The following is a 72,089-nucleotide window of genomic DNA, read 5'->3' as shown; positions in this document are numbered from 1 at the left end:
ATCATGGAAAGGGATTTGAACCAGTTTGCCTATCTCTAGTGAGGAATCACTACTGACCACAATATAAACAGCTCACTACAACTCACTATATAAATATAATTATCCTGAGCTTTTTTCTAGGATAAGGAAAGACCTATAGTACAAGCTTGGATCTCTCACTGTATCTCCTGGATAGGGTGTATAACTGCGATTAAGATGAATATCCTCTGCAGACTTCTGTATTATTTCCAGACATTACCAATATCTGTCCCACATACAAATATAAAAGAAATTCAAAATCTAATTATGCTATTTATTTGGAAACATAAACAACTGAGAATTGCCAGGTCAATTATGTTGGAATCTAAGGAAGGAGGTGGTTTGGCAGTCCCAAATGTTCTAAAATATTATATAGTCTCTCATTTGAAACAAATAATTTACTGGCACTCCCCGAGAGGGTCCTATTCTGGGGTAGACTTGGAGAGATCGCTTAAAAACCCAGTCCACCTGCCTTCTTTCCTATGGTCGAGCTCTGGGGTTGGGCTTGGGAGACAGTCTGATTCGGCGGTAATGGGGTTTACCCTAAAAATGTGGCAGCTGGCAAAAAAGAAATATAAGGTTATGTCAATTCCTTCTAGACTTACGCCCTTTTTAGGTAACCCAGGGTTTCCGACGGGTTTCAAGGGTCAGTGTTTTGAAATCTGGAGGCATAGAAGGATTCTAGAGATGGGAGATTTATTAGAAAAAGACAAGTTGATGTCGTTTGAGGAATTGATGAGGAAATACGGTTTGCCTTCAACTGTGATGTTCAAATATATGCAGGTTCGACATTTTGTGCATCAGCGTTTCTATGAGGAGGAATTCCCTAGGTTCACAAGATTTGAAGATTTATGTAAAACAAAAAAATACCAAAAAGGCCTGATTTCATATCTCTACCAAGTGTTAATCCCGCAAAAGGATACCCCGGCCCATAAATATATGGACCAGTGGGCTCTGGATGTCCAAACTGAAATAACAAGAGAGGACTGGGAAGATATATGGGAGAATGTGGGTAAAATCTTTATATGCACAGTAACAAAAGAGAATATTTATACAATTCTGTTACGCTGGTGTAACGGTGTTTGCCCGGGCTAATCTCATATTGTCCCCCCTAGGTGGACACTGACCGCTGTTACATGAAGTGTAGTGTGGTGCACCTGCTGGCTTACAGAATCCCTGAGTCTCCCGCGGTGGTATGGGGGATAACATCAGGACTGGTTTATGAGGTAATACTCACTCATGGTGCAGCGCCGCCATCTCTTCCAGACCCCCAGCGTAGTATGGAGGAGTCTCTGAAAGAGAACCTCTGTAATGCCTGTATGCCCGCAGACCTGGCCAGTCCCCAGTTCTTAGGTGGGTAAGGGTATAACACGCACCCACAGCAGTGAGGGCGTGCCCGGAGTGTGGTAATTGCGTCGCCAGGCCTGGTGAGAAAGGGTTAACGTTATACTTGCTGAGTCCGGGGCACCATAGGTCGGAAGGTAGTTGTCCAATAGCCAGAGTCCAGGGATAGGAGAGAGCAGCGTAGTGATGTCCGAAAGCCAAGGTTCAAGGGCAGGAGAAGGCAGCGTAGTCAAAGTCCAAAGCAGAGTTCAAGTTCAAACCAAGGGAATCCAAACAAGGGCAGGGACAGGAATCAGAGCTGTAATAGACAAGGGAGCTGGGCATAGACACTGCACACACAGGAGCTACAGGAAAGCTATGCAGAGCGAGGAAGCAGAGGGCAGACTGGGGTTATAAAGGAGGGAGGACAAATAGCAGGAAGGGGAAGAGCAGGGGTTTGTTTGGGAGCTTGCAGGGATAGGTGAGTGAGAGTAGGGGAGGAGACCGGGAGGTAATCTAGGGTAATGGCCTGTAAGCTGTGAGGGGCAGAACCAGTATCAGGGGAGGGTTGGTAAATAGAGCGGGTGCGTGCACCCTCTGTAACGCGGTCACGTGCGCACAACACGCGAGTGCCAGAGCGTGGGGGAAGCATCGCGGAGGAGGTGCTCGGCAGAAGGGCAGGAGAGGGGAAAGGAACGGAGGAAGCAGGTGAGGGAATGGAGGCACGCCGAGGGACGCGAGTCCCCTGACGGGGGACCAGGGAGTAGGAACGCGCGCGCACACTGGAAGAACCACGCGAGTGCGCCGCAACGGAACGCGAATGGGAGCGCGCTGAGCGCGCCGCAAGGGAATGGGGCAGGGAAGGTGAAGGCAGAGGAAGGGAAGGGCTTGCCGGAGGGAGCAAGGTGACGGGGACACGCTGGGAAGATCGAGTCCCCTGATCCGTTACAGTATCCCCCCTTGAGGATCGGACTCCGGACGATCATCCCAAGGTTTATGAGGGAACTTCCAACGGAACTGCCTGAGGAGAGTTGGGGCATGGACGTGGTGAGAAGGCATCAAGGAGTGCTCCTCCGGACCGTATCCTTTCCAGTGTACGAGGAACTGGAGTCTGCCCCGGGACCAACGAGAATCAAGTAAGGATTGAATTTCAAACTCTTGTTGTCCTTGTATAATGACAGGATTAGGCCTCCGAGGACGGTCCGGAAAATGGAGATTCTGGATCACCGGTTTTAGTAAAGATACATGGAACACCGAAGGAATCTTCATTGAAGGAGGAAGTGCAAGTCAGTATGCGACCGGGTTGATCCTTTCGAGAATTTTGAAAGGACCTAGGAATCTTGGGGCCAGTTTCTGGGAACGGGTCTTGAGTTTAATATTTCTGGAAGATAGCCACACACTGTCTCCGGGTTTGAACTCTGGGCCCACACGGCGTCGCCGATCCGCTTGTGTCTTTTATCTTAGAACGAAATTTCGCAAAGTTTATATAATCTTTTTCCAGGAATTCTGAAGATTGGAAATGTGAGAATCTGCTGCGGGAACACCAGAGGGGTGGGAGGAGAGGGGAAGACTGCTGGGGTGGAATCCATAGTTAATGAAAAACAGCGACTCGTGTGGATTCGTTTTTTAATGAGTTAATAGCAAACTCAGCCCAGGGTAACAGGTCCACCCAATTGTCCTGTGATTCAGACACGAAGCATCTAAGGTACTGTTCCAGCGTCTGGTTAATCCTCTCTGTCTGCCCGTTGGTTTGTGGGTGATAACCCAAGGAAAATAGAAGGGAAATGCCAAGTCTTTGATAAAAAGCTCGCCAAAACTTAGAGATGAATTGAGTACCTCTGTCAGAAACAATGGAAATAGGTACACTGTGTAATCTGAAAATTTCCTTGGAAAAAACGTCGGCTAAAGTAGCTGAATTAGGAAGGCCCTTGAGGGGTATAAAGTGGGTATGCTTAGAAAATCTATCAACAACCACAAGGATCGTATTCATCCCTTTAGAATTGGGAAGCTCTACAATGAAGTCCATGGAGATATGTTTCCAAGGTTGTTCTGGAATAGGAAGAGGCATGAGCAGACCAGAAGGTCTCTGATGGGCGGATTTGCTCTGGGCGTAGACAGGACAAGCCCTGGTGAACTCAAAAATGTCCTTATTCATTTTAGGCCACCAAAATGTCCGTTTGATGAGATCTACAGTTCGTTTGTAGCCTGGATGACCAGCAGCTCTAGACGAATGTCCCCATAGAAGAATCTTGTGGCAGAAACGCGGGGTAGCGTATAATCGTCCCTCTGGCACCTTAAATCTCCTAGGAACATGAGCCTGGTCTTTATTGATTTTGTCCAATATATCAAAATTGTTGGCGGCAATAATACACTCAGCCGGAAGAATTGACTCTGAGGATTCATTAGATTCGTTCTCGGTGGAGAACTGATGAGATAGAGCGTCGGCATTGATGTTCTTGGTACCGGGAATGTAAGAAATAGTATAATTGAACCTAGAAAAGAACAAGGCCCAGCGAGCTTGACGGGATCCCAAACGACGTGCCCCCTCGATGTACAATAAGTTTTTGTGATTGGTGAGGATGGCTACTGGCTCTTTAGTACCTTCGAGGATATGTCTCAATTCCTGGAGAGCCAACTTGATGGCCAGCAGCTCGCGGTTCCCGACATCATAATTTCTCTCGGCCGAAGAAAATTTTCTGGAAAAGAATCCACACGGATAGATTTTTTCCTGTGGGGAAGATCTCTGAGAAAGCACTGCGCCAGCTCCCACATCCGAGGCGTCTACTTCGAGATTGAAAGGAAGGGGAGTATCCTGATGCCGAAGGATAGGGGCAGACACAAAGGCTCTTTTGAGAAAGTCAAAGGCTTCGATGGCTTCAGGAGACCAAACAATCGGATCAGCACATTTCTTGGTGAGAGCAGTGATTGGTAGGGCAATAGTAGAGAAGTTACGGATGAATTTCCGATAATAATTGGCAAAGCCAAGGAAGCACTGTACGGCCTTGATCGAGTTCGGTAACGGCCAATCGAGTACAGACTTCAATTTCTCAGGGTCCTTAGTAAAGCCTTTGTCAGAAATTATATAGCCCAAGAAGGCTGTAGAAGATTGATGGAACAAACATTTCTCCATTTTCACGTAGAGGCGATTAGCACGAAGCCGAGAAAGCACCAATTTGGTATGCTGAATGTGCTCCTCCAAGCTTTTGGAGAAAATAAGGATTTCGTCCAAATACACAATGATGAACGTACCCAACACGTCCTGGAAGATATCATTTATGAACTCCTGGAATACAGCAGGGGCATTGCAAAGGCCGAAAGGCATCACTAAGTACTCGTAATGTCCCGAACGTGTGTTAAACGCGGCTTTCCATTCGTCCCCCTCTCTTATACGAATGAGGTTGTAGGCTCCCCTTAAATCGAGTTTGGAGAAGATAGAGGCTCCTTGTAAACGGTCGAAAAGTTCAGAAATCAATGGCAAGGGGTACCGGTTCTTTACGGTGATTTTGTTTAGCCCAAAAGTCGATACAGGGTCTTAGAGAGCCATCCTTCTTCTTCACAAAGAAGAAGTGTGCCCCAGCGGGGGAGGTAGAATTCCGGATGAATCCTTTCTTAAGATTCTCCTGAATGTAGGCTGTCATCGCTTCCGTCTCAGGCACAGACAAGGGATAAGACTTAGACTTGGGGATAATGGTTCCAGGAATCAAATCAATGGGACAGTCGTAAAGGCGGTGAGGAGGTAGTACTTCGGCCTGAGTTTTATTGAACACATCTAAGTATTCATGATATACCTTTGGCAAAGGAGAGTGAGAAGATGAGGTGGTGTCGAGGTCCGCTAGCACGGCAAAAGGAGGAGAAACCAGCTTCTCTGGAGAATCAGCCCATTGGATCAGCAACATACCGGTCCAATCAATATGCGGGTTGTGAAGCTGCAGCCACGGCAATCCCAGTATAACCTGGAGAGTAGGGGAGTGGAAAACATCAAAGGCTATTACCTCGGTATGACCATCCGCGGTGGTCAAGGTAAGTGGTATGGTCTCCCAAATGATGAATGCTGGTTGAAGCGGTCGACCGTCAATGGCCTCGAGGCTGATGGGTGACTTCTTTTTGACTAGTGGAATCTGGTTGCTGCAGGTGAAGGCGTGATCAAGAAAGTTGCCACCAGACTCGGAGTCGATGAAGGCTTTGACTTCTATTTGAAGACCAGGAGCCACCAGGGTTATGGGGAGAAATAACTTCTTCGGAAGCTCCTTAGGTAGAGAGGGGCAAGAAGAGATTGTACCCAGTAGTAGCCCCTCTACCTTTACTGGGCATTGCGTTTCCTGGTTTCAAGCGGCACTGACGAAGTTGATGTTCAGGGGAGTCGCAGTAATAGCAGAGACCCTTCTCCCAACGTCATGCCTTCTCAGCGACCTGAGGTTGTTGGCTACCAATTTGCATCGGTTCGGGAGCATCCAACGTGGGAAAGGGAAGTGGTGGATACCTAAGAGAAACAGGCATGGAAGAGAGAGAACGAGAACGATGACGCTCGTGGCGTCGTTCTTGAGTGTGCTGATCCATCCGGATACTGGGAGCGATGAGTTCCTCGACAGAAGAAGGCCGGGCGTGGACTGCAAGGTCATCCTTGAGAGACTCGGACAATCCATGCCAGTATGCTGCAGCAAGAGCTTCGTCGTTCCACTGTGTCTCTGCAGCGATGGTGCGGAACTCCACCGCGTATCTTGCAGCTGACCTACGAGCCTGGGAAAGGTGAAATAAAGAGAAAGCAGCAGTCTCCCTATGTGCCGGTGTATCAAACACTAGTTGAAACTCATGCCGGAATTTGAGATAATCCTGAGTTAGGTCTGATCTATGTTCCCAGAGGGGAGAGGCCCAAGCGAGGGCGTCACCAGTGAGCAGGGCATATACGTAGGCCACCTTGGAACGACCAGTAGGGAAGTGGGATGGGGGCATTTTGAATTGTACCTCGCACTGGTTCAGGAATCCACGACAGGCGAAGGGGTCCCCGTCATACCGGTTGGGATAAACGTGGTCCCGGATTGTTTAGAGGTAACGGGACCGGGGTAGGTGGTGTCACAGGAGATTCCAGGAGGGATAGGGTAGAAAGTTTCTCAGTGACATCAGTGAGTTGATTGCTCAAGAATTGCCAGTGACCTCAGGGGGGTCTGCATTTGTTGGGCTCTGCATAATGTAACGCCTGTATGCCCGCAGACCTGGCCAGTCCCCAGTACTGAGGTGGGTAAGGGTATAACACGCACCCACAGCAGTAAGGGCATGCCCGGAGTGTGGTAATTGCGTTGCCGGGCCTGGTGAGAAAGGGTTTACGTTATACTTGCTGAGTCCGGGGCGCCAGAGGTCGGAAGGTAGTTGTCCAATAGCCAGAGTCCAGGGATAGGAGAGAGCAGTGTAGTGATGTCCGAAAGCCAAGGTTTCAAGGGCAGGAGAAGGCAGCGTAGTCAAAGTCCAAAGCAGAGTTCAAATTCAAACCAAGAGAATCCAAACAAGGGCAGGGACAGGAATCAGAGCTGTAATAGACAAGGGAGCTGGGCATAGACACTGCACACACATGAGCTACAGGAAAGCTATGCAGAGCGAGGAAGCAGAGGGCAGACTGGGGTTATAAAGGAGGGAGGACAAATAGCAGGAAGGGGAGGAGCAGAGGTTTGTCTGGGAGCTTGCAGGGATAGGTGAGTGAGAGTAGGGGAGGAGACAGGGAGGTAATCTAGGGTAATGGCCTGTAAGCTGTGAGGGGCAGAACCAGTATCACGGGAGGGTTGGTAAATAGAGGGGGTGCGTGCGCCCTCTCTAACACGATCACGTGCACGCAACACGCGAGTGCCAGAGCGTGGGGGAAGCATCGCAGAGGAGGTGCTCGGCAGAAGAACAGGAGAGGGGAAAGGAACGGAGGAAGCAGGTGAGGGAACGGAGGCACGCCGAGGGGCGTGAGTCCCCTGACGGGGGACCAGGTAGCGGGAACGCGCACGCACACTGGAAGAACCACGCGAGTGCGCGGACCGCGAACGGGAGCGCGCTGAGCGCGCCACAAGGGAGTCAGGCAGGGAAGGTGAAGGCAGAGGAAGGGAAGGGCTGGCCGGAGGGAGCAAGGTGATGGGGACACGCTGGGAAGAGCGAGTCCCCCGATACGTTACAACCTCTATGTGCACCCTCTTCCCAAGTGACTCTACAATCAGAACAGAAGCGATCTCTTTCTTTGGCATCCTTTATTGTCACCATACATATACAGCCGCCCATCATAGCAGCCGGTCTTCTAGCCGCTCATCTCAGTTTGCCAACTCAAAGGAAATCCCTGACCGTACACTCCCAGGCAAGGGCCCTGAAAGCAGGTCTAGCTCTTCCCTTACTCCCTGATGGAGTAAGAGGAATAGTCTTCCACACCACTCCCTTAAGGGAGGGCCACAAACACTGCCAGAGCCCTGACAAGTTGCTGGATAGACTCATATCACTCAGGTGGTGTGGCACACACACTAAATAGAGGAAGTGCTGCATATTATATAGATTCAGTAGGCACCACCCCAGTGTCACTGTAAGTGGACACAGAGCCTGATGTCACTTCCTTCACTGAATAATACACAGCACAGGAGGTGAGAGCAAACCCTATAATTACTCCTGGCAAACCTGCCTTTAACAGGGATTTTTGCACATGAGGAGAAAGACATATAACCCCAAAACTACACAGGGCTACACTGGTATTACAGGTTTTTAAAGGTTAAAGCAAATGTTCCCGGAGGCTCCTGAGTAATGTTGGAGGGGATGCGGACAGATAGGGGACCTAGCACATACAGTATCTGGCGGTTTTGTCCAGTAATGCAGACAGGTATAAAGTTAATGGAAAACTGAGGCTCTAAAAAGTAATCCAGCAGAGGAAGGAAAGCCCAACAAAGTCTCCACTCCATATAACTAATTGTACTGTATATGTAAGAAAAAAACTGATTTTGTCCAATAAGGTATGTTATATCACAAATAAAGGAGGTTTATCAGTCTGAGGGGATCCAATAACAATGTCTATGACAAGTTGGCGTCTACCTGTCCTTACTCTGCCTCAGAGCCAGCAACATCCAGGAATATGAAAGGAATGACGCCCAGCATTCTAATTCCAACTTCAAATTCCCCAAAATTTACTGAACCAGGGACTCACGATTGCGATGTAAAGAATGAATCCTTGCCCTCCAAATCAGTCCTGACAGGAACAGGCTCCACTGGTGTGCTGTCTGCGACATTGCTGCTTCAGCACAAAAAGGAAAAAACTGTGATGCACCAGCACAGCAAATAACGAAGAAGAGGGCAACTCCAAAAATAAAAAAGTTTATTTGGCCAATAACAGGAAGACCTATGTTGGATAAGGGGCAATAGGGAAGAGGATCTGGGAGTGATAAGTGTAGGATTTGTCGTTAATAACATGTATGCTATGTAATTTGATTGTTGATAACTGTAAGAATTCTGTTACAAAATGGTTGTTTTCCCCCTACCTTTTTTGCCTTTTGTACCCCTTCCCTTCCCATTTATATTTGAAAATCTTAATCAAAATTATACGTTTTAAAAATAAAAATAAATCTAAAAGTGCCTCACCAGGAACAGTACGAGTATATAGATGTGTATGATTGAATTGTGATTTATCAGTGACAGCTTTAATTGTGTGTGCATTAACTCTTGATGTTATCATTTTATTATTATTATTATTATTATTATTATTATTATTATTATTATTATTATTATTATTATTATTATTAATAATTAATAATAATAATAATAATAATAATAATAATAATAATAATAATAATAATAATAATACTACTACTACTACTAATAATAATAATAATAATAATAATAATAATAATAATAATATCATGTATATAGCCTCTTCTATTCCCCAAGAAAACCAGCAAATGAAAAACACCAGTTACAGTATCTCTACCTTACAAGTCTTTTTGCTAAATAAGATCATTTATAAGCCCAGTATTGTAACACAATGACATGCCCATGAGATGGTGCATGCCGCTTTGTCCAGAGTAATTTACATTTATCGTTGGTCTTTACTTAGTGTTTAATTATCTCACTTTTATTAATGTCATTACATTCTTGGAGAAGGGAAATGTCTAGTTTTTCCATCTGCATGTTTATTGTTTTCTTCATTTTATTTTCTGCCTTTATGTCTTTGAATAAAAAGATTTAAGTGCGGTAATTCCCCAGAGAGATGTTTTAATTTAAACAGCTAATTATATTTAGCTCTATCATCAATCTGAACTCGGGGTCCTTCCCTGGTAAATTACTTCGATGATGACTCCGTGCCTTGTATTTTGTTGCTTATCTAGAATGAAAAGTAGGTTTTAGGTGTCACTAGTAAAATTATAAGAAATAATAAAATGGGCCGGCTGCAGTAGGATTTCCAAGTGGTTCTTATCTGCCTTAAAATTCTATGTTTCTATGTTCCTTTGTTATTAAGCTGGTACAAATTAGTAAATGAAGGGACAAAGGTAAAAATACAAAACTTGTATAGCACTGAACATGGTTATACTCTAAAGTTAGCTCTGGTTAAATATAAATATTATTTATTTTTTTATAAAATGTTTTAACAGGAAGTAATACATTGAGAGTTACCTCTCGTTTTTAATGTATGTCCTAGGCACAGACTTGGAATGACAATAAATACATTGTTACACGTTATATTTACAGACATATCATGGACAGTTGGGGACAATATATGTTATGGACTTATTTAACAGACAATTAACAGTTACATATGATTAAAATGTGAGACAGCTGATGTCAGTTTTGAGAGTCCCTGGTAGGTTGTTCCAGTCATTTGGTGCACGTTAAAGAAGGAGGAGCGACCAGATTCTATGTTGTACCTTAGGACCCTGAACAGTCTTTTGGTGATGAGACAGTATGTGCTGCATGTGACAGGGGCGATGAGCTTGTTCAGATAGCCGGTAGTTTGCCCAGAAAGTATTTGAAGGCAAGACAGAAAAATGTACTTGGTGCCTGGATTCAAGAGATAGCCAATCTAGTTCTTGGAATATTTTGCAGTGATGTGTGTTGTAATTACATTTTACGACAAAAGTGGCAACTAGTTTGCTAAGATGAGCTTGGGGTGCTCTATCATATTCTATGTCCCAATAGTTGATGCACTTTCTGACAAGCATAGATTTTGGATGTCAGGGTATCAATGTGTAACCCAAAAGCTAAATGGGAGTAAAGCCATATACCCAAATATTTAAAACTAGTGACTGGGGCAAGAGTGGTTTTTAAGTTGGTTCTGATCTGAAGATCTGTCATTGGTAGCTTTACAAATTAGGCCTGGTCTCAAATACCATAGTTACAGTCATGTCAATGTTTAAAAAGAGTTTGTGTTGGGAAATCCAGTGTTCAAGTCTTGAAATCAGATTCAAGCACATGTTCAAGGCCAGAGATGCTAGGGCTGTGTGCATATAAGATTGTGTCATCTACATACATGTGCATTGAAGTGGACTTACAAGCTGTAGGCAGATCATTAATGAACAGTGAAAAAAACTCTAACAGCGCTCTAAGGAGGTAATTAAAGTGATAGGTATATTGTGACTTAGGGCCTCATGCAGTAAGCGCCGATAAGCTGTTTATCGCCATTTTTTCGGCAAATTTGCCCTCCCGATTCAGTAAGCGCCGATAAGTGGGAATTATCGGCAATTTTTGTTGCGTATAAAAACTTATCGGCAGCTGGGTGCCAATAAGCCACTTATCGGCACTTTTTGAACTCGGCTGAATTCAAGTAGCCCCGATCAGCTTTTCGCTGCTGATCGGCACTCCAGAATGGAGAGTTTTTCGGCAATCCAGCCCGCCAACTAAAGTTGGCAAGTTGGTGGAGGAGAAGCATCTGCAAGGTCGACACTTAGAAAAAAATCAGGCCTTTTTCCTGCCTGGGATTGATGCCGGGGGTCTCCGGAGCTGATACCCATTAATACCAGCACAGGAGGCCCCCGGCATGCATCCGATGCAGGAAAAATGCATGTACAGCCACTGAGGCAATGAAGGGGTTAATGAAGGGGTTAACCCGTTGTGCCAGGTTTATTGTGGGTAGTGGGGGTGGTTGAAGGGGATAATTGGCCCTTGTTGCTTGTTTAGGGCTTGCAGGGGGGTTGCGGGTGAACTTAACCCCTTCACGACTTTAGCAGTTAATACCGCTATGGTCATGAAGGGGTTAAGGCCTCCCGCTACCCACCCGCAAGCCCTAAACAACCACCGTTGGGGCTAATACCCCCTTCACCCACACCCGCTACCCACAATAAAAAATAATCACACACAGAAGCCTCACACTAAATAAATAAATACATATATCTAAATAAATAAATGAATATAAATAAATATATATATATAACCCAACAATCCCTATAACCCCTAACATACACATATATGCACATCAATGATACTATAGGCCGGCGGCGGCCCTCGGGTGTTACCCGCAGGCCTGCAGTACAAATTATGTGCTCCCCCCCAAATTAATGTCAAAACACATACATACTTCTAAAGAAATACCCCCCCCCACCCTTAATACTCCCCCTTAACACATACAGTATAGTAATGGCCACAATTACTATTATCCACAAATGGATAATAGTGAATGTGCCCATTTTAAATGCATAAACACCAATCAATACATTAAACACATATAGTACTCACCCATGTCCGGCTGCCACGATGAAGGCCATCCTCCTCTTCATCCTGCCCATGCCCCCTCCGCTGCGGCAAAACAGACACAAGAATGAAAACATCCAATGTAATGTCCCCTAACCCCTTAATCACCATAGCGGTTATTAACCGCTACAGTCATTAAGGGGTTATCCCACCCTCACCCACCACTCGGGACGCCTACATACCCTCCCACATTAACCCCCCCACCCCGTGAGGCCTAACCACCCTCACTCACTATCCACAAGGGAGGCCTACCCACATACCGTTGGGGAAAATACCCCCCCCCCACTCCCAGTACCCACAATAAAAACAATACACAGCCCCACAATAAGCATCATTCTATTTATTAAATACATTACCCAGCCCCTGTGTCCCCCCCCCCCATAAATACATGATTTATCCTTTTACAAACAGGGTTCATAACACAGCCATATGCGAGTCCCCGGTGGGCTGGCGGGGCACCTGACAGACCTACAGGGTACCAGCAGCCCTTTTCAAAGAGATTCTGGAGGCCTGCTGGTGGGTTCTGCCAGCACCATGGCCCCCAGGTGGTCTCCTTGGGTCACGTGGGCCACAATTGGGTCCCCACGATAGGCCCGCGGATGTCTGGGAGCCCCGGGTCAGACCCAAAGGTGTCTGCGGGGCCTTGGGTGGTTCCCACGGGGGTCTGGGGAACTCACGAGTGCTCACTATGGGTCCATGGTGCCCCCACGGATGTGGGACCACCGCTTCATCCCTGCACCTATGGGTCCGCGGTGCCCCCACGGATTTTGGACCACCGCTTCATCCCCGCAGGTGTCACCCGTGGAACCACCAGCCTGATACCTGTGAGATACCCGAGGAGACCACAGGTCATCTCCAGAGGTCTCACGCAGAACCACGGAACAAACCCTGAATGTTAAAAAAATAAACCTGGCCTATACATTCAATACATACACCCTTCCCCCCCAACACCTACAGTACAATAATGTGCAAAATAACTATTATCCAGATAGGGATAATAGATTATTTGCCCATTATTAAACACATTAACTAGCATATTCAAATAAATAAAGTACTACTGACCTCATCAATAAGAAGCCCCCGTCGCCAGCAATATCCTGGTCCCACCCTTCACCCAGGGTAAGAAATGATGTTGTTTTAAAAGCTTGCTTTGCTGTGTTTTAAATTAATTTGGCTATGCTGCTATGCTTAAATGTGTGTATAATGTATTTTAAAATTAGATAGATGTAATTGTTGCTATTGTATGGTGTACTTTAGGTCAGGGTCAGGCTTGCTTTTCTATATTGTATTCTTGTTGGTACTTATATTTTTTCACAGGAAAAATTGTTCTGTTCAACGCTTGAATTAGTTAATTGTTTAATTGTTAGGGATGGAATGTAAATTGTTTAGGGATGTCATTAATGAATGCTAATTGATTTATGTTTACTGGATTGGTTTAAATAGTATACTTGTTTGGAGGTATTGGTATTTTGTTTTGAATGTTATTGTTAACATTCATTTGCAGAATGTATATGGTGCATAGATTGTATGCATCATATATACAATGTAAATGCAATGTTTTGATTGTCATTTGAGGTTTTTGATTGGCATTTGAGGATTTTATTGTAAGATCAGATAGGATTATTAAATTAAATTGATTTTATTGTAGATTGTCTGTATGGAGAAGTGTTATTTGTAGTACAGCATGTTTTTGATAACCCTTCTACATTTATTTGTATTTTGGTTCATCATGTGTGTGTATCTCTCTCTCTCTCTCTCTCTCTCTCTTTCTCTCTCTCTCTCTCTCTCTCTCTCTCTCTCTCTCTCTCTCGTTGCATGATGAAGCCACTGTACAAATGAATGGGTGAAGGGTGGGTATCGGGCCAGTGTGGCTTAACCCCTTAATTACCTTTGCGGTTATTATCCGATAAGGTGTTTAAGGGGTTAATTGATATCTGAATCTAATTGCAATTTATTGGCGTTGTATTGGCTATGTATTTTGTGGGCAACGAAAGACCAGGATGTTGCTGGCGACGGGGCTTCTTATTGATGAGGACAGTAGTACTTTATTTAGTTGAATATGCTAGTTAATGTGTTTAATAATGGGCAAATAATCTATTATCCCTATCTGGATAATAGTTATTTTGCACATTATTGTACTGTAGGTGTTGGGGGGGGGGTGTATGTATTGAATGTATAGGTCAGGTTTATTTTTTTAACATTCAGGGTTTGTTCCGTGGTTCTGCGTGAGACCTCTGGAGACCACCTGCGGTCTCCTCGGGTATCTCACGGGTATCAGGCTGGTGGTTCCACAGGTGACACCTGTGGGGATGAAGCGGTGGCCTCACATCTGTGGGGGCACCGCGGACCCGTAGTCTGCGGGGATGAAGCAGTGGTCCCACATCCGTGGGGGCACCATGGACCCATAGGTGCAGGGATGAAGCGGTGGTCCCACATCCGTGGGGGCACTGCAGACCCGTAGTGAGCACTCGTGAGTTCTCCAGACCCCTGTGGGAACCACCCGAGGCCCCGCAGTCACCTGTGGGTCTGACCCGGGGCTCCCAGACATCCGCGGGCCTATCGTGGGGACCCAATTGTGGCCCACGGTGACCCAAGGAGACCACCTGGGGGCCATGGCGCTTTGCGGGACCCACCAACAGGCCTCCAGAACCTGTTTGAAATGAGCTGCTGGTACCCTGTAAATCTGTCAGGTGCCCCGCCAGCCCGCCGGGGACTCACTTGGGGCTGTGTTATGAACCCTATTTGTAAAAGGATAAACCATGTATTTATGGGGGGGCACAGGGTGTGGGTAATGTATTTAATAAATAGAATGATGCTTATTGTGGGGCTGTGTATTGTTTTTATTGTGGGTACTGGGGGTGGGGGGGGGGTATTTTCCCCAACGATATGTGGGTAGGCCTCCCATGTGGGTATGTGGGTGAGGGTGGTTAGGCTTCATGGAGTGGGGGGGTTAGTGTGGGAGGGTATGTAGGCCTCCCGAGTGGTGGGTGAGGGTTAACCCCTTAATGACTGTAGCGGTTAATAACCGCTATGGTGATTAAGGGGTTAGGGGACATTACATTGGATGTTTTCATTCTTGTGTCTGTTTTGCAGCAGCGGAGGGGGCATGGGCAGGATGAAGATGAGGATGGCCTTCATCGTGGCAACCGGAAATGGGTGAGTGCTATATGTATTTAATGTATTTATTGTTGTTTATGTATTTTAAATACACAGGGAGTGTATGTTGTTTATTGCTATGTTAATTGGGGGCAAATGTCCCCAATAAACATGCTATTCTGCCTTAACCCCTTCATTGCCTTAGCGGCTATACGCTATGGTAATGAAGCAGCATTTATGTATTTTAATAATATTGTGCGGAAGCAGGGGGTCCCTGGTCCACAAAGCAACGCGGTGCTGCTCAGGGGACCCCTTGCTCACAGTACACTATTATTAAAAATACATTCATGCTGCTTCGTTACCGTAGCACATAGCCGCAAAGGTAAGGATTGATTGTTTATTTATATATGTGTTTTACTCATAGTGTAGATGTGCAGAAGGTCTCCGGAGCTGAACCGCTTTGGTTTTAGGTCCTGGGACATCCTGCTTACCGAGATACAGGCCCCTTTAGGGGTACCGGTATCCCTCTGCTTTGTTTACATTCCGCGGTCACGTGATCAGGACCTTTAAATGCAGAGGGATACAGGCACCTCATAAAGGGGCCTGTATCTCGGGAAGCAGGGTGTCCCCGGACCTGAAACCAATGCGATTCAGCTCCGGAGACCCCCTGCACATGTACACTATGAATAAAAGTTTTTATAAATACTTTATATTTTGCCGATGTTTGCGCTGAGAGAGCGGCTGGTCACTCTCTGCTGCAAACACCTATCGGCAGAAAAGGCCTATCGGCAGGTTATCGGGAGCCAGCCTGTTTCGGCACATTCTCTACGCCTTTCGCTGTTGTCGCTGTTGAGACTCCTGACGAAGCGACAACAGCGAAACGCGTAGAGTCGGAAGCGCCCTGCTGTCGCCACTCACCTGTACTGATCTGCACCTGAGAATCCCCTTCATTTGGTGAATTCACCCGCGCCGCGATACCGGAAGCAAGACACCGGAAAACCGGAAGTGACGCGACGGGAGAGTCGGGCAGAGGGGGTGAGAATCAAGAGGCAGAGTTCGCTTTTCCTATGTGCCCGGTATAAGTTTTATTGACGTAAGCATACACCTGTATGGTTTTTTAGTGATTAAAAGTTGTTATTTTATACGGTACACACTATGTTTGGCTTTCCGTTTTCCCATATATATTTACGGCTTATATCATGTTATTCTGAGTGAATCCAAGTACCCCCAAGAACCCTAAGAAATATATAGAGAGAGAAGATCTACACGAATATACCACACTATCCATTACCCACCTAAGTTTGGGTTACATGCTTCTTGATTTCATAGAAAATGTGAGCTCTGAATCTATAGAATTCTACTAAATTTGGAGAAACATCTACAAAGATTGTGTTGCACTATTGTATCTATTTTTATTCCACATATTCACCACGGAACGAGTTGCACTCCCTTTCATTTTCCACAAGATCATTAATGAAGACTGAAAAGAGTAGTTGCAACAGATCAGAGTCTTGTGGGACCCCTCAGGTGATATCCAAGACGTTAGAGTTTGAGTCTGAGATAGACATACTGTATGTTGGAAACTACCTGATAGGTAGGCGAAAAAACAGCTTAAAACATGCTTCCCTATTCCAGAGCACTGGAGTTTGTTTTGCAAGATAACATGATCAACAGTATCAAAAGCCTTTGCAAAATCTAGGAATATTGCACCAGTAAGTTGTCCCAGTTCCCTTCCACACTGGATCTCATTGCAAACGTAGGGCAAAGCCAAATTGGAATTGGCTAGGGAAATTTGTCTTGGTATAGTAATCATTTAATTGGGCATGAACACATTTTTCCATGACCTTGGCTAGTATTGGGAGAAGAGAGAATGACCTGTAGTTTGCGACAGTGTTTTTGTCACCACTTTTGAAGATTAGGACAATTCTGACAGTTTTCCAGGTTTTAAGGATATGGCCTGAAGACAAGATACAGTTGATTAGGGAAGTAAGCAGTTTAGCAATGGCTGGGGCACAAAGTCGTAGGAACATAGAATGCTGTAGGTCAGGTCCACATTGGCTGCTTAGGTTTTGTTTTAATTTGAGGAGTGCTTGTGCATTCTCCTCTTCAGATACTGGGACAAATTGAAAACTGTGGTCAGTGTTGGGAGAGGATGGGGCTATAGAGGTACTCCTATAATGAAGTTCATGTCTGTAGTTCGGGTTGTTTTTCGCTAATAAATTAGTAGCACACCACACAAAGTATTCATTGAATGCATTTGCAATGTAAGTGGGATTTGCCAGAGTAATATCCTCATTAATAATATTACATAGCTGTTGATGGCTAGAAGGCTGCAATATTGTATCGCTGTACTGCCCGCAGACCTGACCAGTCCCCAGTACTGAGGTGGGTAAGGGTATAACACGCACCCACAGCAGTGAGGGTGTGCCCAGGGTGTGAAGGGTGCGTTGCCGGGTCTGGTGAGAGAGGGTTAGCCAGATACTTGCCGAGTCCGGGGCACCAGAGGTCCGAGTAGTGAAATCCAGAAGCTGTGGGTCAAGGATAGGAGGGAACAGCGTAGTCGAGTCCAAAGCCGGGTCCGGGGGGTAGAGAGAAGTAGTACTCTCTCTTGGCGACACTTTTTAGTGTTTAAATATTTATTTTTTTAAATTAAAACAGAGTAGTAGTAAAAACAGTAAAAACAGAAGCCGAGATCAAGTCCAAAGGTAGTATACAGGAGGGTTGGTACTGGAGCGAGAGCTGAAACACACAAGAGAGCCAGGCATAGATCTCCGAACAGCATGAGCCACAAGAAACTATGAAGAGCAAGGAAGGAGAGGGCAGACTGGGGTAATATATCTGGGTGGACCAATAGGGGGGAAGAGGTGGAGTAGAGGTGTGCCCAAGCAGGCCCAGAGATAGGCTCAGGTACCTAGAGGGGGGGCTAGCCAGGTGAGTGGAGGATATTGACCTGGTGTCCTGTGGCAGACAGGGGGCGGAGCAAGGCGTGCGGGGGCAGGCAAAGAGGATCGGGTGTGCCCGCGCTCTGTAAGGGTCCCGCGCTCGCGACCCGGCAGCGTGCGGGTGGAGACGGTGTGTGCCGCAGAGGAGTGGAGAGGCACCCGACCGGAGGAGGAAAGGTGCCGGCGGGCAGGGCGCACGGCGCGTGCAGTGGTGCAGGGAGCCGGAGCAAAGGGGACACGTCGTGAGGAACATGTGCCTCGATCCCTTACAAATATATTGTTGATAACTTTCCAGAAGTTAGCTTTGGTTTGATGTATTCTGATTGTCAGAGTAATATTGTGTTTTTGTGTGCCTTGTTTGCCTTGTGCACATATGCCGCAGGCATCTGTAGTTATTCAAATCCTTGGTAGTGCCGGTTACTTTGTAGATTTTCCATAAGGTATCCCTAATATCGTAGAGTGCTATAAGGTCAGGTGTAACCCATGGAAGGTGGGCCCCCTATACTCTTATTTTGCGTAGTTGAGCATGAGTATCACAGAGTTTTAAGAACTCAGATTTTCCTTACACAATACACTATTGCATGGTCACTGAAAATGTCAGGTAGGATGCCAGAGGATTGGATTCTGATGGGACTAGAGGAGAGAATCCAGTCTAGCAAGGAATGGTTGTGAAATTTCAGGTTTGTCCGTGTGGGTTGGGAAATGAGTTGCGATAGGTTAAGTGACTTGAGTTGTATTTGGATTTTGTTGTTTTTAGAGTCGAGCCAATTGTAGTTGAAATCCCCAAGAACTAGCAGCTCACTTTTCTCATTCTGATAGGAAATTGAGCCAAGAAACTGGGTGATATCAGTCAGGGACTGTAAGGGGGCATTTGGGGGGCGGTAGATGCCAGCAATCAGGACGGGCTTAGAAAAGGAGAGACAGATTTTACCAATTAAGGTTTCAAAAGAGGGTAGGCTTGGGGGCAATTTAACAGCGTAAATTGTAAGGTGTCTGCTATATAAAAAAACACCCCTCCTCTCTTTGACCTATATTTCCTAGAAATGGACTATCCCTAAATTGTAGAGTAAATTGAAGTAACAAATTATCAAGGAGATGCCTAATGAAACTTGTTTCTTTTGAGAAAGATTTAAAAGAAAAATTAGATGGATACAAATATCAGATGAATCTCAAAAAGAAAAAATATCTCAGACATAAAATAGACTATGAGGGTAATAAACAATATAACTGGGCAAGACACCATGAAATTGGTGATCGTGCTAATGAAAATTTACATCAGAGCTCAGAAACTCTAATCCATACCCTAGAGCGAAATATTATATACCGAAGGAGAAAAGAACGGCGGAAATGGATTACTCATCCAAATCCAAAGGTAATAGACACACAGAACCATTATAAAAATCAGAAAATGGTCTAAATCCAAAAAGATCATGACAATAAATCTGACAACAAAGACAAAAAATGGGAAAAGGTCCCCTCATGTTACAAGGCGAGAACTAGAGAATATGAAAAAATCTAAAAAAACCTCATGTTAATGAGAGGGATAACAGCACTTTACTTCTGTCTAATTCCTTTCAGGTTCTGGGTGAATATTTGGCTATTTGGGAGAAACAAGGGACCTACAGGGGGATAAGAGGTAAGGGCTCAAAAACCCAACAGTACCCCGAAATTGAATTCTGAGCAGAAACGTTAAGAGAATTTGGAATCTATAATCTGTCCAAATACTGTATAAGTTATCCACGGCACAAGTTATGTTCTTACTAAGGTGGTAGAGTAGAGCAAAAGTGCACTGCAACTGGAGAGAATCTTGAAGAAATAAGTGTCACGGGTAAACTCCAAAAATAAAAATGAGGATGTTTAATATATAAACTCACAAGGAGATGAACATGACAAAAGCACCAACGCTTTTCATCCCGTAGGATTTTATCAATCACCTTGATAAAGTCCTATGGGATGAAACGCGTTGGTGCATTTGTGTCACGGGAGACTCCTGTGGCGGGTAGGATCTCGGTGGCCGGAATAGCAGGAAGCGAAGTAGGGGTCACAAGCAGGGGTCCGAGGCAGGTGACAGGTAGCGAAGACAGGTAACAAGCAGGGGTCTGAGGCAGGCGGCAGGTAGCGTAGTCAGGTAACAAGCAGAGGTCGGCAACGAGGAGACTGGAACAGGACAGGCGGGGCAGGACAGGTCCGGGAGCAGGGACTGAGAACGGGGAGCAGGGACTGAGACCGGGGAGCAGGGACTGAGACCGGGGAGCAAGAAACAAACAGGGACAAGCCAGATTACTAGCAAGGGCCTTTACTGTGAACAGACTACAAATACAGGTACAGGAACAGATCAGGATCAAAGACAGAGGCATGTGATAGGAGTCTGACTTGAAGCAAAGGCAATTGAACAAACCAGGAAGCAGAAGCTATAAAGGGCAGAGACAGGAGCAACAAGAAGACAGAGAGGCAGACAGAGGAACCCAGAGGAAACAGAAGACAGCAGCACACCCAGTGGACAAAGAAGAACTATGGCTAGGCAGGAGGTCTTGGAGACCCTGACATTACTCCCCCCTCTCAAGAGCGTTCTCTGGACGATCCTCCAGGCTCTTCCCGGAGGCGTTGAGGAAAAGTGGACTCAAGGTGACCCACCTCGGGTGGTTTGTCAGCGGGCAGAGAGTACTCCACAGGTACAGACTGAAAAAGTCCATCAGAAAGCCGACAGAGGAATTCAATTCTCTCTCGGAACAGTTGAATGTCAGGATGCATCAACCCAGATGCCAGAGAATCTGTAAGCAGTAAGCTTGACTTTGCAGAGTAGGTCACAGGCTCAGCAGAGGACGCATCAGATATTCGTAGATAAACGGAAGAACGTGCGCTTGTCTTCACAGCAGGAGCAGAGGAGCCAGTAGATCCTCCTGACAACCCTCCAGGTTTAGCAAGGTGTCCCTGATGGAAGGTCGACTCACGATGGCCTTCGGACAACACTCCATGTTTTGCAGGAACATAGGGATCAGCAACAACTCTGGACAACCCTCCAGGCTCTTCAGGGAAATCTTGATGGAAGGCCAACTTAATGTGTACGTCAAGTGCTGATGGGAAATCTGTGAGAGGTGCATTTATCCTCATCACAAGAGCGTTGGCATCAGCATCAAGAATATTAGGCATAGCAAGGAACTTCACCAGGGATCCGTCTAACGTCATAGCAGGGGCATCGGGGACAGATACATCAGGCTCTTCACATGCAGCAGAGGGGACATATTCACTTTCCGTGGTCTCTTTTTGTGACCAATATATCTCTTTTAGTTTTGGAATCTGGAACTTCCCAATGGATACGTTCAACTCCATTGCAGAGGCATGGACATCAGGAATGTGGGCATCAAGGACGGGTGCAGACTTTTCACATGGGTAAGTGGGAACATAGAATTCACGCTCCATGGTCTCCTTTTGTGACTGCCGTTTCGTGGTTTCACCTAAATTCGCATTAAGACCAGCTATTTGAGTTTTCAGCTCTTGAAGCTGTCCTTCTGCACTTCTTTTCCCACTCAATGCAGTTGTCAGTTCGGCTTCTTTGGAGTTGAGTCGCGACTCCATATCTCCCAGCTGACTCAGAGTAAAGCTTAAATATGTTTCATCTTCTTCATTTCTGATCTGCAGCTGCCGGTACTCCTCCCGGGCATTGTGCAGCTCCAGCTGCAGCCGGACCTTATCACGGGCTGTGTGGTTCAATAATTTGCAGGCATCGGCTATTTTGACCTCATAGCGCTGTGTCAGGCCAGCCACTTGACAGACGGACACCTTCTCTCTCTCCTCCTTTTTGGCAAGCTGTGTCTTGAGCTCAGCGATCTGCGCCTGCAGCGCTGTGAGCTGCTGAGATGTGTGTTCAGCTGCTAGCTTTAGCTCTTCCTCCAGCGAGGCTCTGGTTATGCTCAGTGTGGCCTTCAGCTCCTCATGCTGTTCTTTGGGGACACACTGGGTACTCAAATAATCTTGCAGCATCTTTATTTTGTAGGCAGTCTGGAAACTTTCTTCCTGCAGAACTCGCTGCTTTTCTTCAGCATTCACCCATCTCTCCTTGGTGTCCCGCAGATGTGTACGCAGTTCTTGCAGCTGACTCTGCAGCATATTTTCTGCTTGTGTGCGCCGCTCCAGGGAGACACGTTCTTCTTGCAGCACTCTCTCTGCATTCTGCAGTGCTGTCTGCACATCTAACTTTTCCTGGGCCAACTGTTTCTTCTACTCTCCTAATTCATGGAGTTTCTTATCTCCTTCACTGACTTGGACATAGAGATTCTTGAACTCCTGGGTTACCATTTCAAAACTGCTATTTAACCCTTTGAAGATCTCTCTCAAAGAACGTAGTTCTGTGTTGAAGTGGCAATTCTTCTCCTCAGAGGCTTCCAGTTTTGCGCCAACTTGAGCCATGAAACTCTGGTACTGGGTATTATCAGCATAGGCCTTCTCCAGCTTGCTTGACAGGATCACCCTGTCCCTCTCCAACTGCTCTTTTTCTTTCTCCTGGAGAACACACTTAGCAATTGTTGAAGGTAGACAGCTTTGTAGTGCAGCCTTGGCTTCTTGCTCCTTATCTAAACGTCCATAAAGATAATCAATCGCTTTCTGTGCAGCTTGAAGCGTCTGAGTTAGGGCATCTTTCTTTTCTTCCACTATTCTTGGGATACGTCTGTGAGTTGCTTTAAGCTGCAGTATATCTCTTTAATTAAATGCAGACTCTGGGGTTAAATTTTCATTCTTAATTTCTTCTGCAACTTCCACAGTAATGCCTCCCTTCTTTTTCTTCTTCTTCCTTCCATTGAGAAGTTCTGAAGAATCAGTGGTACTGTGTTCACATTTACTGCTCAAGACTGTTTGAGTAGGAGCCATAATTTCAGACATGGGGAAACGACACTTCCCAAGAAACCAGTAAAGAGGAAATGTGTTTTTAAAACAGAAGCATTAGAATGAACAACAGGAATATTAGACACAGAGAGACACAAGATGGGAGAGCTGACCTTTTGAGACTTTAGCATCAGTCACAGAGATTTATAAATGCAAGCAAAAAACATAGACAGAGAAACCCTGCAGTTTAAATCTGAAACTTTAGAAATCAGGCATAGAAATATCATAGACAGCAGGAAACTACTACAGAGAAAACTTGCAGTTAGATCTGAAACTTTTGACATCAGACATAGGAATATCAGACAGAACCTTGCAGTTAAAATCTGAAACTTTTGACATCAGACATAGGAATATCAGACAGAACCTGGCAGTTAAATCTGAAACTTTAGATATCAGGCGTAAGAATATCACACAGAGAAACATGCAGTTAAATCTGAAACTTTAGAAATCAGGCATAGAAATATCATAGACAGCAGGAAACTAATGCAGAGAAAACTTGCAGTTAAATCTGAAACTTTTGACATCGGACATAGGAATATCAGACAGGAAACCCTGCAGTTAAATCTGAAACTTTAGATTTCAGGTGTAGGGATATCAGACAGAGAACCCTGCAGTTAAATCTGAAACCTTTGATATCAGGCGTAGGGATATCATTCTGTATGTTGCAGAGAAACAAACTTTAGGGGAACTTGCAGGTAAACCTGAAACCTTAGAACCAATCATATGAAAAACTACAGATTGCAGGAAAAATCACAGTATGCAGTAACAAAATAATAGAAGCACTCTTGTCTTTTGAAATGGGAACCCTGTGAACAGCAGTGGTCCAACCAGTGATGCAGAGACAAGCCTTGTCCAGGGAATGAAAAGTCAGAGTCTAAAATGTGGCAACAGGTACTGCAAGGGTTAACCCAGGCACTGCACAAAAGAAAAATCTCAAAGAAAGGTGCACTAGTCTCTGCAGCAACAGTTCTAGTCTCAGCAAAAATGTTTTTTCGTTATGAACGCAATAATTCTTGCAGAACACTAAGCAGCAAAAAAAAACCTTCCCAACTGGGATTTCCAAAAAAGAAACAAAAGTACTTATCTTCAACCATGCGGATGTGGTCTGCTGCAGCAGGTAGGAAAGGGTGCAGGCAGAAGAAGAATCTGTTCCAGTGAGATCCAGAAGTGTGCCTTTGCTTTCTGTCACGGGAGACTCCTGTGTCGGGTAGGATCTCGGTGCCCGGAACAGCAGGAACCGAAGTAGGGGTCACAAGCAGGGGTCCGAGGCAGGCGACAGGTAGCGAAGTCAGGTAACAAGCAGGGGTCTGAGGCAGGCGGCAGGTAGCAAAGTCAGGAAACAAGCAGAGGTCCGAGGCAGGCGACAGGTAGCGAAGTCAGGTAACAAGCAGAGGTCGGCAACGAGGAGACTGGAACAGGACAGGCGGGGCAGGACAGGTCCGGGAGCAGGGACTGAGAACAGGGAGCAGGGACTGAGACTGGGGAGCAGGGACTGAGACCGGGGAGCAGGGACTGAGACTGGGGAGCAAGGAACAAACAGGGACAAGCCAGATTACTAGCAATGGCCTTTACTGTGAACAGACTACAAATAGAGGTACAGGAACAGATCAGGATCAAAGACAGAGGCATGTGATAGGAGTCTGACTTGAAGCAAAGGCAATTGAACAAACCAGGAAGCAGAAGCTATAAAGGGCAGAGACAGGAGCAACAAGAAGACAGAGAGGCAGACAGAGGAACCCAGAGGAAACAGAAGACAGCAGCACACCCAGTGGATAAAGAAGAACTATGGCTAGGCAGGAGGTCTAGGAGACCCTGACAGTTTGTCATGTTCATCTCCTTGTGAGTTTATATATTAAACATCCTCATTTTTATTTTTGGAGTTTGCCCGTGACACTTATTTCTTCAAGATTCTCTCCAGTTGCAGTACACCTTTGCTCTACTCTACCACTATTGCTTCTACACTTCAGGATTGCACACAGAGGAACTACTATCCTTTATTGGTGTTCTGGACTTCAGTATACCCCCAGGGCAGGTAATGGGCAATAGCCCTCATTTATTTATCTCTGACCCTAAATGGGGATGTTTATACCTTAAGAGGGGTGTGCATTATTGACCATTTCTGCGGTAGTCGGGCAGACTGACCGCTAGGTCTTTATTTTGCCCCCCCTTAAATGGTTATTACAAATATGAGCCTATGGATATAATATAGTGTTCCTGTTTTTGGACTATTTCTTCAACTATCAAGATGTTTTTGTGTACACACGAATATTGAGCGTCACTCTAAAAACTACTCCTCTTGTCCTTACTAAGGGATTAACTTTTTCCCCTATAAATCAGCCTAACAAATTCAACTTATAAAACTGTTGACTTAAATAAGTTCCTACGTAAGATGACACTTAAAATACATTTTGCAAAAATTCCTAAAAATCTAATCATATCATTTATGGGAGATAAACAACTCAGGCAAAAAGAGGGGGGAAGGGGAACACAAAACGAATGTGTCCCCTAAAGAATTCACTAACTGCACTCCTACATAATATAAAATCTAACTTTTAATGAATTTACTTAAAACATATATTACCAAACGTTGTGTACTATGTATTAAAAGTGAATTAAATGAACAATGTCGTACATCCCTGTCAATAAATGTGTGATTATGCAAACCCAAAATCAATATTCCTGGGGTTGGAAGGACAGAGGATGCTGTAAGTCAGGGTGTTAACCCCTCTGGAGCTAGTATGCAAACTGTAGGTAAACGTATCCTACTCAGTGAGCCTTTGACTGGTCAGAAATCCAGCAATCCTGCTCAGATATATACACCAGCAAGCACCTATAGTTGTATTAAATGCATATGCTTGGAAGGTGACGCTGGCACAGGCACAATCAGTGAAGAGTAACCCTTAACATAGTAACGCTGGGACTCACAGTAACATTAACAGTGAGTTACCCAGCAGAGAGGCTCTAATTGTGCATATATCATATATTGTATGGAGCAGGAAGGCAGACTCACTGCCTGTCGTTATAATTATCCAGCTAATGCCGTCTGCATGAATAGAACCAGGAGACTTAAGAACACTACATTAAAAACAGCTCCAAGTAGGAGACTGACACAACTGCGCGTCCAAAGCGCGTTTCCCTCCAGCAAAGGAGCTTCTTCAGGGACAAATTTTACTGGGGGAGAGGGAACTGAGACCTTTTATACCCCAGCAGTACCTTGATTAAAGATTGATAGTTACCAGCTGTTGCGCATGCGCAATGCGTCAAATCCCTGAGTGCAACTCAAAACCACACAAAGGGCCATAATAAACAATGAAAATGAATAACTACACATTTAGATAGTAGAGTATCATTTTATTGTGTTAATGCAGTTGTTTTTGTGCCTTTTACAACTCACCTGCATGATCGGCGTATAGAGACTGCACTGCGCATGTGCAGGGAGTTGGAAAACAAAGCGAATCCTACCTAATCACAGTGCGCATGTGCCGACACTTAGAAAATAATTACCATGTCGCCACCAATGAAGGGGGCATGCGCTGAGACTCAGATGCTATTGAATGTCAACCTTTCAGCTGCGCATGCTTATGGACATAGAAGTATCCTGCTATACTTATAATAGCTTCTTGCGCATGCGTGGGTACTCTGAAATTCTTCCCCATATTGCGCGAACACTGGGTAATGGTGCTATTCGGCTATGCAAGCTAAGTGAGCATGCGCCAGGACTTTGACACTCTTACTTGTTTTACTGCTGGTCTCTCACCGCACAGCGCATGCGTGCGGACTTGAAGGTAATGACAGATATCCTTCACTCCATGCGCATGTGCGCAGACTTGAATAGCAGTGTCACTGTCTGTATGTTACCCCTGCGCATGCTCGCGGACATAGAGACAGACCACAAATGCACTAGCCACGTCGCGCATGCGTGAAAACATAGAATTCTTTGCGATTATGGTCTATGCATGCTGCGCATATGTTAGAACTCAGAAGATAACACCGGTATTAGCTATCCATATCGCGCATGCGCGAACAGGTAGCGATGGTTGCTTTTGCTTTCCTAATGTTAGTGTAATGCTTATTTAGAGTGACATATATTTGTATAATGCCACCAGACATAGGTACTGTATGTGACAGGGGTAGAGAAGAAACAACAGGACCTTAGGACACTTTATTATAAAGAGTAATTACACATATAAAGTTTTTTCTATGCGGTCCCCCAACGTTATTTACTATACAATGTGTCATGATGTAATGTAGTGATAAAAATAATAAAGCAATTTTTAAGAAACATGTCTGTATATATGCGTGAAGTTATTGTCTATACTAAATTAGTTCTACGCATATACACATTGTACACAATGCCCAAACACCGCTGGTGGGTATTTAGGGCTCTGGTATTATAGTCAATAATATGATAAATAATAATAAACCTAGTTTTTTCTTAGTTTCTATCAATACCAAAAGCTGGGAACCAACACCATAGGCATAGAAAATGGCATGGCTGCTCGTGAGAGTAACGCATAGGTGAATTGTATATACACATCTGTACTACAAAAAATGGAGGATAAATGCAGGGGTCCGACCAGAGAGCACTCTCGGATCAAATAAAGGGTGTAAAAGTAAACCCCTCATTGAGTCCATTAGGGCTCCTAGTTTTAAGTTTGTAGATCCATTCCGCTTCGATACGAAGTAGGGATTGGTCAATATTGCCCCCTCTCATGGGACATTTCAACTGATAGATGCCCATGAACTTAATTACACTGATATCGCCGTTATGATATTGTGTGACGTGTCTGGCAACAGAAGTCTCTGCAGAGTGCTTGATGGAATTAATGTGTTCTAGAACACGTCTGCGTAGTTGTCTTGTCGTTTTTCCAACGTATCTCTTACCACAGTTACATGTGATAAGATAGATAACGTTGGGAGTCCGACAGTTGATAAAGCTGTCCACACAAAATTGAGATGTATTGTCATGATTGGTGAACACTTTGCCAACCTCAATATGTCTGCATGCTTTACACCCTTGACAGCGATACATGCCCTTCACAGGGCTCAGCCAAGTGGTGGTCCTAGGACGCTGAAAATGACTATTTACTAGTGAGTCTCGTAGGTTCTTGGACCGTCTGCTGGTAATAGTGGGTCTGGAGCCTATAACCTTCACCAAGTCATCATCTGCTTGAAGGAGGTGCCAGTGTCTAGCAAAAATCTTTTTAATGGCCCACCATCTTTTGTTGAAGGTGCCAATGACTCTGATAATTTTGTCCTTGGATTTGGCCTTATTATATATATTCAAATTGAATTGTTCTACAATTGAAGAATTCATTATTCAATCTAAAGAACTTCGATCCAGGTTCCTCAATCGTGGCTACAACATCAAGACACTGAACAAGGCTTACCATCGGGCACTACATAGTGATAGGTGTTCTCTTTTGTCCAATAATAAGGCCAAATCCAAGGACAAAATTATCAGAGTCATTGGCACCTTCAACAAAAGATGGTGGGCCATTAAAAAGATTTTTGCTAGACACTGGCACCTCCTTCAAGCAGATGATGACTTGGTGAAGGTTATAGGCTCCAGACCCACTATTACCAGCAGACGGTCCAAGAACCTACGAGACTCACTAGTAAATAGTCATTTTCAGCGTCCTAGGACCACCACTTGGCTGAGCCCTGTGAAGGGCATGTATCGCTGTCAAGGGTGTAAAGCATGCAGACATATTGACGTTGGCAAAGTGTTCACCAATCATGACAATACATCTCAATTTTGTGTGGACAGCTTTATCAACTGTCGGACTCCCAACGTTATCTATCTTATCACATGTAACTGTGGTAAGAGATACGTTGGAAAAACGACAAGACAACTACGCAGACGTGTTCTAGAACACATTAATTCCATCAAGCACTCTGCAGAGACTGCTGTTGCCAGACACGTCACACAATATCATAACGGCGATATCAGTGTAATTAAGTTCATGGGCATCTATCAGTTGAAATGTCCCATGAGAGGGGGCAATATTGACCAATCCCTACTTCGTATCGAAGCGGAATGGATCTACAAACTTAAAACTAGGAGCCCTAATGGACTCAATGAGGGGTTTACTTTTACACCCTTTATTTGATCCGAGAGTGCTCTCTGGTCGGACCCCTGCATTTATCCTCCATCTTTTGTAGTACAGATGTGTATATACAATTCACCTATGCGTTACTCTCACGAGCAGCCATGCCATTTTCTATGCCTATGGTGTTGGTTCCCAGCTTTTGGTATTGATAGAAACTAAGAAAAAACTAGGTTTATTATTATTTATCATATTATTGACTATAATACCAGAGCCCTAAATACCCACCAGCGGTGTTTGGGCGTTGTGTACAATGTGTATATGCGTAGAACTAATTTAATATAGACAATAACTTCACGCATATATACAGACATGTCTTGTCCCATATATACAGACATGTTTCTTAAAAATTGCTTTATTATTTTTATCACTACATTACATCATGACACATTGTATAGTAAATAACGTTGGGGGACCGCATAGAAAACACTTTATATGTGTAATTACTCTTTATAATAAAGTGTCCTAAGGTCCTGTTGTTTCTTCTCTACCCCTGTCACATACAGTACCTATGTCTGGTGGCATTATACAAATATATGTCACTCTAAATAAGCATTACAGTAGGAAAGCAAAAGCAACCATCGCTACCTGTCCGCGCATGCGCGATATGGATAGCTAATACCGGTGTTATCTTCTGAGTTCTAACATATGCGCAGCATGCATAGACCATAATCGTAAAGAATTCTATGTTTTCACGCATGCGCGACGTGGCTAGTGCATTTGTGGTCTGTCTCTATGTCCGCGAGCATGCGCAGGGGTAACATACAGACAGTGACACTGCTATTCAAGTCTGCGCACATGCGCATGGAGTGAAGGATATCTGTCATTACCTTCAAGTCCGCACGCATGCGCTGTGCGGTGAGAGACCAGCAGTAAAACAAGTAAGAGTGTCAAAGTCCTGGCGCATGCTCACTCAGCTTGCATTGCCGAATAGCACCATTACCCAGTGTTCGCGCAATATGAGGAAGAATTTCAGAGTACCCACGCATGCGCAAGAAGGTATTATAAGTATAGCAGGATACTTCTATGTCCATAAGCATGCGCAGCTGAAAGGTTGACATTCAATAGCATCTGAGTCTCAGCGCATGCCCCCTTCATTGGTGGCGACATGGTAATTATTTTCTAAGTGTCGGCACATGCGCACTATGATTAGGTAGGATTCGCTTTGTTTTCCAACTCCCTGCACATGCGCAGTGCAGTCTCTATACGCCGATCATGCAGGTGAGTTGTAAAAGGCACAAAAACAACTGCATTAACACAATAAAATGATACTCTACTATCTAAATGTGTAGTTATTCATTTTCATTGTTTATTATGGCCCTTTGTGTGGTTTTGAGTTGCACTCAGGGATTTGACGCATTGCGCATGCGCAACAGCTGGTAACTATCAATCTTTAATCAAGGTACTGCTGGGGTATAAAAGGTCTCAGTTCCCTCTCCCCCAGTAAAATTTGTCCCTGAAGAAGCTCCTTTGCTGGAGGGAAACGCGCGTTGGACGTGCAGTTGTGTCAGTCTCCTACTTGGAGCTGTTTTTAATGTAGTGTTCTTAAGTCTCCTGGTTCTATTCATGCAGACGGCATTAGCTGGATAATTATAACGACAGGCAGTGAGTCTGCCTTCCTGCTCCATACAATATATGATATATGCACAATTAGAGCCTCTCTGCTGGGTAACTCACTGTTAATGTTACTGTGAGTCCCAGCGTTACTATGTTGAGGGTTACTCTTCACTGATTGAGCCTGTGCCAGCGTCACTTTCCAAGCATATGCATTTAATACAACTATAGGTGCTTGCTGGTGTATATATCTGAGCAGGATTGCTGGATTTCTGACCAGTCAAAGGCTCACTGAGTAGGATACGTTTACCTACAGTTTGCATACTAGCTCCAGAGGGGTTAACACCCTGACTTACAGCATCCTCTGTCCTTCCAACCCCAGGAATATTGATTTTGGGTTTGCATAATCACACATTTATTGACAGGGATGTACGACATTGTTCATTTAATTCACTTTTAATACATAGTACACAACGTTTGGTAATATATGTTTTAAGTAAATTCATTAAAAGTTAGATTTTATATTATGTAGGAGTGCAGTTAGTGAATTCTTTAGGGGACACATTCGTTTTGTGTTCCCCTTCCCCCCTCTTTTTTTCTGATTCACTTGTCAGTTCACAGTTTGCACCCACATTTACAATTACCATTATTATATACTTCATTACTTCACTCAATTAGTGTGGCCCTGTGATCACTCCCGAATCCTCCCCTTGAATTCTAAGATAAACAACTCACCCAAACAATTGGGAGAGTTAATACTCCATCAGATAATGTTGGAGAGTTCCATATACAAGATAGAGATATGGATATAAAAATGCTGGATGTGATCATGTTTCAAAATATGATGGAACGAGCTGATGAGAACATAAGGATAACTAATATACAAAATGATCAATATGAGGAGAATCCTCTACTGTTAGGGATGAAGAAACATTACAAGATCTTCTGAGTTTGTATATAGATAGCGATAACGCTAGAAACATCACACATACCACCCTGAAACCCAAGTCTGTATTTTATCCATACGAATCAAAGGGTCCATATGTCAAACTTTTTGGCAAGTTGGTGGAAAATGAATTTAAAATTATGTGCAAGGAAAAAAAGCTATTATATGGTTCTAGATAACCTCAGTCATCAGGAGAAACGAGCCCTGAAAGAACTGAATCAAAATGGTGACTTAATTATTTGCCAGGCTGACAAAGGTGGGGGCACTGTCCTTCAGGACCGCAATGATTATCTTAAAGAGGCCCAACGTCTCCTGGATGACAGTATCTCATATAGACGTGTTATCCCAGCTTGAAATGTCAGGCAATTCTTAAAGATCATTTGCTACAAGCCCAAACATTTGATATTCTCTCTGGCAAACAATTCAACTATATTTTTGCAGCATTCCCCCCGTGTTCCCATTCTATATCACATCCCCAAAAAACACAACACTTTGCAAGAACCCCCTGGCCGTGACATTGTGTCTGGGATAGAATCTATCACATCCAATTTATCACACTATGTGGACACTTTTCTTGCCACACGCACAGCTTCACTTCCCTCTTTTCAACGTGATATAACTGATGTTCTTAATTCTTTACAAACAATCACTTGGGAGGAACATTTTATTTAGGTCACCTTGGATGTAGCATCACTTTATACTTGTATTCACCACACACTGGGTGTTCAAGCTGTTACACATTTTTTGCATGAGGACAACACTTTATCTATCATTCAGCAACAAATAATTATTGATAGTATGTTATTCATATTAAATCACAACTATTTTTGAAGGGCAATTCTATCTCCAGACCACTGGGACGGCCATGGGGACATGTTTCGTCCCTAATTATGCGGGACTTTTTATGGGGAAATGGGAGCAAGACTTTATTTGGAACTCAAATGAATTCAGTAGACATCTATAATATTACCAAAGATATATAGATGAATCCTGATTGTCTGGACATGGACTCCTGGAGATTTTAATAGTTTCATTGACTATTTGAACAATAATGATAGAAACCTTTTACAGAGTGGTGAGAATCATAAAAATGATATGCACTTCTTGGATCTCAATTGGAAAATTGTGAATAATAATATCATCAGAAAAACCTTTTTCAAAAAGTTGATGTCAACTCATACCTTGACTATCAGAGCAATCATTCAAGCCAATGGCTCACTAATATTCCATATGGCCAACTGCTATGAATTCATAGAAACTGCTCTCAGGTATCAGATTTTGATGAAAAATCTAGAGTTGTAGCCAAGAGGTTTGTTGTCAAAGGGTATGATCAGCTACTAGTTAATAAATCCATTAAAAAAAGTAGAAATCACCCTAGAGAACAACGTTTAATCCCCAATAAAAAGAAAACATCTGTAATATTGAATGAGGTTGGAGATACAACACTATTCATAACAGGGATTTGCTAACAAGAGCGGAAAATCAGAAAGATCCTGCAGAAACATTGGGGTGTCCTTCAAATGGTCCATTTTTTACAAGATAAGATTACAATGAAACCAAAAATAGCATATAGGAAGGCCAGAAACAGAAAAAATATTCTGGCTCCCAGAGTATTGAAAAAAGATACAGTACATCACATGCATCCTCAAATGGGAATTTTCTATAAAAACCAGATGAAATTATATATGCGGAAAATGTATTAAGTTTCAACACATGACACAGGATAAAAGTATATGTCAGGCCTGCACAACTCCAGTCCTCGAGGGCCACAAACAGGCCAGGTTTTCAGGATATCCCTACTTCAGCACAGCTGACGAAAGTGCCGTAGAGGCAGGAAACGCGTAAGAGGACTTACCTGTATGTTCGTGGTTTGGCATTATTCCTATTAAATAGTTCAATTTTACCCGCCTCCAGCCCAGCTTTTTTTTGCAGTGCTCTAACCCTACCTTGCTTCTATCTATCATCTCTCTCTACCGGGACTGATGCACGCCATCGGAACAGACGGATAAGTTGGTTGTGAGTATACTTCACTTACCTTCTGCTGTTTACTATATCAGTAGCCAGAGTGGTATTGCAGCGGTCGAGTCACGCCAGATGGAGTAGAGGAACGAGATGGAGGGCCGTCGTGGAGGAAAACCGTACATACGGGATGCGGTGAGATGTTGTGTACCAGCTAAACATTTCCTACAAAACCCTCAACCCACCCCCTTTGCATCGGTGAGCTCCATAAGGATATCAGGTGACCAAGTTACTTCACGTACACCAGACAACACTGGGCTATGTTCAGAATGCATACAGCTTGATGATTCTATATGGTCTGTTCGTTTATTAGCCCTTCGACTGGGGATATTTATCTGACATTCACGGATACCCTGCAGGACATTAGAAGCACCCATTAGAAGCAGGATTTATGTCCTACTCTGTATCGATTATTTTAATATTGTACTTTTCTACTTTTTTCATTCTAGCTAACCATTGATTGAAAATGTGTCTATCTAGCCCCTAATGAGAAGGCCTAAGTTGTCACAGTGACAGTCAATGAATTTATGGTTTACATTTATTTTTAATGTTCTGTTTTATTTTATAAAAAAAAATCCTTTGATTTTATGTAGCAGCAGTAGCACTTATTTCTCTCATTTAAAAGAACCACACGTATTTGAATGACGCAGGTCCAGTCACCAGCTCAACATTATACATTATACTACTATTAGGTGACACCACAGTAGAGCCCTGTACTGCTGCGTGTGTGGGTTACAATATGGCTTAGGGTTAACCATACCAGGCTATCCCTTTATCCAGACCCATCCTATAAGGAGCTTTACATTACTTGCGTAGCTGGTTTTGCACTGAGTACCATATTATAGTTCTTGTGGTTCCAATAGGTTGCGGGGTCCAGCGAAATAGGCTACCCCTGTACCCAGACCAGCACAAAAATTACACCACCATAAGTGGCAGAGTATTACTGTGTGCAAAAAGCTCCAAGCAGACAACCTAAATGCAGGCAGTAAGGGTCATACTAGGATTAAGGGTAAACCACATTAGGTTAGTCCCCTACCCATACCCATACTATTAAGAGCACAGTTACACACTGTGCACTGGGTTCACCTGGTATACGATTATAAGGAGCCCCTACAGTTAAGCATAGTATTGTTACCTGTGTGGGTCACACCAGGATGTAGGGTTAACCATATTGGGCTATCCCCTTATCCAGACCCACACCACAAGGAGCCAAATAGTACCTATGCAGGTGTTTTGCACTGAACACTACATTACATCCTATGTGGTCATAATAGGACATAGGGTGAAGCGTTATAGGCTTTCCCTCTATCCATACCAACATATTACCACACCATTAGAAGTGAAAAAGCACCACTGCATTACCATCTAGGTAATGTGTCATTCATCCGTCTGGAGCTCATTGAGTTCTACAAACCGTTGTGTCACAGGTACATCAGGGGTGTGAGTCATACAAGGATGTGGGGCCAGCCATAACAGGCTACCTCATGTATCTAGACTCACTCTCCTTTGACATCAATCGTTGATCTGCACTGATCCTCAGACTCTACACTAGCTATACATAGGGGGGTTGATATGATATTAACTCCACTTTAACTGAGTTTGATGTATCCAGGCCTTAATCTCCTTCACTTTGTTTGTATTACATAATATCCACATCAATTACTCATCATTATGACATTAATTCTACTTAGTTTAGCACAATTAAACTCTCCAACTTTGATAATATGTTTAGAGAATAAGGAAGAGAATTCATTGGAAAAACTACCGTGCTCTCAAGGGTCAAATTCTATTTATAATTGAGACACATTTACTCAAAATCCACACTTTTTTTCCAGAGTAAATTCTTCAAAAAATTGCCTATGCCTAAATGTCAAGCTTCAGTTAACAAACTCGGAAGTAAAACTTCCAGCTGTACTAACCCAGCAGTATGCCAAGATGTTAGCATTCATTTCAGAATTTAGTGTGCTTTCCGATACAATATCTGGTCAGCAGGCACGGTACTGTATAAAGAATTCAAATAAGTAAGAGTAGGTCAGCAATGTAAGAGCATTGTAGATTGACATTGCATTGCCTCGGTTTTCAACAACATTTCCAGCAATACATAATTTACAAAGTTGTGCTCCACTGAGATAACATGTTAATAAGCGATTTATGCATTGGATTTTGGACCTTTGTAATCTCTTCACTGCTGAAGGTTCCTGCATTGCAGTGGGATTAAAGAAAGAAATTGAGAGTTCAGAAGCTGAATAAACTCACAGTGTGTTATTACACCGCATGGGAAAAAGCAAAAAAAAAAACATAGTTCCCTGGAGATATATGGTAACAACATACTTTATTTCAATGTAACTTGAAATAGCAAAATACATGCTTGTTAAAGATCTCCTAAAAAAATTACATTGCGCATGCCTTCCTTAATGTCTTAAATATTCGTAGGTTAGGGCTACTGTATTTTGGATTTTTTTGGTTTACCTTTTAACTCAATATATGTAGCAAAGAGCCCAAGGAATTCTGTTATTTGCAATATTGTAAGAGGGGAGTCTGGTTAATTTCATCAATTCTTCAGAAGGCTATTTGGGGGTTTGCTTAGTAGCTTCAATTAACTAAATACGGTTATGTAGTGGCAAAACAAATACTCTGTTTAATGTTCTTAACTTTATAGAAAAAACTATTTCTTTTTGAGGTGGATAATTCATGCAGATTGTGAGGATGGGTCCATTACCCAGGCTGTGCTCAAAAGCGGTGCAATGCAGCAAGAATTAGCTTATAGGGGACCATGTCATATGGTTTTGAAGCAAAAGGTGTCACATAACAGGATCTTCAAGCGGCGGCTGAGATAACCAGAGGACTGAGTTATACACCACGGATAATGTGGAAAGTAATGGATTACTGCAAATGTCTATAAGGAAGTCATAAGTACATGATAATTGACCAAGACCCATAAGAGTCCTGAATGAGGCACAAAGAGGCACACATTACCTTTTTGTCCATAATAAAACCGGAGAAATTCAGTTCATTTAACCATGTCACGTTACAATATTGAAACTAAGAGATCACTGGAGCCATCCACATATGGCTAAAATGAAAAATTGAGAATATTTTTGCACATGTTGCATACAGTTGGTTGTTGTTATTCGTATTGGTTCCTGTTGTATCCTGAACTGTATCCTGTGAGATGAATTGCCAGTCTGCGGATTGCTTCATCTTGGCCCCTTCCCCATGTAAGTGATTAATATATTTTCTGTTATTTGTATATATTGTGTGTCCATCTGTCTTTAAGGAATAAAATCTCTTTATTATACCGCACGTCTTATTCGATTCAACCCAGAGATAAGAGAGGTTATTATTGTAACATGGTGTGTATATTATAACCCTGTAAGCTACCGTGACAGGCTTGTAATAAACTATGTGCTCATTTGCATGTCATTTCCCAGAATCCCTTGCTGCAGTGGAAGTGCTGTGTGCTGGGTGATAATGGTGAAAGGTGGGGTTGCAGACCTGTCTAAGACATGCAAATGAGTATACAGTAATATTTCCATTTGCTATATGCTTTGCAGTGGAGGGTTTTTGTCACTTTTTTACCCACCATAACTTAACTAAGTATGGTAAACTCCATCCTCATTGCTTCATTTTTGCATAGCCAGTATAACCAACCTCACACTGATGAGACCCGTAAAGGTTGAAACAGCTGTGAGGCCCCGCTGGCTGGGGCTGGGGCTGGGGGTGGGGGTGCAAGCCCTGCAACTTTGATGGAAGAGAAAGTGCTTTTGTGTTGCTGATAACAGAAATATTAAGAAGATGCAGAGGAGGAACGCTGTCCAGTTTGTCCTGCATGATGATATCCGGATAGATCGCCTGAACTTCAGTCGGTTGGTGTTACAGAAATTATTTGGCTTCAGCCCCATGGAATTGGACTATATCTTTGAAGTGACACCAAGTAAGTGTTACCAAGTGATTTTTGTAAACCCAGCTAAACATGAGAAATGTATGAAGCTGTATTCCCTGCTTAAGAGGGAGGGAAAATTGGATAAGATCTTCTTGGAGGACCTGACTAATAGGACCAGAAAAAAATGTTTTTGTGGCGATTTACAATGAAAATGTAAATACTGAGGATGTAGCCTTTTGGCTTAAACAGTTTTGTGCTATGATGTACGAGAAGCCAGAAAGGTGTGTGGATGAGGACCGCATTAAAACCAGTGTAATGAAGTACACTGTGCTCCTGAAAGAGGACAAAGAGACATTAGTGCTGGTACATATACCGAATGCGATACATATTGGGCAATTGCATGGATCAGTATTTTATGCGGGACAGCCAAGAAGGTGCAGGCGATATGGGGCACCTGATCACTTGCAGAAGGATTGTACAGAGGAATTCTGTACAAAATGCAACCAACTGGGACACAGTAAACATAGATATACTGAATAAATGAAGTGCAATTTGTGTGGCAAAAACGGTCACAGTTTCAGACAGTGCCCCCAATCATACGCAAACCGAGCCAGAGGTGGTTGGAGGAGAGAGGAGACTAAAACAGAGGAGGAAAAAAAGATGGATGCTCCAAACGAATGCCATGAGGAGGAAAAGATGGCCGCTACAAACGAAGGCCATGAGGAAGAAAAAATGGCCGCTACAAACGAAGGCCATGAGGAAGAAAAGATGGCCGCTACAAACGAAGGCCATGAGGAAGAAAAAATGGCCGCTACAAACGAAGGCCATGAGGAAGAAAAGATGGCCGCTACAAACGAATGCCATGAGGAAGGAAAGATGGCCGCTACAAACGAAGGCCATGAGGAAGAAAAGATGGCCGCTACAAACGAAGGCCATGCGGCTGAGGAACCACAGAAGTCAGGTGAAAAGAGTGGAGTGGAGCAGTGTGTGGCCATCGATCCAGATACCCCAGGCGAAAGCAACACCTCAGGGCCTGAGGAAGCGGATGCTTTAAAGGAGGATGCTGGGGAGGAGCAGTTTGTATCCAGAGGAAAGAGAAAGTTACAATGCCAAAAAGAAACAGGTAAAAGAACAGTGCAACAAGTGGCAATGGATCTGAGTGGACTGGACTCTGATGAAAGCTCAGTTGAGGAGGACTTTCCAGCAACCCCAGAAATGGGAAGCTGGACAGATGAGGAGGAAACAGGATCAGAGGAGAGTGAATCTGATGGAGAGAATGGTGAGGATTGTAGGGAAGTAAAAAAGAGGAGTGTGAGTGAGGAGAGAAAGAGCATGGAAGTTGCATGGGAAAAATGGACAGAGGATGAGTGGAAGGGAAGGGGAAAGGGTCTGATATATGTGCGCATAAAGGACAAAGAAACAATACAAAAATGGGCTGATTAGGTGGGGAAGGAGGGACATATGGAGCGTTTAAGCTTGAATATGGATGATTGGAAGGGAAGCCCAGAGAAGTAAGAAGGAATACTGAATGATGATTGTTTTGTTTGCTTGGGGAGGAGAGAAGGGGGAAAAAAATGATGCCTATTCAAAGGACATTACAACTTGGTGTGTATGGTTTAGGATTATGAGGATTATTAATCCTGAGGAAGTCGCCAGAGAGAGCGACGAAACGCGTAGAGTGTTCCAGTCCAACAGCCACGAGAAGGGGGATACGAGAACTCCACTGTAACCATCTGATCCGGAAGTCCCCGGCGCACCAGAAGTCTCGGCGTGCCGGAAGTGAAGGGACGAAAGCTCCGTTGTGTATTCAAGTGTTTCCAGAGAGAGCGGAGGTGACCGAGTACCCAGAGGAATCGCGAGCCCCAGGGATATCCGTCAACCGCTACCTATGAGTGCCCACTTCGACCGTATGAAGTGTAAGCCTTGAATCATGTTTTGATAATATAATTGTTTTACCTCTACACTATATGGTCTCTCTTTTTTCTCCTTTGGAGGTTGTGATTGGTGGCTGCTGTTTACACATAGGGCGCCTCCTCCCCTTAAGTTGGATGATTGTCTAATTTGATTACTTAAAATGTGAGTAGTCATTTTGGATGAATTTTCACTTTTTTCACTGTTTAAACATTTTTGCACTATGATATGTTTTTCTATTCTATGACTTCGAGACAAACTCCCCTGACGCTTTAAAGGAACAGATGATTGTTATAATGTCCTGATATGTACAACCATGGCATTCAAAGAGGGTGCACTTTCTTTTTCTCACACCACTGTACTTATGTGGGCCAATATCTTAGTGCTAAACAAAACTGTAGCAATTAATTTCTCTTTGAAAAAGAGGTCAAAATATCCTACAATTATTTTAAAGAGAGACGCTATGCTCATAAAACTCTAGCGAGAGTCTATCAGAGAGCCAAAGGTAAATATAGAAATGATTTATTGTTCAAGAAGATAAAACCAAAGAAACAAATTATTGTGAGACTGGTAGGCACCTTTAAACAGCAGGAGATTAGAATTTTTAAATATCTTCATTAAATATTGACATATTTTGAAAATGGATGTTGATATTAAACCCTTTCTTCAGATATTAAACATGTTCTTCAGATATGCCATTAATAACGTATAGGAGCTAACAATAAATAAAAGACCAATTGGTTAATAGCCATTAATGTGGTAGGCAAACCACATTGGACCCTTGTAAAATCCTGTGTTCTTATTTCTGTATGTGGAGTTGGATTTGTGGGATTTGGTTTATTTTTTCATGAGTTCCTGCACCAATGCTAAGTCCTATTTTATATGGTTTATATAGTAATATATAGAATTATGTATATACAGTATATTCATGCATATATATTTTTTGTATATTTTATGTTTTATGATGTATATATTGTATCTACTACTGTCCTGAGAATACAGATCAATTCAGATTGTCACTATTTGTAGACTTGAAGTATACTGTTTTCTATAGTATCACTAAGGTAATGAACCCCTCAAGAGAGGCCTAAACACCCACCCTGGGGCAAATACCCCCTTCAACCATCCCATCTACCCCCAACAAACCCCCAACAAACCTGGTACTTTGGTTTAGCCTCTTCATTGTCTTAGCTAAGGTAATTAAAATGTTTTATTTAAAATTACATAGGATTGAATCAGGGGTCTCTGGAGATAAATCGCATTCATTTTCGCCCTGTGGACCTCCAGCTTACCGAGATATATGGAGTGCGGCATCTCCTGCACGTTTAATTCTCCTGCATCATGTCACATGGACAGTTAAACTTACGGATATAATGGCACCGAATAGTGGGGCCTTTAACTCGGGAATCAAGGGGTCCCGGGGCTGAAATTAATGATGTTCAGCTCTGGAGACCCCCTGTTATTAAAATAAAAGCAATGCAAGCGCCTTTTAGAGATGCAAAGAGAGAGTGACTGATTCTTTCTACCCTCATTGCGCAGCGCTTACAGACTGATGCAGCCTGGTAGGATCAACATCATGGGAGTCCCATTTAGAAGCAGGGACCCCCACTGTGTTAATATTGATGGTGCACCCACTTTCTGATTTTTCACATACGTATGGCCAATTTTTTCACCAGCAGCATGCTCCCTACACGGAGGAACACAGTGAATATATATATATATATATATATATATATATATATATATATATATATATATATATATATTTGTTTTGCATCAACTGGACCTTGGAAACAAGAATACAAGAACATGTTAGAAATATCAAAAAAGGATTCCTGTTACACATTGTTGCATGACATTTTAATAAATATCATGATCAGGATCCAATGGGATTATATATTAAAGGAATTGAACATATATCCTTGGAACCAAGAAGAGGTGACAGAAATAAAAAAAATCTGGCACAACGTGAAACCTATTGGATATTTTCATTGAACACACTTTCACCCAATGGTCTTAACGAAGACTTCGATATTACTTTTTTATAAGGGGATTAATCATGCCGTAGTATTTGTAGCTTCCAGCTTATATTAAAAAGACATGGGGAGGCGCATATATATTCAATATATATTGTTTTCATATAGACAGAAAAGCAGTTGAAATCATCATGTCATTTTATCCCTTTTCTAACACAGCCTCGCCATCCCTATACGAATATTTGTCCTTTGTAGATAATTGAATTTTGCTCCATAATTATTGCAAATGAGGGTTTTTTATATATGTATATATAGCAAATGGAAAGATTACTGCATGCTCATTTGCATGTCTTAGACAGGTCTGCAACCCTGCATTTCACCATTATCACCCAGCACACTGCAGCAAGGGATTCTGGGAAATGACATGCAAATGAGCACACAGTGCCACCTTTTGCTTCAAAACCATATAACATGGTACCCTATAAGCTCATGCTTGCTGCATTTCACAGCTTTTGAGCACAGCCTGGGTTAAGATGCATAGCCATTAAACCCACCCACAGACAGCCGTTTCGACCTTAATGGGTCTCATCAGTGTGAGATTGGTTATACCGGCTATGCAAAATGAAGCATGGGATAGGTTTCACCACACTTAATTAAGTTATGGATGGTAACAAATGTGACAAAAACCCTCCACTGTAAAGCATATAGCAAATGTAAATATTACTGTATACTCATTTGCATGTCTTAGACAGGTCTGCAAACCTGCCTTTCACCATTATCACCCAGCAAACAGTGCTTACACTGCAGCAAGAGATTCTGGGAAATGACATGCAATTGAGCACAGAGTGCCACCTTTTGCTTCAAAACCATATAACATGGTCCCCTTATGCTTGCTGCTTTTCACAGCTTTTGAGCATATTACTGCACCGACACACTTTATTCGAGCAAATACCCAGTATGTACCTGGCAGATACCTGGAATGCGTCGCTCCTCACCTCTGACAAGCCCCGTTGCGTTTGCCTTCCCAGCCTGGGTTCATGCCTGGCTGACGGGCGGCTGATCTGTTAAATGATAATGATTAGGATTTAATAGGCTGCAATGCTTCGCATGTCTACCAGATGGCATAAATTCATGAATTGTAATGCAGTATATATATATATATATATACTGTGCAGTATTGCAGCCAACGGGAATAAAATGCTTCAATCCCTGCCTGGAAAATACCTCAATGCACTCGGGCAGAAAACAGTCACAAACCTCAATACACCCGGGTATACCCGAATTCGTGGGACTAGCCGAGCTCGAATAAAGTGTGTCGCCAGTGTATATTTTCTTGGTGTCGCCAGTGTATATTTATTTATTTAACAACCTTCCCTCCTCCTAAGTGAGATTTGGCTGATACGGGTGTTATGGTGCTAAGCTTTTGGGCTTACAAGTGGCCTGAGCCTCCACGCTTGGGGAGCCTGGGGAGACTGGTGCAGCGCCTCCACCCGTGAGGGTCCCAGTGTTGGCGGGATAGCCCCTCACGGGACAGGTATACATAGAGGGTATACCTCAAATAATCACAATCCAAACAATGTATATGCAGCACACTTTACTATGGTCCCATAGTACTTCCTGCAATACAACATACACACAATAAACAATCTCTGATAGGTAACAACAACCCAATTGCCGAAAATCTCTCTTATCGCAGAGTTATTGGAGCTTACTGAATAGTAGTAGGCTTTTTTTGGCGATAACGTGGAGATAAGTGGCTTACCTGAGCTTTTTGCATTGACCCCATAGTTAGATACTTCAATGTTTGTGTTCTCATGAGTATGGGTTATTTATTTAAACCATTTGGCCAAATCGTTAAAAGACTGAAGCCTCTTCACGGCATGACCAGTATGAAGGTCGTAATATATACTGTATACTGTAGTGCCGACGGTTATTCTAACACAAAGCAGTGGCAATCGCCAAAAAGACCCAGGTACATGCTGGGTCTTGTTTAAGGCATTTATGCATTGAATAATGACCCATCGGATTAACACAGCAGGGGTCCCTGGCAGTCCCCTTCAGTTTGAATGGGTCTGCCAGGGACCCCCGCTGTAAACTTTTTATATACTGTACAGTATACAGACAAGACAACAAGTATTCTAAAGCTTGCCTTAAACGTGCCTTAAACTAGCCAGGTTACACCCAGCATGTACCCAGCATGTAACCGGGCTAGTTTAAGGCAAGCTTTAGAATACTTGTTGTCTTGTCTGTATACTATATATAAAAAGTTTATATAGAATTTGGGTGGGGGCAGGGGTTTGGGGGACTTTCAAAGTATCCCTCTGATTTACATTTCCTGAGAGGAAGAAAGCGGTGATGCTGAAAACAGTGTTGTTGTCAGTTTTGGTGTGGAATGTATGCCCACTGAGGTTGCCTTCTGAGAACATTCACTGGCCACCTCCTCTTTCTGCCTCTACTCCTTTTCCATTGGACATAACCAATTAGATTTTCGTTGCAATGAGCCACAGTCTCCTCCTAGTGCAAAAGTATGTAATTCTGAATCTAGGGTTTAAAAGTGCGGCCCAGAGGTATTCCGCTCACCCATTCATTCTGACAACACGGGGGTCATTCACCAGGCATTCAAGAAATTTTAGCAATCATTGCAAACATATCATTATTATAATTTTCATCATCATTGTCGCCATTATTATGCTGCATATTAATTAATGTTTTTTTTTTCTCCAGGAGGAACATAAGAGGGATTATCTGACTGATAACTGCTCACTAAAATAAAGGTTTCATCAATGGGCCTCAGTAGCCTGCACAGCTCACCCATCATATGCAACTGTCAAGGATGCAGAAAGGCCTCATCCAGCTGCCGGCTGGCATTCTCCATAACAAAATCATTGACCACTTTCTGCTGCTCATGGAGGCACTAAAATTATATAGGTGGATTTCCAGTATGTAGGCACCTCCATTTTTAGCTGGTGACGGGGCTTAGACAGGGAATTGTGGGCTGTGCAATCGGCTAAAGTGAGCAGATATTTTCCTATCTACAACCAAAATGCACTGCACATTCAACACTGCGTTAGGAAATGAGTGACTTTTCAATTGAGTACGTGGGCAAAACAAGGAATGTATGTCAGATGTGTGTTTAAGTCCTGCAACCAAGATGGAACCACTATCTCCCGCCACAAACCCATCCTCAAGTGCCCTTGCAGTTAGCCATCGCTTTATGACATTCTGTATTTTTGCTAACACATCACAAGCTTTGTGTGCCATTTCTTCAAAAAGCGGCATGTCTGCGGAGCGTTTTACTGTTGCAGAAGTTGTCTTCACTATGATTTGTGGATTAACAATAGTGAAACACACCCAATGTGCAGTGAAAGTCAGCTGGTCCCTGCTTCTATGACCCCATAACCTGTCAGTAATGAGGTGTACCGTACTTCCCTCCAATTGTGTTCAGGAAGCACATTGTTGGAGAAATAAGATCTGCTTGGGATGGTCGAACGTGGCTTGCAACTTTTAAAAGGCTCTCTGAAGCCCTCAGATTCAATAATTTGATTGGCAAGCATTTTAGCTAAATTGCCGTTCACCACCAGAACTCTTTCATGGATGCAGTGGAATTTATTTCCCTTATCAAATGATTCCTGAAATAAAGACTTCTGCTGTTGCATTGGGGTGCTGCATCTCAGGCTGCGTATACTAGTACTGTATAAGGCGCATTAGCGATCATATCAACATGCCTGCTTTGCAAACTGATCATCATCCTCATATCATCATATCATCATCATCCTCATATCATCATATCATCATCATCCTCATATCATCATCATCATCATCATCATCATCATCATCATCATCATCATCATCATCATCATCATCATCATCATCATCATCATTATCATTATCATCATCATCATCATCATCATCATCATCATCATCATCATCATCATCATCATCATCATCATCATCATCATCATCATCATCATCATCATCATCATCATCATCATCATCATCATCATCATCATCATCATCATCATATCATCATCACATTCCTCTTACACCAAAATTATCTACATTGATATGATCAAATGCATTGCCACCACAAGTCAATAGTGATTGTGTTGGGGGTGAGTGTGTTAAGTCTACTGACGCCGGTGACCTACAGTATTGTCTCCATCTCCACCATGTGATATTAAACTGTTTTGTCTGATATCTGCAACCCCTGTTTGTTCTTATGCTGGCTATCTTAAGTTACCTGTTACTTTGTGTAGTGGTAGCGGGTCATGTGAGCCCTTACAGAAGCGGTGCGAAGATGGGTACCCGGCTGACCCCTTTATACAACTGTTCTACATAAGCAACATATAACACAAAAAACAAAACTGTGCGCTACTACCTAACTACCTATAAAGTTTAAATGTATAAATATATACAGTGCAGTGACTATACCATCAATTTAGTGATAATTTTTTTTTTTTAAATTAAACCACAACTCCCACAGTGAGATAATTATACATTAAATAATAAGTGCCACATAACCGTGTTGGGGATAATGGCGTCTGCAGCTGTAAACGCAGGGGTGGCTCAGCACCCCACACACACTAAGAGAATGGAAACAAAAGAAAACAGCGCACAACGCCAAATAGTGAAGCAAATTCAACAATATATTATAGAATTAAAAAGGGGGTAATATATCTGCGTACATGAAAAAAGTTGGTAAAAGGCATGTAGTGTGTATCACACTGTTTACCACTCGGCAGCTGTTAACTGTAGAATCGGGTGCTTGCTTCCCTCTGCTGATGCAGCTCAGTTGATTCTGGGGCAGGACGTCAGTCTTTCACTCCCAAGGGGATTTCCCTTCATGCAGCCAGGTTCAGCAGCTGGTACTGGGGCTCGGTGAAATCGCTCCTGCTTCCTGGCCGATATGAAGCTGCTCCTGTACCTCGGCAGGTGTATCCTCTGCACAGAGGTTAAAACGCAGCTTGCTGGGGTGCCCTCAGCGTGCCACGGTGCAGCAGTGGTGGATTCAATAGGGAAGTTTGAACAGTCTTACAAAGTCTCTCACAAGTGTCCAAAACAGCACACAGGATGAAATAAAAACAGGACAGGCCAATACATAGACAAAGGCCAATGTAAGCAGATATAAGGCAATAGAATGTTACATCCAACTAGTTTCGTAGAATTAACTACTTCTTCACTGAAGAAGTAGTTAATTCTACGAAACTAGTTGGATGTAACATTCTATTGCCTTATATCTGCTTACATTGGCCTTTGTCTATGTATTGGCCTGTCCTGTTTTTATTTCATCCTGTGTGCTGTTTTGGACACTTGTGAGAGACTTTGTAAGACTGTTCAAACTTCCCTATTGAATCCACCACTGCTGCACCGTGGCACGCTGAGGGCACCCCAGCAAGCTGCGTTTTAACCTCTGTGCAGAGGATACACCTGCCGAGGTACAGGAGCAGCTTCATATCGGCCAGGAAGCAGGAGCGATTTCACCGAGCCCCAGTACCAGCTGCTGAACCTGGCTGCATGAAGGGAAATCCCCTTGGGAGTGAAAAGACTGACGCCCTGCCCCAGAATCAACTGAGCTGCAGCAGCAGAGGGAAGCAAGCACCTGAATCTACAGCTAACAGCCACCGAGTGGTAAACAGTGTGATACACACTACATGCCTTTTACCAACTTTTTTCATGTACGCAGATATATTACCCCCTTTTTAATTCTATAATATATTGTTGAATTTGCTTCACTATTTGGCGTTGTGCGCTGTTTTCTTTTGTTTCCATAAGCAACATATACCTGTAACATGATCCTCTAAAATAATGCCACACAGTGGCTCTAGTTGTATTTGCATAAATATGGGCTATTTGAGACGTAACCGGTGTTTGTGGATGTGCTTGTGAATGTAATCATGGTCGTCTATGTTGTGGTGCAGATGGTGTTGGCCCTGGGGGTTGACATCATCATCATCATCATCATCATCATCATCATCATCATCATCATCATCATCATCATCATCATCATCATCATCATCACAACCAGAACCACGATTGGTAATTGTCGTAGTAATGCTGATGACGTCTGTGTAACAGAGCGTGTTGTTGTTGATGCTGATGAGGAGGAAGGATACATCAATGTACGTGATGTTGATGATGATAATGAGGAGGATGATGATGATGAGGATGGTGATGATGGCTTCTGTTTATTAAATAATGAATATAGAGGGCTGTTATTATTATTATTACCTCTTGTGTTGATCGCTTTACTTGTCATTTAAATCTGTATTTTCCCAATCATGAAGATGAGGTATCATTACTTTTATCAGAATCATTATCAAATTCGACATAATTGCCCAAGGCCCAATTTCCCCGATACCGGGAACAGTGCTGTATGTCTTGCTACGTCTGTATCAAAGAAAACTTTATCCCAGCTTTCAGCAAAGTATGTATCAAAGTGTTCAACTCTTTTATATAATTACATTATGACATGTAAGCAGCATGATAATAAAGTTTCTTACATTTAAAGCATATTATTTCCTGAGAAAACCTCTAACTTGGTGGAGTTTTACATACAGTACTGTACAATACAGCATAAAGGAAAATAAATGTCTCCTAATCCTTCCTAACACTACCTATTAAAACTCTATTGTAAAAAAATAAATAAAGGCAATGTACCTTATTATATTGATGACTCGAGATACAAATGCTAACATGCCTTAATACATACGCCCCAATGTTATATGTAGATGCAGAATAAACTGGAACGCCATATTTATTTGCAGAAAGTGTTTATTAATACCAGATCAACACTTTGATTCACTAAGGGACCTTTGTCAAGATGCCACAGGTGAGCACATTGAAACCTTTCTAAACCCTCCGTGAGAGACGCCAGAAGTGAAAACAATTGGCACCAAGAGACCAAACAACTGGTTGCTAGGCAATGCAACAAACATAAACAAAGTGAGGTGCAGAGGTTTGCTAGACCTCAGAGAAAGAACAATGCTGCATGCTGGCAGTCACAAATAAAAGTCATTTTCACACATAATGAGCTATTAGCAGAGTAACTTTGAAACTAGATACAAAATAAATGCAAAAAGAAAGAACCAGGAGCAAACTGAGAAGATACCTACAGATGGACCAAGATTTATGATTTCCTTGGCCGCAAGGAAATTGCTGCTCAATGGAGGCTGACCGAGGGCTGACCACAGTTTCCCTGCACCCAAGAGCCTAGTATACTAATTTTCCATCAGGATTAACACAGTGAGGGTCCCTGCTTCTGAATGGGACTCCCGCTGTGTTAATCCTACCGGGCTGCACCTGTCTGAATGAGCTGTGCAGACAGAATCGGTCCCTCTCCCTTCAAAGCTCTTACAGGTGATTGCGCTATTTTTTAATTGTATTTGTATTACATAGGATTGAAGCCAGGGGGTCTCCGAGCTGAACTGCATTAATTTCAGGTCCGGGGATCTCTTGCTTGACGAGATACGGCACTTCATATCGGGTGCCTGTATATCCTGCAAGTTTAAATCACCTTTATCATGACCCACGTGACCGGGACATTTAAACTTTAAGCTTTATTACCTTAGTGGCTAGCCCCTCACCCCCATCACCACCACACAAGAATGGGCATATCCCTATTAGTCAAATATGCTAATAGGGCTTTGGCCCATTGAAATACACAGAACAGGACTGCACAATACAATAAAAAAACTAATCACTGTACAATACAATCAAAACACACTCTACCCATTTAATCCATTCATTTCCACTGTGGTTATCTATGCCCTCAACAGGGGCACAGATAGCCACATTGGCAATAAATGGGCACATTACAACCAACTCCCTCTTCCCCCAAACCACCACCCCACCACCACACACAGTATTGGCAAAAGCCCTATTAGCCAGATCTGACTAATAACACCTTTGCCCATTCCAAAGCAATCAATAGCCAGCCACCCTATAGTGAATAAAAGATGTACTTATCCCTCCCAGGATGAAGGCCATCCTAGTCCTCCTCTTCAGTGGCACCAACATTTTAAACCCTAGCTGCTTACCAGTAACCCCTTAATTACCCTAATGGCTAATACCGCTAAGGTAATTAAAGGATTAATTATAATTTAATTCACCCCGCGACCCGACAAATCAGGCCTGCTCGCCGGGGAGAATTAAAGGACTACTGGTAACTTTGGCCCCCGAACTCCTGCAGTTAAAGTAATTGTATTTGTACACAAACACCCCACCTAAATCTTACACATAAGAAGTTTCACAGTTCTAGGGCCAAGAGAACATGAAAACAGAAAAAAGCAGGGTTCACTTTATTTTCTAAAGGTATTTTCCTTGGTCTCTGGCTTAAGGTGCTAGGTAGCTGCCAGGGACCCCATGGTTTCAGGGGTAACCGTATTGGCTTAAATCAGGCCTGCACAACTCGTAAAGCGAGAAGGGCCGAACTGCTCCAAGGAAAAAAAAATTGTGCCGCACGGGTAAAATCATCATCATCACCATCACCAACATCATCATCATCATCATCATCATCATCATCATCATCATCATCATCATCATCATCATCATCATCATCATCATCATCATCATCATCATCACCACCACCACCATCATCATCATCATCATCATCATCATCATCATCATCATCATCATCATCTCTATCTCTCCTCCAGCACCTCTCATCATCATCATCATCATCATCATATATCTCCCCCAGCACCCCTCACTATCAACCTTTGCAATACTCCCCATCTATCTCTCATACCCCCATCTCTCCCCTTCACCCACACACATAATTCTCCCCCTCCACATCAAACACACAATACCCCCCTGCACACCACACACATCCCACCCTCCTGCACCTCACATCCTTCTGCCCCCTGCACCTCACATCATTCTCCCCCCGTGCACCTCACATCATCCCACCTGCACCTCACATCACTCTCCCCCCCTGCACCTCACATTCTTCTCCCCCCTTGCACCTCCAATCACACCCCTGCACCTCCAATCAACCCACTGCACCTCCAATCACCCCACCTACACCTCCAATGACCCTCCCCTGCACCTCCAATCACCCCCCTGCACCTACAATCACCCTCACCTGCACCTCCAATGACCCCCCCCTCCACCTCCAATGACCCCCCCTCCACCTCCAATGATGCCCCCCTCCACCTCCAATGACCCCTCCTTCACCTCCAATCACCACCCCTGCACATCCAATGAACCCCCTGCACCTCCAATCACCCCCCTGCTCCTCACCCCCTGCACCTCACATCACCCCCCTGCACCTCACATCACCCCTCATGCACATCACCTGCCCTGCACACCACCCCCCTTCACATCACCTCCCCTGCACATCCCCCCTGCACATCACCCCCCCCTTCACATCACCCCCCCTTCACATCACCCCCCCTTCACATCACCCCCTGCACATCACCCCCCTGCACATCACCCCCCTGAACATCACCCACCCTGCACATCACCCTCCCTGTACATCACCCCCCCTTCACATCACCCCCCTGCACATCACCCCCCCTGCACATCACCCCCCTGCACATCACCCCCTCTGCAAATCACCCCCCTGCACATCACCCCCCCTGCACATATCCTCCTGCACCTCACATCACCCCCTGCACCTCGCATCACCCCCTGCACCTCCTGCACCTCACATCACCCCCTGCACTTCGCATCACCCCCTGCACCTCCTCACCTCACATCACCCCCTGCACCTCCTCACCACACATCACCCCCCCTGCACCTCCCCTCACCCCCCTGCACCTCAGATCATGGCGGCAGAGTAGGCAGGACTGCACGTGATCGCAAGCAGCGGGCACCGGAAGTGCCGCACTGCAAGAGCTTGCAGTCTTGAGAGCGGGGGGAGGAGGGGGAGAGCGGGCTCGGCTCGTGGCCGGTGGCGGAGAGGGAGAGCGGACTCGGGGGAGGGAGGAAGAGAAGAGCGGACTCGGGGGAGGGAGGAGAAGAGCGGACTCGGGGGAGGGAGGAGAAGAGCGGACTCGGGGGAGGGATGAGGAGGAGAGCGGACTCAGGGGAGGGAGGAGGAGGAGAGCCGCCGCCGCGGGCCACACAGTGAGTGCCGGCGGGCCGCGTGTTGTGCAGGCTTGGCTTAAACCTTTATTGTATAGCCTGGTTACACCCTCCCATCACAAGGGGCCTGTACCTCAGGAAGCAGTGGGTCTCTGACCTGAAAATATTGCGCTTCAGCTGCCCATGCCCCCTGCTTATATACTATGTAATAAAAATAATATAAAAACAGTGCAATTGCCTGTAAGAGCTGTGCAGGGAGAGACAGCCTCCTTCTGCTTTATCTGCGCAGCTCTTACAGACTGATGCGACCCAGTAGGATTAATGCTGCAGGAGTCCTATTCAGAATCAGGGACCCCCGCTGTGTTAATCCTGATGGGAAATTCCCCCCCTGCTCTGCACTTGGCTGTGATTAGGCCGCACTTATTCCCTCACCTGCTCTCTCTGTAAATTTCCCCACAAACCTCTTAGATTGTAAGTTCTTCGGGGCAGGGATTTCCTTTCCTATTTTCTGATTTTTGCTGCACTTATTGTATTGTTATAATTCCCTGTACTGTATTCTTTGTGAAGCGCTGAGTACACTTTTGGCGCTATATAAATAAAGACATATAATACAATACTTGGGCCATGGTTCACCAATTCCAAGTGCAGGACAGGATAGAGATAAATCATGATCCATCTGTAAGTACATACACGGAAAGTTACCAGGGAAAATTTCTTACGGGACAAAAAATGTTTTAACTGGACATGCGTTTCAGCCAACGACCAAAATCCAGAGAAGTAAAGATTTAGTGCAGTTAAAGTCCCAAGGTATCCGGTCCCTGTCCATATTTCATATGGTGTCAGGTGGATTCAGTCATGCTTAGAGAGAATACATGTCTCTACAGTATATGTAATCAATGTCAGGAGGGGGAGGCAGTGTGTGCTTGTGGTTAAAAATTACCACGGTCCCAAGCTATGGATATTATAGGAGCCCCACATCAGCCCCTGGTACATAGCATGAACACAGCATCCAAAGAAACAAAGTGTCAATAACCGCCCAACATCCAAAAATGTCCAAATTACTTTCAAATGTTATGGGGAGTCTGGCGTTCACTTCCATTGGTGCCATGTGTAATTAGGTTTTCCATTGTAATCCACATGGAGGGAGGGGTAGGGATGCATTAAGAGCGCGTGTTCTATTAAATATTTTGTTGAATCTGAAGGACATGTTTTGTGCAATATTCCATGCAGCCCTTCAATACATCGTGCTCACTAACATTGCATACAATACTCAAGCATTTCCAATGTATTTTATTTTTCTGCCTAACCAACACAGACATGGAATACAAGGAAATCAACACAAAGAAACACTCAAAGGAACTAAAATGCAAAAACATTTTGGGAGACATGGCATCCATCATAAAATACACTTTTATTGAGTGTGCCTCCTATCAAGCATTCTCGTCTTACGATATTGCAGATGAAAAAAAGAGCTAGGCCCATTATTATGCATCATTTTATGTTGGAAACAATTTGTACAAATTAGCATGAATGCTCCTGGAATGTTGAATAAATGTTCACTGATGCATATTTCCCAAGCATTTAGGGCATTTAAGAATTTTTAACTACCCGAGAAACCAGGACACTCTGTATTGTCATAATGGTATACCATTTTCTATTTGCAGGTTAGATGTAATGAAGGATACATTAGTATGTCATAACAGTGAAGCTGTGTTGCCCTTCTGAAATTGTCCCTCTATAGAAATGTCAGTTTACTCTTTGCAATGAGGTTTTCTGACCTTTTGAAATTGCATTTTCGTCAGTGAAATGTTCTCTGTGAAAAGTGATATAGCCGGCACACATGGTGATAAGATGCAAATCAAATTATTTTTATAGCATGAAGTACCTGAAATAATGTTACTGAAGCCTTGAACTGACTGGAGGTTTAAAAAGAGGGACAAAACAAAAAGAGAAAATGTGAAAGAAAAGACAAAGCCAGCATTTCCGTTACAATAATTAGACATTTTTACTCATGTAATGGAACATACTGTACATTTCTTATAATTGCTTAAAGCAAATAAAAATATAACTTGTGAGCATATTCACATATCTCAGACAGGTCTGCAACACTGATTTCTCACTTCCACTGCAGCTAAGGATTCTGGGAAATGACATGCAAATGAGCACACACTGTCACTTTTTGCTTCAAATCCATTTTGGAATTTTCTGTGTTGTACTCAACTGGAATTCCAATTCTTTACTAATATTCCTTGTACAGTTTGTCTTCAAATCAATCGGTTTGTTAACCACAATTAATTATTTGTTCTATATAATTAATATACTGTAACTTTGTATTGTATTGTATGTCTTTATTTATATAGCGCCATAAATGTACATAGCGCTTCACAGTAGTAATACATATCATATATATAACAAATAATATAAATAACAGATCATGGGAATAAGTGCTTCAGACATAAAAGTAACATTAAGGAAGAGGAGTCCCTGCTCCGAGGAGCTTACAATCTAATTGGTAGGTAGGGAGAATGTACAGAGACAGTAGGAGGGAATCTAGTAAGTGCGTCTGCAGGGGGCCAAGCTTTATGTACAGTATCATGTGTCCATGATTATCCAGTGCTATTCATATGCTTCTTTAAGCAGATGTGTCTTAAGGTGGGTCTTAAAGGTGGATAGAGAGGGTGCTAGTCGGGTATTGAGGGGAAGGGCATTCAAGAGGTGTGGGGCAGAAAGTGAGAAAGGTTTAAGGCGGGAGAGAGCTTTAGATACAAAGGGGGTAGAAAGAAGACATCCTTGAGAAGAACGCAAGAGTCAGGATGGTGCATAGCGAGAAATTAGGGCTGAGATTTAAGGAGGGGCAGAGAATTTAAAGCTTTAATAGTGAGGAGGAGAATTGAATGTGAGATACGGGATTTAATCAGAAGTTAGGAGAGGGATTTCAGGAGGGGAGATGCGGAGACAGATTTAGGAAAGAGTAGAGTGATTCTGGCAGCAGCGTTTAGGATAGATTGTAGGGGAGACAGGTGAGAGGCAGGAAGGCCGGACAGCAGGAGGTTACAGTAATCGAGACGTGAGAGAATAGGGCCTTAGTCAGAGTTTTAGCAGTCGAGTAACAGAGAAAAGGGTGTATCTTTGTGATATTGCGGAGGAAAAAGCGACAAGTTTTAGAAACGTTTTGAATATGAGAGGAGAATGAGAGAGAGGAATCAAGTGTACTGCACCGACACACTTTATTCGAGCAAAAACCCAGTATGTACCTGGCAGATACCTGGAAAGCGCCGCTCCTCACCTCTGACAAGCCCCGTTGCGTTTGCCTTCCCAGCCTGCGTTCATGCCTGGCTGACGGGCGGCTGATCTGTTAAATGATAATGATTAGGATTTAATAGGCTGCAATGCTTCGCGTGTCTACCAGATGGCATAAATTCATGAATTGTAATGCAGTATATATATATATACTATGCAGTATTGCAGCCAGCGGGAATAAAATGCTTCAATCCCTGCCTGGAAAATAACCCAATGCACTCGGGCAGAAAACAGTCACAAACCTCAATACACCCGGGTATACCCGAATTCGTGGGACTAGCCGAGCTCGAATAAAGTGTGTCGCCAGTGTAACCCCTAGGCAGCGTGTTTGGGCTACTGGGTTAATGAGCGTATTTCCAATAGTAATGTGGAAGGAGGTAGTAGGGCCAGGTTTGGGAGGAAGTATAATGAGCTCTGTTTTTGCCATGTTAAGTTTCAGTCGGCGGATGGCCATCCAGGATGATCTTCCAGAGAGGCATTCAGAAACTTTGATCTGTATAGCAGGTGTAAGGTCAGGGGTTGAAAGGTAAATGTGTGTGTCGTCAGCATAGAGGTGATATTTAAACCCCAAAAATGTGATTAGGTCACCTAGAGAGAGTGTGTAAAGAGAAAAGAGAAGGGGTCCCAGGACAGAGCCATGGGGTACCCCCACAGAGAGATCAATAGAGGAGGAGGGGGTGTTGGCAAAAGAAACACTGAAAGTACGATGGGAGAGGTAAGAGGAGATCCAGGATAAAGCTTTATTCCGAATACCAAGAGTATGGAGAATGTGAAGGAGAAGAGGGTGGTCCACAGTGTCGAATGCTGCAGAGAGGTCAAGTAATATGAGCAGAGTGTAATGACCTCTGTCTTTGGCAGCATGGAGGTCGTCAGTTATTTTAGTGAGGGCTGTTTCAGTAGAGTGAGCAGTGCGGAAGCCAGATTGTAGAGGGTCTAGAACAGAATAGGTGTTCAGAAAGTGTAGCAATCGAGAGAATACAAGATGTTCACGGAGTTTGGAGGCAAAAGGCAGGAGGAAGACAGGTCGATAGTTAGAAGGACAGGTAGGGTCAAGCTTGCTGTTTTTGAGTAATGGTATAACGGTTAAATGCTTGAAGGAGGATGGAAAGGTACCAGAGTAGAGGGAAGAGTTAAAGATCTGTGTGAGCATAGGGATTATAGAAGGAGCAATAGGTTTTAGGAGATGGGAGGGAATTGGATCAAGAGGGCAAGTGGTAGAGGGAGAAGAGGAGATCAGCAGTGACACATCCTCCTCCGAGATAGCGGAAAAAGAGTCAAGAAAGGCAGGAGGAGAGTTGGGAAGCAGTGTGGGATGGGAGGAGGCAACAGATGGGATGTTCTGATGTATGGATTCCACCTTTTCCTTAAAAAAGTCAGCAAAGTCCTGAGGTCAGATGGAGGAAGAAGAGGTGGCAGCTGAGGGTGGTCTGAGTAGAGAGTCAAAGACAGAAAAGAGTTGGCGTGGGTTAGACTTGTGTGTGTTGATTAGTGATGAAAAGTAGGGTTGTTTAGCCTGAGAGATGGCAGAGTTGAAACAGGACAGCATATATTTGTAGTGAATAGGGAAAAATATACTGTAACTTAAATTTGTGTAGGTGAGAATTATATTAATGGAGAAATCTAGAATATTACCATTCAGTATGTAACAGTTTTCATGGGACCAAACCAAAATATCTGTATGCTGTTGTTCTTGAGTCATACAAGCTTTTCTTGGAGATATGACTAGACCTTACAGCATTATAGAGCATTAGATTGGTGTTTGTCCAAGCTCGTGAAATACTTTTAAGCATGGTAAAACAAGCAAACGATGAAATTAGCATAAAAATGAGTAAAAATATCGGACACAAAGGCCTCTAAAAATAAAAGTGCCTAGGGCCTACAAAGGTCTTAAAACGACCCTGCTCAAGACAGGTGTAGAGGAGGAGGTGTGGTAATCTGTTGGTTTTTTTAAAAAAAACTTGACATTTAGGGCCCTTTCAGTGGGGCTAACTCAATCATTTGAGCATATTACTGTCCACAGTGCTATGGGTGTGGGGTTTAGAGTCCTTCTCATCTTCTGCTCCCCCCTGGAGATGGGAAAGTATTTCTACAGGAAATACAGGGAGAAGGAGTGGCTCAATGAGTAAAGAAACTGACTGGCACCTAGTTTGAAGCAGGGGACCCTCGTTCAATTCCCGGTGTCAGTTCCTTGTGAACTTGTACCTCCCTGTGCTTCAGGCACCAAAAACATAGATTGTAAGCTCCACGGGGTAGGGACTGTGTCTGCAAAATGTCTCTGTAAAGCGCTACGTAAAACTAGCAGCGCTATTCAAGAACATATTATTATTATTAAATTACAGACTGTAAGGAGCTGTGATTCACGCCCTCCTCGTGCTTGTTTATGGTGAGCATTGCCTTACACAGACCTGATTACTGTCCTACTGCTGGAGCACGGCAGATGGATTATGAGATGGGAGGGGGTAAACAGTCTATACAATAAAGTTTTAAGCCCATCCGGTTACCCCTGAAACCATGGGTAAATTTCCCTGTATGTACATACAGATGGATCATGATTTATCTCTATCCTGTCCTGCACTTGGAACGGGTGAACCATGGCCCAAGTGCGGCCTAATCACAGCCAAGTGCCGAGCAGGGGGGGGGGGGGATTTCCCATCAGGATTAACACAGCCGGGGTCCCTGCTTCTGAATAGGACTCCTGCTGCGTTAATCCTACCGGGTCGCATCAGTCTGGAAGAGCTGCGCAGATAAAGTAGAAGGAGTCTGTCTCTCCCTGCACAGCTCTTACAGGCAATTGCACTGTTTTTAAATTATTTTTTATTACATAGCATAGAAGCAGGGGGTCTCGGCAGCTGAACCGCAATAATTTCAAGTCGGAGACACACTGCGACTGAGGTACAGGCACCTTGTGACGGGAGGGGGTGACCAGGCTATACAATAAAGGTTTAAGCCCATCTGGTTACCCCTGAAACCGTGGGGTCCCTGGCCACTACATAGCACCATAAGCCAGGGACCAGGAATAATACACATGGAAAATAAAGTGACCACTGCTTTTTTCTGTTTTCATGTTCCCTTGGATATAGAGCTGTGAAACTTCTTATGTGTAAGTTTTAGGTGGGATATTTGGTTAGAAATGCAATTATTTTGTTTGCAGGAGTTCGGGCCGAAGATACCAGTAGTCCTTTAATTCTCCTCCCGGCGCGCAGGCATGATTTGCCGGTACGCGGGGGGAAATTACACCGGGGCTACCCAGTGTCAACCAGAATCCTGATTTTCGATCCCAAATATCCCAAACCCATTTCCCTTATGAATATAAGGTTCCCCAAAGTCCATACTTTATTAAAGTATACTTTGTAATGTTTTGTGCATTTACTATACATGTCTATTCAGCCAGCCCGGGCATATACACAGGTGCCAGGATGTCTGGATAAACATTGTAGTTCAAATAGGAGACGGATATTGAGAGGTGTTGGGGTGCTACGTGCCTGGGGCATTGCGGAGTCCTGAATCCGGAGAACAGAGACCCCCTGCAGTTAGGACCCTTGGTCTGCCGGACTCAGTGGAGCCTGCCCAGTAGGTGGCAATGGGTTGACTAGATGAAGCGGCAGAATGTTGGCGCATTTCTCATTGGTCAATCCGTATGTCCCACCCACGGGGCATCCCGAGTCGGCTTGGCAAGCCACCTCCTCTGACGTCAGCCAATGGACGAGCCCCTATTCGATTTGACTAGCGGGTGGAATTCCCATGCTCTGATTGGTCGCTCGTCATACCTCCATGCTGAACATAGAATGGAAGGTATGTAAGGAGAAACCCCAGTCAGAGAAGTGGGGCCACCCAGTAACTTGAGTCGATGAAGTCTGGGGGGGGGCTTTTCAAAGTTGCTCTATTGCAAATAGCAGAGCAACCGGCTTCGTTTTGAAACTATGAAAAGCCTGCCTCATCTTTTGGTACTAAATTCTACTAATCTAACGTAGCGCTCAGGGTCAGGATTCCTTGCAAAAATCAGTTCCAGGATCATCAGGACGAGGTCCTGATGAATTCCATTCCAGGATGTCCGGGACAAGGTCCGGATCAGGGTAAGCCCTTTCAAGTGGGCGCCCCACACGTAGGAAAGGCTAGATTTCAACCCACAGACTGCAGTAAGTGTGTATATTTCTGTCTTTTGTATTTGTGTTATGTTTCCAAGGTTTTCATCCAAATAAACCACATTTTATTTCACTACCTTGTTTTGCCTATTGAATGATCCCGGTATAAACTTGTTAAAAGACCTGGTCTCCCGTTGCAGCTTTTCTTGAGGGAGTTCAATGACTGGGTCAATAATAAACTCTCTGAATTTGGTCAAGATATCCTCCACACAATGAATACTCTGGTCTTCACATAACTTGTTTGCTCTGCTAGCCATAGAAGTGGGGACACACTTCATCTTGTTTTCCGGACTGGTTTAGAAATCTCCCACCTAACAATAGACCCAGTTGTTTGGTCAGACCACCACTCAATTTGTTTCTCAATCACAGCCTCCCCCCACCCCCTAAATAGGTAATCTCCTGTGGAGATGACCATATATTGACCCTTGAAGGCCTGATTGCAGATTTGTATTTCTCTAATATATTAAGTGCCTGCATGGATCCCAGTGCTCTTGTTGATTACTATAATAGAGATTTGGGGGTTGCAATGGATACTATCACTCCTGTTTGCATAAGGCCCCTCACCTCACCTCACTCTGGTAAAGCCCTTTCACATTCCTATTGTGATTATTTTGCTCTCTTCTTCTCTGATCAAGTAACTTCCATCCGGGCTGGGGTCCCTGCTGTGCTATCTAATAAGTGTCAGGGTTCCAGACATGAAAATACTGGTTCTCTGGCTTAATGGACTAGCTTTGACCATCTGGATGTAGAAGATCATGTGCAAACAATCCAAGGGTTGCGTCTCACTACCTGGGATTTGGACTCAGTCCCAATATGCATTCTCTTAGGCTGTGTTGATGTAATCTGCCCAGTGTTTGCCAAAACAGTCCTGTGCTCTTTACAGATGGGTATCTTACCTGAACCTCTGAAGGAAACAGTCATCAGACATCTTAAAAAAAAGTCTTCAGGAGGCGCATGCGCGGCTGATTAGCATATGGCAGCAAAGATCTAAAGCTCCGTCTGACCCAGCGCAATTAAACAGCAAAGCAACCCAATAAACAGAGAAAATGCATAGATCAGGGTAGCGGAACATCCCAGGATGCCAACGAGATCCCTAAGGAAGAAATCGGATATGAATAACTACCTCCATAAAACAGGAATAGCTGGAGCGGGAAGAAAGGCGGCTTCAGCACTACATTATGGCTCTGATTGAAAACATGAATCGGGGAGGGAAGGCAGTGTCGCATCATGTATTGTATCTTTCCTTGTGTTTGGTTTCATTTATAACCTTAAATGTTGTCTTCTTTTACCCTTTTTGTAACTGAGAAGTGCTTTGTGTCCCATTGGGAGAAAAGCGCTATATCAAGTTATTATTATTATTATTAATATTATTATTACAGTACGACTAATTCTCATTGTGCATTACTTGGCACAGAGCACAAGAAAAAAGAGATAAGAAATTTTTTCACCAAAATGGTAATTCGTAGATTTTTTTTTTAAACATTTTTAATAATTGTAAATTCGCCGGAGATCAAAAATAAAATCAAAATTTTTTTTTTTTTTTATAACTTGAATTTTATTGATGAATATATGCTTGTTATACATAAAGAGAGACGTTCAATTAAACATTTTACAACTTAGCATATAATAAACAATAATTTACACATAACTGACCCACACGGTTTTTCGAGCCCTACTTAACCGTGCGGAAGATGATCGCTCTTATTGTGAGGGGTCAGGGGATAATAATAATAGTAAGAAATTATAATTAAAAAAAAAAAAAAAAAAAAAAGGGGGTGAGGAAAGAGGGAAGGGGTGTAGGGTAGGAATGGGAGATCGGGGGGAATGGATGGAGTGGTTTCTGTGAGCTGTTGAGATGTCTTTACTACTGACAAATAGTTACCGTCATTGATGTTGGGTATATATGTGCGTCCTCATGGTGTGTGTGGTATTTGTTGTGGGTGCGGTCTTCACCTCTCTGTAGGAGAACGCATTTATAACTATCATAGCCAGATTGTGTCACGTTCTACCCCAGGAATGTCTGTCTGTGCTAACCAAGGAGTCCAGACTTTTAGGAAATTGTCGCCAGTGTCATTAACTAAACTTGTTAGCTTTTCCATCTGGCAGATAAACCAAATACGATTCCGAATCTTTGGGATAATTGGAATTTCGGGGCGTTTCCATAATGCTGCGATCTCACACCGCGTTGCTATTGCGAAATGTGCAATAAGTTTATTATGCGATTTTGACAGGTCTTTTAAGGGTCTATTTAAGAGAAACAACCATGGGTCTGGGGGAATAGAGAGGTCGAAAATCCTCTGGATCCAATTCCTGATTTGTTCCCAAATTAGGGAGATCCGCGGGCATGACCACAGCATATGTAACAGGTCAGCTGTTCCTCCACATTGTTTGGGGCAAAATGGGGAGGACCCTGGAATGAACTTAGATAATTTGAGTGGGGTGAGGTACCACCTCATAAGGACTTTATATGCTTTCTCCTTCAGTGTTGTGCATATGGAACTTTTAGCAGTAGATAAGAATATGGAATCCCAATCTTCTTCTTCTAGGGTTTCCCCTAGGTCTAACTCTCATTGGTTTTGGAATGAGGGTGCTTGCTGTTTGGAAGTGGCAGACTCTACTACCTCTCCATAGATCGTAGATATAAGTCCCTTCGTGTCGGATTCTACCCGGCAGAGCTTTTCTAAATTTGTCAAGGGGGGGTATGGGGCAGATTTGTTATAGAATGCTCTAATCTGGAGGTATTTATAAAATTCTGTGTGGGGAATATCTTTTTCTAGTCTGATATGGTCGAATGTTTTGATTTTTAGATTGTATCCTTCTATATCTTTGAGTCTACTATATCCTTTTAATCTCCAGATGGAACTACTGTTACCAATTAGGCCAGGTGCAAAACTCGTGTTGTTCCAGATGGGGGACATTAAAGAGTATCTTGATGTGAGAGAGTTTTTGATTCTTCTTGCTTCCCAAACCGATAGAGAGTTGATCATTGAGGTGAGCGGCAGGGTAGCGGGTTTTCTCGCTAATTTAGGTAACCAAATCAGGCTGCTGAGCTCTAATGGTGAGCATGCAGCACTTTCCAATTCCACCCATCTCTTCAATGAAGGGTCTGAGTGCCATTGTATAATATGACATAATTGAGCCGCTTTATAATATGATAACAGGCAGGGTACCGCTAAGCCACCAGCTAAGGTAGGTCTTTTCAAATTTAATTTATTTACTCTCGGTTTCTTCCCGTTCCAGACAAAGTTAGATATTGCAGACTGAAGTGAGAGTATATCTTTCAGTTTGAGTGGCACTGGTAGTGTCTGGAAGAGGTATAGGATACGGGGAAGTAAATTCATTTTAACGCTATGTATCCTACCTATCCAAGAAATCTTCTTGGAGGACCATCTGATTAGGTCTTGTTTTAACGTCCGAATTAGGTTGGGATAATTTGCATTGTAGATGCTTTTTGCATCTTTGGTGATATGAATCCCTAGGTATTTTATAGACTTCTTTTGCCAATTGAATTTGAAATTTAGTTTCAGAAGTTTCTCTGTACGTCTAGGGAGATTGATATTAGATCTTCAGACTTGGATTGGTTTATTTTGAACCCAGAGACTTTGGAGAATTTGTCTAGTAGGTCAAATAGATTTGGTAATGAGGTGAGGGGTTTTGAGATGATTAATAAGATATCGTCTGCATACAGGGCCGCTTTATGGGATTGAGCGTATGCGTTTAACCCTGAGATATCCGGATTGTCTCGAATGCGTGCTGCCAGCGGTTCAATACATAGGGCAAACAGGAGGGGAGATAGCGGGCACCCCTGTCGTGTGCCACTTTGGATTTGAAATGGGAGTGAGGGGAAGCCCTGATGTATAACCCTGGCAGATGGGCCTGAGTATAGTGACATAATCGCTTCACTCACCCGATCCCCGAAGCCAAATGCTGCTAGCGTCTCTTTTAGATATGGCCAGTCAATCCTATCAAAAGCTTTTTCCGCGTCCAGACTTAATAACATGGTTTGAGCATTATTTTTATTTGCCAATTCTAGCAGATCAATAAATCGCCGGGTGTTATCCGCTGCCTGCCTTCATTTGATGAAGCCGACCTGATCTGGATGTATTTGTCTGGGTAGGATTAGACTTAATCTGTTGGCCAACAATTTAGCATATATTTTTATATCGGTATTAATTAAGGAAATTGGCCTATAGCTTTTACAATTCAGCGGATCCTTGCCAGGTTTGTGTATTAAAGATATAGACGCCCGCAGCATATCCCCGGGGATCGGGGCTCCTGCTAATATAGCGTTGAACATGTGGAGCAGCCGTGGGGCAAGTGAATTTGAGAACTTCTTATAGTATAGCCCCGAGAAACCATCTGGACCTGGTGCCTTTGATGGTTTAAGTTTTTGATGGCCTGTGACACTTCTTCTAATGTGAAGTCGGCGCCCAGCACCTCCTTGTCTTGCTCTGTCAATCTCCCTATCTTTGAGCTGGCCAAGAAATCTCTTAGAGCTCTGCTCGTGTTGTTATTATGTGCCACTTTCTTACCGTCATATAGGGAACTATAAAATGAGCCAAATTCTTCTACTATCTTTTTGGGATTGGCTGTTTGTATGCCCGATTTTAAGCGTATAGCTTGGATGTTAAACTTAGATTGCCTATCTTTTAAAGCTCGAGCTAGCATCGTATCCGGCCTGTTAGCTTTTTCGTAGAATTTCCTCTTGGACCAACTCAGGGAGTTATCTGCTCTGGAAGTCAATAGCATTTTCAGTTCAATTTTTGTATCTTTTAAATCATGTGTTGTTTGTGAATGAGGATTAGATTTGTGGTTTAAGATAAGAGAATGTAGTTTGGATTGGAGCAAATTAATTTTGGAATCTCTCTCTCGTTTTCGTTTAGCTGTGATGTTGATCAATATGCCCCTCAGGGTTGCTTTGTGAGCCTCCCAAAGTATCGTATGGGATTTCACAGAGCCTGTGTTTATCTTGAAAAATTGAACTATTTCTTGATCTATTGCATCACATATTTCGGGTATCTTAAGAATAGACTCATTAAGTTTCCAGTTTGCACCTGGCCGATTGGCTCGGATATTATTGCACCTTAGCTCTATTGGTGCGTGGTCAGACCATGAAATATCATGGATCTCTGTTTGCGTGACCATAGGAACCAGGTGGCACGAGACAAAGAGGTAGTCGATTCTACTGTATGAGGTATGTGGGTGGGAATAAAAAGTGTAATCTCTGGTAGATGGATGGAGCTCTCTCCATATATCCACTAACTGGGTGTCCTTCAGACCTCTGTGAAGGGCAGATTGCGCTTTTTTATTGTCAGAGACTCCTCCTTTTGATCTATCTATATCTGAATGCATTGTTATATTGAAATCTCCTGCTACTATGACGCAGCCTTTAGCTACAGAGATTAATATTTTGAAAAACTTATCAAAGAAAGTTGCGTCTTGTATACAGGGTGCGTAGAGGGAGGCGAATGTGATGAGCTGTTCGTGAATCATTCCTACTAAAATTATATAGCGGCCTTCGGTATCTTTTTTAATTGTCTGGGAGACAAATGGGATTTTGTTATTAAACAAAATGGCTACCCCTCTTTTTTTGATTGAGGCTGATGAAGCGAAAAATTGGGAGAAGCCCTTGTCTAGGAATTTGGGTGGGTATTCTTATTGAAGTGTGTCTGCTGTAAGAATAACACGTCCGCCTGTTTTCTCTTATAGCCCGTGAAAGCTAATTTTCTTTTGATTGGACTATTGAAGCCTTTTACATTGTGAGATATTAAGGTTAACGCCATGTGTTATATTGGGAGAAGTAACTAGTGTGAAGACCCATATACTCACCTTTGGCCATCATTCTGGTGAATCTATCCGTTGTTCTTCTCATTAGTCTGTCGGTTAGTCTCATCCATATGGTTCTGCTTGTCCATGGGGAGGTAGGGAAGAGGACAGAGGGAGGATAGGGAGACAAAACAATGGAAGCTACAAGAGGGATATAACGTGGGTTAAAAAGCAACATAAAAAAAAGGGAAAATGTAAAAAGGAGTGAACAAAAGTCAGGAACGTGCCCCGGGAGCCCCCGAGGATTGTTCCTGTGCCCAGTGGGCAGGTCTGCTGGTTCCATCGTATGGATGGATCGGACTCCTGTGATGGAGGCAAACCTGCCTGGGACTTGTGGTCGGTCTCTCCTATTGAGGGACCAAAAAGAGAAACACATGCGCGTCGCCGGGGATAACCCCGCCGACACAGTTTCCATAAATTTATTAACTTATTAACTGCGGCAGCTTAACTTGGATGTCTTGAGTGCCACGTAACATTGGGAACCTTAATATAAACAGGGACAACAATTGTACTCTTCGTGAGAAACCATAAAACCTAATAGCAACATAGTCAAAACTTTGTCTGTACATGACAATTATGGAGCAACTTTTAGTAGACTATCTCATATAATTTCTATGGGTCGTTTGATATATGTAACCGAGAAGACACATATGACATATGACAAGTGAGACATACAAGGTATAAAAGACAGATATATGGACACATGAGGTAAATAGGGCGTTAACATCACCGTAGTATAGATAAACGTTTCTATAACCTAAGCATAAGACAGTGAACAATGGGTTAAGCGTATTAACTGAATTAACTGTAATCCCATTGAGGATAATTAACCCGAGGTTATGTGGGGGATAAACATATATAATCTGCATATCTCTAATATGAAGTGCAGGTCATAACAACTATATATACATTACACTAGAGAACCATATATACTACCTAAGCAACTTATATGTGGATCTTATTTGTGTTCGTCAACTAGTTTGAATTCCCTGTGTTAGTTATAGCGAGTGCTATAATTACATTACATTAGGTAACAATTAGTCAAAAAAGTGATCAACTCCCTAAATATTAAATATATTAATTTGGACTTGATTAAACATCTCTGAGTCTGGGTAAACATTGCCTATATGTAGGGCTCTGAGTACGGGATTATACAGCTAAAGTGACCTAGGTAGATATATACAGTATGCATATCTGCACATCATACATAAGTGAACCTCTGAATGTGGATGACTACGTTATTATAATAATTATAACAATATCTTTGGGTACCCTAAATAAGTCTCTTTTTAATAAAGAGTTCAGTATAATGTTAATGAGTGTTGTGATGAGCTAGACTATCAATAACGGGGGCATATTGATGGTGTTAATAGTACTACTAATAGTGTTGTTAGTGAATATTAAAAGGTAATGGTATATAGTATATACGGTGTCCAGCATAAAGCACCTAGTTATATATGTAGCGAATAACAAAAATAGCGAGTTCTTAGTGTACCTACGCATATACATATATCCATGTATGCACACGTATATAGTGTACCTACATATATATAAACATACCCAAGCATGCACACATGTACATCGCACATGTATATATCACATATATATTCGACCTATAGTACCTATATATATATACATATATCTACTCATAGTATATAACAGTTCGATATAATATAGCATAAAGCAGTACCGTATAGTATAATACATATATTCATACATATATATACATATATAGCTACACCTCGTATCCATACATATATCTACTACATATATATACCGTGCACACAATACAGCAGAATACAAGTGTTCAAAAAGTGTATGCACTACATATATACGCATAAAGCACATATACAGCATATATATATATATATATATATATATATATATATATATATATATAGCCTATATATGGCACAACACATATACCAACCATATCTCACCAAGTTTATAGCACATATATATACGCACTTATAATCTTATTGTTTTTGGTAACATATGTATTTGTGGTATGTTTATTTTTGGGAAGCCCAATGTCACTTAAACTGTAAAAGGGAACAACATTTGTATATACTCATAAGTGGAGAAGGCTATACGTCATATCGCCTCTCCACTTTAAGGATTGTACAGGGGTTGAAGTCTCCAGGGTTTGGGCTCCTGAACGGGGAACGGCCATCTTGGAAATATGAGATCTCCAGGAAGTGTCCGAGATCTCGCGAGAGGGAGGTGCCTGGCAGTGACGTCAGGTCTGTGGCGCGGGAAAGTCATTCTGTCTCCCGCTCACCTCGTGGAAGGACCTGGGGAAGATGGCTGCCACTTCAAAGTTGTGGATGGAGCTGCTCCAGGAACTCATCATTCTCCAACAGCCATGGTAGGTTGTTCTCCTGCCTGATGGTGCATGGGCATTAGGTTTCAGTCACTTTGGGTGTGGGAAGGTTTCTAGAAGGGCACTGCTGCACGGGAAGGACTTATTTGGCGTTTGGGATTTCGGTGGTATCACTGCTTTTTGATCCATTCTTGGGACGGGCTGCTTTGTTCCCGATGGGGGCGGGTGTTTTCAGGTTGGTTGATGGGGGGTGAGAGGGGCTCTGAGGTGAACCAGTGACACCGAGTTTGGCCAGAAAGCTCTCCCCGTCCTCCGGTCTCCGAAGGGTGTGTGCAACCCCGTTTTTAATAGAGAGCAAAGCACAGGGAAACAACCAGCGATATTTAATGTTGTTATCCCTGAGTGTCTTTGTAACATGGGCCAGATCTTTTCTTTTGGAGAGGGTAGCTGGGGCAAGGTCCTGGTAAACCTGAAGTCTGATTCCCTCAAACTCCAGAGACCTTGCTTCCCTTGCAATTCTGCACACCTCTTCCTTAGTGCGGTAGTGATGGAAGCGGGCAACAATATCCCTGGGGGGGTCTCCTGCTTGTGGCTTACCGCGTAAAGCTCTATGGCAGCGGTCTAAACAGATTTCAGACTCCGGTTTATCTGGGAACAAGTGTTCCAGCCAGTTGTTGGTGAAATCTGCCGGGTCTGTTATACTTTCAGGGACTCCTCGCAGACATATATTACACCGTCTGTCACGGTTATCCGCATCCTCCGCATTATCTTCTAAGAATTTAATCTTTTTGTGTAGTGTGCTGACTTGTTCTTGAGTCTGTATCAAGGTAGCAGTTGTTTCGTCTGTTGTTGCCTCTAAGGTTGCCGTCCGCTCTCCTATTGCGTCTACGTCTTGTCTGATGGCCCACAGCTCTTTCTTGAAGAACGTCTGCATTTTAGCACAGAATTCTTTCATATCCTTTCGCCGGACTGTCTCTTCATCTCTATCTTCTTCTGTAGAAGGGTCATAATCGGGATCCATGTTCTTGATTGCGCGGGAGTCCCCGGCTTATCAGATGATGTGGCCCCCTTCTTTCTGAGATATGTGGATATCTGCTGATTTTTAGTCCGTGATGTTTTGCTGGAAGTCATCTGCGAATGATTATTTGTCCTTCGCTATGTTTAATGAGTGAAAGTTTATTTTTTTGCCGCTTTTATTTCAAATATATGTGCCGGTGGGGACGGAGCTCTGTGATCAGGACTCCATTCTCTCCACCGTCGCCCAAATATTTTTAATTAAAATATTTAAATATAAAAAAATTGGAGAATATTCCAAATTTGCAAACCTTCCACGCAAAAAAACCCCAAAATTTAAGAATATTCAAAATTTGCAAAGAAGGGGGAATTTCTATTGGAGAATGTTCAAAAATACGGAACAACTGAAAGAATATTAAAAAAAATTGAAAATATTTGAATATTAAAAATATTTTAGAATCTTTCCTCCCCCCCCCATTTTATTTCTTTTTAAAAACTGAATTTGATACATTTTATACACAATGTTCAATGGTACAAAGGCAGTATGAGGAAACCTCAGAAAATGATATCCCCTTTCAGTGTGTGCGTTTTCGTTTTTCTCACATCTTGCTACATAACATTTCGGTACCTTGTCTATATGTTAATAGATTTGCTTAACAAATAAGATGCAGTTATGCAACTCTGAAATGACATTTGTACCATATAGAGGAAATATGAGTCACCTATCAAAGACTGCAAACAGGTACACACGGGATGCAAAGTACCACGTCTGATTTATCCGAGAAAACATCCCGCTGAAAGCCAAATTACATTATAATGCCATATTGTATGATTTGACATAATTGCTAATATAGGGACCTGTTTGGACTAATTTGTATATAAAAAAGTCTCCTAACTGCAAACACCACACCAAAGCCCCCAGATGTTTCAAGGGGAAAAAATACCGATAGTTTCAATGATTCAAAACATTATTGACTGAGGCACAGAAGTTGACACCTCTTATACAATTACATCATCATAACACTGCTCCAGAACTGCTCCGGTGGAATTATCTAAGACCGGAATCAAATGCAGAAGAACAAAAACTGGAAGCTAAAATAACTTGGATTATTTATACAAATAAAAAATAGTTATCTAAAAAGTGCTGAACCTTATTATTAGAATGCAGTGTCAATAAAAACGGGAAACCCCTGTGCAGGGAATTAACTGTCCAAGGTGAAGGAGTCCACAATCGGGGTTGGTGCAATCTTTAAAAGAGAGGTCTTTCCCAACCTCCTGTAATCCAAATGGATACTATAGAACCAGGGAGTAGAAGAGTAACCCAGTTTTTCTACATGCTGTTTCTCTGCCTAAATCTGGCACATTTGTTACATCAACACTATTTATTTAATTTAATTTAAAAGGTTGACACTAAACTGAGTCAATACCTCAAAATCAGCAAATACACTAAATAAAAAAAAGGGGTTGGCGCCTGAATTTTCTTTTACAAATAGTGCTGTTTTGTACTAATTATAGCATTTCCTCATTTATTTTAGGAGATTTGTATAAATAGCCCCGTCTCTTTTACATAGTTTTAGTTTAATTAGTCAGTACCATACTGTACATATCCTGATATTGTTCAATGGTGACGTCCCCATACCAGCAACAACATTTCCCCAGTTGACAATTGAGTCAAAATAGAATTTTAATTGCTCAGTTGATGCTCTACTATTTTTTAATCTAGCGACACTGAATTTTTTGTACATTACCATTTACTCCGGGTTTCAGAGAAAGAAAACAGTTATAAAAGAAGTGCCAAAAGGTACCATAATATGAAACAACTATTAATGAGCAGTACAGCACAGGCTGTTACTTTAAATCTGTAAGCCTTTTAGTAACACAGCAACCAATTTGAATGCTGGCCAGCAGTGGCTATGTTCCAGCAGTTATATTTGGCATATTTTTCTTGTGAGTTCCCTTTGTTTACAATGGAACTCACTGAGTATGACGGGCACACATGATGATTCATAAAATGTACAATTATTTTTTTTTTAATGCAGCTTTATGATAGAGTCAAAATCAATCATCCATATAAGGACAATTCTTTCGTGTGTGTTATTGTCTGTCCTTCGACCCAGGATTCTTATGTCACCGTCGCTGTGGTTCAGAATAGAATCATTCCAGGTCTGACAAACAAAAGCATAATTCCTTTTATCAATTCCCAATCTCTCATAGGTACGTCTGCGCAGTGCTTCAACGGGTCAGCTCCCTTTCCATCCTTCACTGGATCACCCTCCGAGAGCCCCAGTTGGACTTTACACAGGACAAGCTTTATCTCAGCTCACATGCACACCAGGTCACCTTTTCCTGGGGTCACCTCCATGTGGCACTCTGGCAAAGATTAACTCACAGGAAAAACACGCACCAAGAAAACTTTCAAACATCAAAACACAGGGATGTATCTAATGTTTAATAATCTCCCTGTGGCATTAGGCTGGGATATTCTGAGTTATCACTGACACGAAATCCTATTAAAACTCAGGGATATTCTTTGTTATAATGCAATATGTTGCACATCAGCAGGAGTAATTAAATCTGCTAATGTACACAGTATTTAATGAAAAAAAAAATATTTTAAAAATACGACTTTTTTTACAATGTGCACTCCCTTCTATCAAATATTTGTTCCCGAAATCTGCACTTAAACCCGTCCCACGCCACGATATTCCACTGACCAGACAAATGGCCCATCGGATTAACACAGCGGGAGTCCCTCTATTTTAATAGGACTCGCGCTGTGTAAATCTTATCTGACTTCACCTGTCTGTAAGAGATGCACAGTAAGAGAGAGGCTGAATCAGTCACTCAACTTGCGCACCTCTAACAGGCGATAGCAGGGCTTTTATTTTATTTTAATAATACAGTATGGTAGCAGGGGGTCCCAGAGCTGTACCGCATTGATTTCAGATCTGGGGGCCCCCTGCTTCCTGAGATACAGGCCCTATTATGGGGTGCCGGTATCAAAGCGACCATGTTTAAATTCTCCCGCGTCACGACGCACGTGATCGGTGATTTAACCAAAGCAAGTGGATTCCGGCAGTCCATAACAGGGTTTGTAACTTATGAAGCAGTGTGTCCTCAGACCTGAAATCAATGTGTTATCAAAATAAAATAAAAGCAGCTTCATTACCTTAGAGGCTATCCGCAAAGGCAATGAAAGGGTTAAGCCAGACCACCTGGTGTAGAGGGGTACGTGTGGTCTGCTGTAGTTGCCCCAGTGTGGGTGGTTAGGCCTAACGGAAAGGCTGTGGGAAGGGCTAAACCTTTAATTACCTTAGCGGTAGTAACCGCTAAAGTGATTAATGGGTTAGTGGCAAGTAGTTAGTTTTTTTATTTTTCTGTTGGTGGCCACTGAAGAAGAGGAAGAAGAGGAGGACAAGGAATGCCTTCATCCTGGCAGGGGTAAATAGAACTTTCCTTTACTATATGTTGGCTGGGTAATGTTTTGGTTATGTTTTATTTTTTAATGGGCAAATGAGCTATTATTCAGATATGGAATATAGGGATTTTGCCCTTTAATGTACTGTATGTGTTGGTGGGAGGGGGGTGTTCAATGTATTTTATTGATGTTTATATTGTAATGTTTATTGGGGGCAGAGGAGGTAGGTGAAGAGGGTTGGTGGTTAGGCCTCTCCGTGGGTAGTGGGAGGGGTTGACCCTTTCATTACAACCATAATATAGGAAAAACCATGGTGTGTCTGTACTGTACAAGGATAAACTAAGCAACCGGTGAGTGAAGACATGAATTGAGTAATGACATAGAAATTATAGCGGTTTCTTGCGTGATGATTAGATGGTCCACAAATCAAGGTGAGAAACAAAATATGGTGAAATATTGCTTTGAACTTTACTACACAGAAATTAAAAGGCCACTTATAATTTGTAAGAAGCATTAGGCATGTTGGGACACATCCCGGCAAAGAGGCAAACAGAAAAGTGAACAGATATCACCGCCACGTCTCAGCTGTTTGGACGTCAATGTTATATATATATATATATATATATATATATATATATATATATATATCAAAAAATAAATAGATGATACCGTTCTGTGGCTAACGAAATGCTTTTATT

Source organism: Ascaphus truei, chromosome 2, assembly GCF_040206685.1.
Source record: "Ascaphus truei isolate aAscTru1 chromosome 2, aAscTru1.hap1, whole genome shotgun sequence".
NCBI classification, from domain to species: Eukaryota; Metazoa; Chordata; class Amphibia; order Anura; family Ascaphidae; genus Ascaphus; species Ascaphus truei.
The sequence above is the reverse complement of the archived record's forward strand: the minus strand, read 5'-3'. Positions refer to the sequence as shown.